The 72,089-nt window shown below is 38.6% G+C and overlaps 3 protein-coding genes and 3 long non-coding RNA genes across 38 annotated transcripts in view; 2 read left to right on the top strand and 4 right to left on the bottom strand.

Moving 5' to 3' along the window:
* Window positions 1–5,531: 5,531 nt before the first annotated feature.
* Window positions 5,532–8,246, bottom strand: LOC136856005 (uncharacterized; the record flags this gene model as incomplete). Its single annotated transcript, XM_067133556.1, has 1 exon — window positions 5,532–8,246. A coding segment is annotated over one exon (2,715 nt), but the record flags the coding sequence as incomplete, so codon positions are not given.
* A 1,135-nt stretch (window positions 8,247–9,381) lies between these two features.
* Window positions 9,382–17,283, top strand: LOC136856004 (PE-PGRS family protein PE_PGRS33-like; the record flags this gene model as incomplete). The annotated part of the gene is made up of 4 exons (XM_067133555.1): window positions 9,382–10,579; window positions 13,670–14,124; window positions 14,794–14,902; window positions 15,497–17,283. Coding segments are annotated over 4 exons (1,938 nt in total), but the record flags the coding sequence as incomplete, so codon positions are not given.
* A 7,026-nt stretch (window positions 17,284–24,309) lies between these two features.
* On the top strand, window positions 24,310–48,376 carry LOC136856061 (uncharacterized). 2 transcript variants are annotated; one of them, XR_010858212.1, is made up of 6 exons: window positions 24,310–24,375; window positions 27,820–28,028; window positions 28,347–28,575; window positions 29,259–30,849; window positions 31,605–31,753; window positions 33,462–48,376. It is a non-coding gene; the product is annotated as an uncharacterized lncRNA (long non-coding RNA). The 2 variants fall into 2 exon arrangements; XR_010858213.1 differs by having other exon boundaries at window positions 24,319–24,375; window positions 28,347–28,421.
* A 1,342-nt stretch (window positions 48,377–49,718) lies between these two features.
* LOC136856060 (uncharacterized) lies at window positions 49,719–58,528 on the bottom strand. Its single transcript, XR_010858211.1, has 3 exons — window positions 58,409–58,528; window positions 54,096–54,234; window positions 49,719–52,142 (listed from the first exon to the last, which is right to left on the bottom strand). It is a non-coding gene; the product is annotated as an uncharacterized lncRNA (long non-coding RNA).
* A 3,974-nt stretch (window positions 58,529–62,502) lies between these two features.
* Window positions 62,503–67,633, bottom strand: LOC136856059 (uncharacterized). The gene is made up of 3 exons (XR_010858210.1): window positions 67,493–67,633; window positions 63,851–63,924; window positions 62,503–63,513 (listed from the first exon to the last, which is right to left on the bottom strand). It is a non-coding gene; the product is annotated as an uncharacterized lncRNA (long non-coding RNA).
* Window positions 67,634–69,514: 1,881 nt separating this feature from the next.
* The window catches only part of Prosap (prosap), a 422,776-nt gene continuing 420,201 nt past the window's right edge, over window positions 69,515–72,089 (bottom strand). For all 32 annotated transcript variants that reach the window (XM_067133635.1, XM_067133627.1, XM_067133628.1 and 29 more), the window contains one exon: window positions 69,515–72,089. This exon is cut by the window's right edge and continues 2,517 nt beyond it. In XM_067133635.1, coding sequence (XP_066989736.1) covers window positions 71,895–72,089 — 195 coding nt within the window. In that variant the 3' untranslated portion in view covers window positions 69,515–71,894.

The following is a 72,089-nucleotide window of genomic DNA, read 5'->3' as shown; positions in this document are numbered from 1 at the left end:
GGATGAGTGGCCTTTTAGATTTCGTTTTTTTTATGGGTAGGTTTTACAAGAACGTGTTAAAATTCTTTTGCTTTTAGTTTTTGGTCTTTCGCGAGAATATGTTATAAGAATATTTTATGAATCTTTTTATACTTTCTTTTGCGTCCATAAGAATGGTTTTAATATTTTGGGAATTTCTTTTAGGATTATTTTAGGTTTTGGTTTGGCCTGTGCTTTTGTAATGTGATACATATTATATATATATATATATATATATATATATATATATATATATATATATATATATATATATTAGATACCACTCTTTTGTACGTTTTTGTGGGACCGTTATAGTTTTCCTATTTTGTTAAATTCTCGTTTTTTTCTCTTGCTCTACAAGTTTTATTTTTATTCTTGTGAAATTACCGGTCCTTGTAATAATTTGCGAAGCTGCAATCCCACGTAAAATCCCTTGCACCACTTCCCTGATTATTGTGATTTTTATTATCGCTGATTCAACTGTGTATGTATGTGTATAACTGTCAGGAATTAGTGGTACAATGGTTTTCAAACTCTTGCGCTGATTTGTTCGCTTTCTTTGGCTACACGTGGGCCATTTTGTTTTTTTGGGGGGCGGGGGGAGTGCTTGTTTTTGAAAGTTATTGGCACGTTAGGCTTTTTCAGTAATAATAATAATAATAATAATAATAATAATAATAATAATAATAATAATAATAATAATAATAATAATAATAATAATAATCCAGTTATTTCAACAGTGCGTCAGTCTCTCTCTCTCTCTCTCTCTCTCTCTCTCTCTCTCTCTCTCTCTCTCTATATATATATATATATATATATATATATATATATATATATATATATATATATATATATATATATATATATATATATTATATACACCAGCTCTCTCTTCAGCCGTACACTGGCATCGCAACCTCAAGGGTCAATGAGGCATTTTACTTGCAGGTGAAAGCAGGTATTTGACCCCTCCTATAACTGCAAAAGCTTCGACCATACCCAAGCCCCAAGGAAGGTAAATATGACCTTCCATAGACCATCCACGGAGTCTCCTTCCAACCCCCCACCCGTTCCTTCCCCCTCCCCAAGCTCTTTATCCGAGGCTCATTAAAAGCTCCTATTATTGTCGCTTCTTATCCAACTGACTCTAGAAATCGGGGAAAAACTTGGCCTTCTCTGTTGCCGGGTCAGGGGAGTGCATAAAGATTCATGGGTAGATAGCGTGAATGAGGGAGAGAGAGAGAGAGAGAGAGAGAGAGAGAGAGAGAGAGAGAGAGAGAGAGAGAGAGAGAGAGAAAGAGTGGGGTAATGAGTGAGAGAGAGAGAGAGAAAGAGAGAGGGAGGAAAATGAGTCAGAGAGAGAGAGAGAGATGGGGTAATGAGTCAGAGAGAGAGAGAGAGAGGGAGGAAAATGAGTCAGAGAGAGAGAGAGAGAGGTTGGGGGTAATGAGTGAGAGAGAGAGAGAGAGAGAAGCACACAAAGTGACGGGAAGAGAGAGAGAGAGAGAGAGAGAGAGAGAGAGAGAGAGAGAGAGAGAGAGAGAGAGCGAATCTTTATTAGGTAATTTACCCTCAGTATCCAACCGGTCCCAAACTATGGCAGATGAAGACTATAGATAATATCCTAAGCGCGTCAGTCATTGCTACTTTATCAAGGATGCTTCACCCGCTACTTTTAAAGACTTCTTTTATCTGCTACTTTATCTCCCAGGTTCTGCACGTCCTGTAAGCCACCTATTCTCACATTTGGAATTCAATCACTGCGTTCTTCGGGATTAGGCTGTATTTTTTTTTTATTTTAAGCTTTCTTCGGGTCTGCGCTACTTCCAGACTGGTATTTGTAGCTCTGAAATAATCTACGCCATTTTCACAGACCCTTTCACTCAAAAGAAAAAATGGTCCTTAAGGTCCATTGCAATAAGGACGATTTCTGTTTCACCCCAAATACTCCTTGCTTGGAGCCTTCGCGAGCAATCGCTTAACAGATTAAAATGGCCTTTAAAATCCTATGAGATAAAGGCGATTATCCTTATAATCTACCTAAACTGGGAATTAAAACCCTGGGTGTCCCACAAACCACATCCTTCCAAAGCAAAATAGCCGTTAAAATCCTTTGACATAAGGGCGATTATCCCTATACATGACGTAAAATGAAGAATGCGCGCCGAGGAATTTCTCAATCGCTGGTTTTTTCGTAGGAAACTGACCCTTCGAACCGCTAGCCATAAAGGCCATTATCCATGGTTAAACACCACCTTTCCTGCAGAAAGTACCCATTTGTTTCCCCGCAAGCACCGGCTTTTCAGAGCAAAATGGCCCTTTAAATCCTCCGGAATAAAGGAGCTGATTCACGGTCGCCCCTTTATAAAGCAACCTGGAAAACGGTCTTATTACCGAGACAACTCTCGGCATCTCGTACCTGGCCCGTGGTTTTGCGGTCGAGTTGACGAAGTATCGGAAGTCTCTCTCTCTCTCTCTCTCTCTCTCTCTCTCTCTCTCTCTCTCTCTCTCTCTCTCTCTCTCTCTCTCTCTCCAAAGAATCGCCCGTCTTTCTCGAGCGATTTTGGTCCTAAATCTTCTTCCCGATTATCAGTTTTTTGTTGTGGTTTTCTTATTGTTTTTGGGATTTTTCTTTTCTGGTATTTTGTGGTTAGGGTCTCTCTCTCTCTCTCTCTCTCTCTCTCTCTCTCTCTCTCTCTCTCTCTCTCTCTCTCTCTCTCTCTCTCTCTCCCTAATAAACAATTTGTTGTGGTTATACTTATTGGTTGTATCTTTTCTGTTATTGTACGATTAAGTTCTCTCTCTCTCTCTCTCTCTCTCTCTCTCTCTCTCTCTCTCTCTCTCTCTCTCTCTCTCTCTCTCTATTTATGTATATATATATATATATATATATATATATATATATATATATATATATATATATATATATATATATATATATATATATATTACAGAGAGAGAGAGAGAGAGAATTCACTAGTCTGTTCCTCATACAATTTCAGACACGCTGATCACCTTAACCTTAGATGATGATAATAATAATAATAATAATAATAATAATAATAATAATAATAATAATAATAATAATAATAATCCAAAATTATCACTGCATAACTGAATTTCAATCCTGAGGTGCTGAGCCCAGACCTGCCGATGATAATCAATCAAGCGAAGACAGATGATCCGAAACTTGTTCAGACAAAAAGGTAAAAATGGGAAAATGCCGTATGCCTTCACCGTTAGTCAAACTGACCTTTGACGGGTGCCTTCGATTGCAGGGTTGAAGCAGAATCGATGATTATGGAGGTATTGTTCGTGCATGCACGATTAGGTAGTTTCCGTGCACACACACACACACACATATATATATACTTTATATATAATGTCTGTGTGTATAATTGTGGTATTGTTTATGTTATTTACTTGTATTCATCTGTGCTTAATATTTTTATTTTAGTTTCCTTTTTTGCCACATAACGATTATTTTCAATAAACTGCTGTTTTGACTAACACTCTGGCTACTACTTAACAGCTTCTAGTAACGGCAATAACGACAGCAGTAATTATAAAAGCTGGTTTTATCGATGGCCATTTCCATAGAAAAGACTTAACCTCCGGGCGTTGGGTTTGTTTACATAATCATTGGGGCGTTGAATGTCCCGGGTCGGAGGCTGTTACGAACGGATCAGTCGTTTTGTTGTTGTTCCTTGCCTTTCTTTTCACTATTAATTATCTTCTGCTTTTCAATTTATGTTTATATAAGAGGAATATATTTTCTGATATTATTCAGTTGTTATGATCTTCATAAACTCCCTTTTTTTATTGTTGTTTGAAGGAACTTTCGTATCGGTACTTTGAGACCAGCAACTCGGGACCGTGTCCTAGTTCCCAGTAAGGCTATCTTATTACATCCCGCCATAGAACGGGTACGTCAGCATTGTTTGTTCTTCAGTCCTTGTTTTTATATTCTTTTTTTACGATTTGACTGACCGGTCTTGACTGTAAAGAATGGGGAGGGGAGATTTCCGTACTATTCTCTGCTGTCCGTTTGAAAGCTAAGTGATCCGGTAGGTCATTGACCTGTTGTTGGTTCGGTCCATGAAATATGCGCTCATTTGAATAATAATAATAATAATAATAATAATAATAATAATAATAATAATGATAATAATAATAATGATAATAATAATAATAATAATAATAATAATAATAATAATAATAATTTCTTTATTTCAAAAGGTTAGCCATACCTAACAGATTATTGATTTCCGATTGATAAATGCTTTTGTGAATGAATGTAAAGTAACATGAAATTGTAAGACAATATAACCATGGGTAATATTTATATGTATATGTGTGTGTGTCTGTTGTGCATATATGTGTACGTATGTTCTCTTCTTCCAGAGTACCAGGTACCCGAAAAGAGCTACCATGTGGCAGCTGAAAGCAGTGGTACTTGTGGTATTCTCCACAGCCGCGTTGGGTAAGTGACTGACCTCCCCAGTTTTTTATGACCCAGTGTAAAGTGTTTCATATTAATTTATTGTATTCATTTTTAGGCTTTTGTACAACTCAGCTTGTATTTTAATATTTTACTAACAGTTTTATTTATTTATTTATTAAGTTACTAATTTATCTGTTTTTCTAATAACTGATCTCTTTTTGCATTTCCCATTACCTTCTTAATGGCTCCAATGGCCGTCAGGCCTCGTTGTGACCAGTCATCTCTTACACATTTCCATCAAGGCTTTCAGTCAAAACCTAGCTCTTCCAGTCTACGTTCAGGCCGTCATTCATATCCCAGCTTTTCAGTAAACCCTTTTTCTCCATTTAACATATCTCCTTGTCCAGTCAACTTTCAGACTGCATTCAGCATTCAGCGTTATTTAGATACCTGATTTAGTGCCTAGGTTTCCCAGCTAAATTTTGAGGTATTGTCCTTGGATGCAGAATTTTGTTTTTTTGCAATTCCTCTGCCTTTTAGTCAGTGCTGATTCTGTTGCTCTTGTAACCTGATATTTACTTGAAGTGTACTTTATACCAAGTTCTTGCTGTCTCTTAGAATTTTCAGTCTCTTTCTAAAAATAATTAGACAAATATGTTGTTCTTTGTTTATTCAGGTAGCATGCAGATTTGTTATCTCTTATTTATCATCCTACTACGTAAAGTTCATAATTTATCTACACATATATCTTTATGCATTTAACACTGATAGCCTTTAAGTTTAACACAAAATCTTAAATAGAACAGCGTAAATTACTTGACTTACATTGAGCACGATGCGATTGCAAAATAACCTTATTATTGCCTCGATTTCTTCCAGCATCGTGGAATGTGGAGCGACCACACCTGCAACGACATGCTAAAATGACGAGAATGTGGCGCCAGGAGAATGGCCTGGGTTCCTTCAACGACGTCGGCACTGCGGGAGGCAGTACCTTGACCAAACCTCCTCAGCCCATCCAGTGTACTCAGGCAGGGTACTTCCCTCAGCCAGGTTCCTGCAACGCGTTCTACCGCTGCGTCGACTGGATGGGGACTGGGAGGTACTTCTCAGTGTTCCGGTTCAACTGTCCATTCGGAACTGTCTTCGATGACGACCTAGATGTATGCAACCACCCGGGAGCTGTCAGGAATCCACCTGAATGCGCAGGGGCAGTGGCCGAACTTCCGCCACCTGGGCAGCCTGGTGTGGGTACCCCAGGTTCTTCGTGGCCAGGATCATCGTCAACGCCTGGAGGTACTAGCACTGGGGCGGGAGGAACGACAGGCAGTCTGGGTGGTCCAGGGGGTGCAGGAGGGCAAGGAGGAGTTGGGGGTGTAGGTGGCCAAGGAGGAGTTGGAGGTGCAGGAGGGCAAGGAGGAGTTGGAGGTGTAGGTGGCCAAGGAGGATTTGGAGGTGTAGGTGGCCAAGGAGGAGTTGGGGGTGTAGGTGGCCAAGGTGGAGTAGGTGGTGCAGGCAGTCCAGGAGGAGCTGGTGGTGCAGGCAGTCCAGGAGGAGTAGGTGGTACAGGCAGTCCAGGAGGAGTTGGAGGTGTAGGTGGCCAAGGAGGAGTTGGAGGTGTAGGTGGCCAAGGAGGAGTTGGTGGTGCAGGTAGTCCAGGAGGAGTAGGTGGTGCAGGCAGTCCAGGAGGAGTAGGTGGTACAGGCAGTCCAGGAGGAGTTGGAGGTGTAGGTGGCCAAGGTGGAGTTGGAGGTGTAGGTGGCCAAGGTGGAGTAGGTGGTGCAGGCAGTCCAGGAGGAGTTGGTGGTGCAGGCAGTCCAGGAGGAGTAGGTGGTGCAGGCAGTCCAGGAGGAGTAGGTGGTATAGGCAGTCCAGGAGGAGTTGGAGGTGTAGGTGGCCAAGGAGGAGTTGGAGGTGTAGGTGGCCAAGGAGGAGTTGGAGGTGTAGGTGGCCAAGGAGGAGTTGGAGGTGTAGGTGGCCAAGGTGGAGTAGGTGGTGCAGGCAGTCCAGGAGGAGTAGGTGGTGCAGGCAGTCCAGGAGGAGTTGGTGGTGCAGGCAGTCCAGGAGGAGTAGGTGGTACAGGCAGTCCAGGAGGAGTTGGAGGTGTAGGTGGCCAAGGAGGAGTAGGTGGTGCAGGCAGTCCAGGAGAAGTTGGTGGTGCAGGCAGTCCAGGAGGAGTTGGAGGTGTAGGTGGCCAAGGAGGAGTTGGGGGTGTAGGTGGCCAAGGTGGAGTAGGTGGTGCAGGTAGTCCAGGAGGAGTTGGTGGTGCAGGCAGTCCAGGAGGAGTAGGTGGAACAGGCAGTCCAGGAGGAGTTGGAGGTGTAGGTGGCCAAGGAGGAGTAGGTGGTGCAGGCAGTCCAGGAGGAGTAGGAGGTACAGGCAGTCCAGGAGGAGTTGGAGGTGTAGGTGGCCAAGGAGGAGTTGGAGGTGTAGGTGGCCAAGGAGGAGTTGGGGGTGTAGGTGGCCAAGGTGGAGTAGGTGGTGCAGGCAGTCCAGGAGGAGTAGGTGGTACAGGCAGTCCAGGAGGAATTGGAGGTGTAGGTGGCCAAGGAGGAGTAGGTGGTGCAGGCAGTCCAGGAGGAGCTGGTGGTGCAGGCAGTCCAGGAGGAGTAGGTGGTACAGGCAGTCCAGGAGGAGTTGGAGGTGTAGGTGGCCAAGGAGGAGTAGGTGGTGCAAGCAGTCCAGGAGGAGTTGGAGGTGTAGGTGGCCAAGGAGGAGTTGGTGGTGCAGGCAGTCCAGGAGGAGTTGGTGGTGCAGGTAGTCCAGGAGGAGTAGGTGGTGCAGGCAGTCCAGGAGGAGTTGGTGGTGCAGGCAGTCCAGGAGGAGTTGGTGGTGCAGGTAGTCCAGGAGGAGTAGGTGGTGCAGGCAGTCCAGGAGGAGTAGGTGGTGCAGGCAGCCCAGGAGGAGTAGGTGGTGCAGGCAGTCCAGGAGGAGTTGGAGGTGTAGGTGGCCAAGGAGGAGTTGGTGGTGCAGGCAGTCCAGGAGGAGTAGGTGGTACAGGCAGTCCAGGAGGAGTAGGTGGTGCAGGCAGTCCAGGAGGAGTTGGAGGTGTAGGTGGCCAAGGAGGAGTTGGTGGTGCAGGTAGTCCAGGAGGAGTAGGTGGTGCAGGCAGTCCAGGAGGAGTAGGTGGTGCAGGCAGTCCAGGAGGAGTAGGTGGTACAGGCAGTCCAGGAGGAGTTGGAGGTGTAGGTGGCCAAGGAGGAGTAGGTGGTACAGGCAGTCCAGGAGGAGTTGGAGGTGTAGGTGGCCAAGGAGGAGTTGATGGTGCAGGTAGTCCAGGAGGAGTAGGTGGTGCAGGCAGTCCAGGAGGAGTAGGTGGTACAGGCAGTCCAGGAGGAGTAGGTGGTACAGGCAGTCCAGGAGGAGTAGGTGGTGCAGGCAGTCCAGGAGGAGTTGGAGGTGTAGGTGGCCAAGGAGGAGTTGGTGGTACAGGCAGTCCAGGAGGAATTGGAGGTGTAGGTGGCCAAGGAGGAGTTGGTGGTGCAGGTAGTCCAGGAGGAGTAGGTGGTGCAGGCAGTCCAGGAGGAGTAGGTGGTGCAGGCAGTCCAGGAGGAGTAGGTGGTACAGGCAGTCCAGGAGGAGTTGGAGGTGTAGGTGGCCAAGGAGGAGTAGGTGGTACAGGCAGTCCAGGAGGAGTTGGAGGTGTAGGTGGCCAAGGAGGAGTTGGTGGTGCAGGTAGTCCAGTTGGAGTAGGTGGTGCAGGCAGTCCAGGAGGAGTAGGTGGTACAGGCAGTCCAGGAGGAGTAGGTGGTGCAGGCAGTCCAGGCGGAGTAGGTGGTACAGGCAGTCCAGGAGGAGTTGGAGGTGTAGGTGGCCAAGGAGGAGTTGGTGGTGCAGGTACTCCAGGAGGAGTAGGTGGTGCAGGCAGTCCAGGAGGAGTAGGTGGTACAGGCAGTCCAGGAGGAGTAGGTGGTACAGGCAGTCCAGGAGGAGTAGGTGGTACAGGCAGTCCAGGAGGAGTTGGAGGTGTAGGTGGCCAAGGAGGAGTAGGTGGTGCAGGCAGTCCAGGAGGAGTAGGTGGTGCAGGCAGTCCAGGAGGAGTTGGAGGTGTAGGTGGCCAAGGAGGAGTAGGTGGTGCAGGCAGTCCAGGAGGAGTTGGAGGTGTAGGTGGCCAAGGAGGAGTAGGTGGTGCAGGCAGTCCAGGAGGAGTAGGTGGTACAGGCAGTCCAGGAGGAGCTGGAGGTGTAGGTGGCCAAGGAGGAGTAGGTGGTGCAGGCAGTCCAGGAGGAGTAGGTGGTGCAGGCAGTCCAGGAGGAGTTGGTGGTACAGGCAGTCCAGGAGGAGTTGGAGGTGTAGGTGGCCAAGGAGGAGTAGGTGGTGCAGGTAGTCCAGGAGGAGCAGGTGGTGCAGGCAGTCCAGGAGGAGTAGGTGGTACAGGCAGTCCAGGAGGAGTAGGTGGTACAGGCAGTCCAGGAGGAGTAGGTGGTACAGGCAGTCCAGGAGGAGTTGGAGGTGCAGGTGGCCAAGGAGGAGTTGGTGGTGCAGGTAGTCCAGGAGGAGTTGGTGGTGCAGGTAGTCCAGGAGGAGTAGGTGGAACAGGCAGTCCAGGAGGAGTAGGTGGTGCAGGCAGCCCAGGAGGAGTAGGTGGTGCAGGCAGTCCAGGAGGAGTTGGAGGTGTAGGTGGTCAAGGAGGAGTAGGTGGTGCAGGCAGTCCAGGAGGAGTAGGTGGTGCAGGCAGTCCAGGAGGAGTTGGAGGTGCAGGCAGTCCAGGAGGAGTAGGTGGTGCAGGCAGTCCAGGAGGAGTTGGAGGTGCAGGCAGTCCAGGAGGAGTAGGTGGTGCAGGCAGTCCAGGAGGAGTAGGTGGTGCAGGCAGTCCAGGAGGAGTTGGAGGTGTAGGTGGCCAAGGAGGAGTAGGTGGTGCAGGCAGTCCAGGAGGAGTAGGTGGTACAGGCAGTCCAGGAGGAGTTGGAGGTGTAGGTGGCCAAGGAGGAGTTGGTGGTGCAGGCGGTCCAGGAGGAGTTGGAGGTGTAGGTGGCCAAGGAGGAGTAGGTGGTGCAGGCAGTCCAGGAGGAGTAGGTGGTGCAGGCAGTCCAGGAGGAGTTGGAGGTGTAGGTGGCCAAGGAGGAGTAGGTGGTGCAGGCAGTCCAGGAGGAGTTGGAGGTGTAGGTGGCACAGGTATTCCAGGAGGTGTAGGTGGCCAAGGAGGAGTAGGTGGTGCAGGCAGCCCAGGAGGAGTAGGTGGTGCAGGCAGTCCAGGAGGAGTTGGAGGTGTAGGTGGTCAAGGAGGAGTAGGTGGTGCAGGCAGTCCAGGAGGAGTTGGAGGTGCAGGTGGCACAGGTATTCCAGGAGGTGCAGGTGGCCAAGGAGGAGTAGGTGGTGCAGGCAGTCCAGGAGGAGTAGGTGGTGTAGGTGGTACAGGCAGTCCAGGAGGAGCTGGAGGTGTAGTGAGTTCACCAGGAGTTGTAGGTGGTGGAGTTAGTATTCCAGGATCAGAGCCCACAATTGAAAATCTAGGTGGTACATCTGGTGCAGGTGTTGTACCAGGGGGAGCTGGTGCCCCTGGATCTGGTATTGGTGGAGGTGGTACATCAACTGGAGGCTCTGGTTCCACTGTCAGACCTGGTGATGCTGGGGTTGTAGAGGGAAAGCCTGGTGAACCTGGGGTTAGTGTTCCAGGTTCCGAACCAAGTTCCGTGATACCTAGTGGTATATCACCAACTATCATACCGATCGGAGCTGAAGGTACTGGCAGTCCAGGTGGTTCTGGAGCTGCAGGCGGTTCAGTGGGAGGCCCTGCAGGCACAGGGAGTCTTGGAGGAGCTAGTGGTTCTGTAAGTCCAGGGGGAACTGGAGGGCAGGGAAGTTCCAGTGGCACAGACAGCCTCGGAGGAACTGCAGGTTCTGGGGGTCTTGTAGGTGGCTCTGGAACAGCTGGTGGCTCTCCAGCAGGTGTTGGAGGTCAAGGTACCGTTGGTGGCACAGGAGGAACACAACCACAACCACAACCACAACCATTTACATTCACTTGTTTCCACGACAGTCGGTACCGCCGACACCCATTATACTGCAACCAATACTACTACTGCCTTTGGGATGGCAACAACTGGACGTTCCCCATCTTCACATGCCCGGCTGCACTTGTATTTGATGAAACGACTCAGCAGTGTTCTTATCCAGGTTGATAAAAATTAAAGATTTACGTTTTTGCTGTCAAAGGGGGAACTTTCGGTATCTTCACTTTCTCACAACGCTTAAAAAGTAAGGCTGCACTTATTTCATTTTGGAATGACATGGGGTCTTGACTTGCAACTTGAGAGTGAAATGTGTACTTTGTTCTTGCTTGCAAAGGGGGCTCTTTCCCTTCGAAGTAATCAGAATGACATGGGGTCTTGACTTGCAACTTGAGAGTGAAATGTGTACTTTGTTCCTGCTTGCAAAGGGGGCTCTTTCCCTTCGAAGTAATCAGATTGAAGAATCTTTTCTCATTAGGAGAAAAGGAATGTCATAGTATGATTTAGATTTAGAAGTATGTGTCTTGTCGATAGATTTGTAGCAAAGAAATTGGGCGCATTAGATAGTAGTGCATGAGTGACGTCTGTGAAGCAATTTTACCTCCTTGAGATGGCATCTCGCGTGATATCTTTGTGTGAATGTCTCAGAGCTGGAACATGCTTCGTAACTTGTAGTTACAGAATACAAGGATTCACTGAATGAAGTACTGTATGTCCCTTGGGTTTTGGAAAGCTTACACACTCGTAATGAAGATTCATTCCAGGTAGAGTAACGAAAAATGTTGAAATATCATGAAACAACAGCACTTTCAGTCCAGAAACTTACAAAATCATGTCATAAAACTAAAGAGAAAAAGTTAATCCTTACCACTTTATAAATTTCATGATAAAACACTAAGTTGTATATAACTAAACCATAAACAGTTTCATGTACTCATATCACAAGCTTCATTGAGTGTCTTTTTGCTAAGTGTTACCAATTGCTTCTCCACAGAGTAGTCATAGATGTGGTTGCATGTGTACATCGTATGTGAAAGGGTTTCTGTGTACAAAATCCCAACGCCCTCGGTCTCCAACTGCTTCTGAGTGATATAGAATTCATTAGTTCCAAAAAGTGTAAAATATACATGTGATTGTTGATGCATGTGTAGATTTGACAAGAAATTCATAGTGGGGGCTAAAGAACTGTTCTCATAGGAGTGGGCTTCTGAAATCCTAGTTTCTACTTCAGTTTTAGTGCCCCTTCACGCCCCAGGCAAGGCAAAGCAAGGACTCTGGAGGGAAACAATTAATTATGCATAAACACAGGGTAATAGGAATTTTAGAAATTCTACATAGGTGTACCCTTTAAAGCATTATTGCATTTTGTATAGCACACGCAGTGCCAACTTCATTCCCTCCAGACTTTTTCATTAGCTAGTTGTCCAACGCCTCTGACTATGTCTTCTTTCAGTCCCCCCCCAAACTCCAACTTACTTAGGAACAATACCTTTAGTCAACCCTCGTGAAAGTTAGCAAACGCGCCTCAGAACATTCATGATTGATAGGTTAGACCTCTGTGTTCAAGCCCAGAGGCTCATACTAAACTCCTTAAACCCTCTGAAATTTAGAAATAGATAGCATAAATCCACGTGTATGGAAGATTATAGATACTGGATAGAATGCTGCCCTAAAATGGAAAACTGCCATACCTGCAAAGTTTTCAAAACTGAGATATGCCACCTATTGGGCTCATGAAACACTAATACACAAGTTACTGCACTTCTAGAAAGATTCTTCAATGCTTTATTTAAGGGGGTCCCATTTGCAGCATCTGCAAAATCAGTAGTAAGGCAAGGGGAAAACTGCAGTATCTACCATTTCTCTCAGTTTTGTATGTTTGCAGACACTGCAGTCTTCCATTTTAGGGCAGAATGTGTCTCAGGTGGTTCAGGAGGCCTCAGAAAGGAAGCTGTTGACCCCCACAGTACAGAATGAAGATGTATAGAGCGCCATTGTCAGCGTCGCAAGGGAAATTAAACTTAGGGTTTTTCAGTGAAATGCTTTGGCAGCCTATACTTGAAGCTTCAGTTGGCGTTAATAAAGGGAAGAATGTTTGTGGACTATTAATGTTTTGAAAAGCCTTTAACCTGAAGCTATGGAGCTTTTAACCATGGCAGCAGTGAAAGGAATGTTTGACCTAAAGTTACTGATAATGAGAGGGATAATAAAAAAATTAATAACAGTAATAAAGATTTAACAACAACTACAGTAAAATTTTATTAATAATAATAACAATATTGAGAGTGATAAAACTCTTGATATCTATGATGTGTTAATTTCATGATCCGACGTTAATAACAATAATGAGTGTTATCAGTGCTAATTGTTGATAATACAATTAACTGTAACAGCCATAATTATATTTTCTTGATAACAGCAGATACTAATAAGAAATGCGTTAATGTCAGATAATGCTGTAATTATGCTTCTTTTTAGTTATTCCTTCAAAGTTACTTTCTTTCTGAATTACATTACTTTGTTGGGTGGGTGTTCGTCGGTGTACAGCCTAATATATATATATATATATATATATATATATATATATATATATATATATATATATATATATATATATATATATATATATATATATATACCTATATATATATATATATATATATATATATATATATATTTATATATTTAGTATTGTAATAGCCACAATGACCCCCTTAACTTCTCTCTGTTGTAATATTTTTTTATACGCTTTCCACTGAAAGCCTTGAATTCTGAGAGAGGAAATGAATGAAAAAATTCTCCCTGGGTGGGATTAAAACCCACGTTAGTTAGCAGATTGAAGTTAGTGGCTACTGCAATATATATACATGAAAACAGAAATAGTCTGCTACTGTAAATACCTTGTTTGAATCTAATTTCTGCAAGTTGCCATTTTTTTATTGTAACCGTTTTACTAAATACACCAATACTATAGTAATGATTTGAGCCTGAAGGATATCAGTTAAAATAAATTGTAATGTGAAAGCTAGTTACATGTGAGCCAAATTTTAATGAACAATCTAGTTTTATGGACCATTTTTTTTTTACAAAGAATTTAGTCCTTGATATCTAGTTAATATCTTTACCAAATGATTCTGGTTTACTTGACATTCCAATTCTTGACAAAGACAGAATTCCAGCTGTTTTGCAATTCTTTTTTTCGCCATTGGTCTCTGCCGTAATCTCTGGTAACAAAACTGGTAAATATTCCTTTCAGATGACACAGAGCCTTGCAATGGCACTTTAGCACCAGAGCCAAAGCCCCAAACGACCACTTCTGCCAGCGCAGTGCCGACAACTGGAGCAGTCACGACCTTCACATTAGGTACAAGCCCTGCGCCACAGGCCAGCACGGTGGTGCCAGGTTCTTTGGCGCCAGAGACTACTCTGGTGCCGGGCTCTATGGCACCAGAGACCACTCTGGGGACAGATCCTTTGACACCAGAGACCACTCTAGCTCCAGGTCCTGCAACAGAGGACACAACTCTTTTCCCAGGTTCGACAGATGAGAGTGTTTTTCCGATAGGTGGTCCCATGACAGACGGCACTACTTTGGTGCCAGGTCTACCGACTGACACCACTCTGGCACCACCGACTGGCCCCGGTGGCACTGGGGACTCGCTTTCGACTCCTGCTTCCGTCGACACCACGACTACTGGCATCGTGTGGGAGGTGGGTGAGGCAGGAAATATTTTTTGTTCGTGACAGAAGAAATGGGTGAAAACATTCAGAAATTGAAAATTTGCAATGCTCTGTTGTTTTATAGTTTTTATAGTAGTTTTCTTTTACAAACGAAGAGACAAGTTTGTTCTAACTTAAAAACAGATGATGCCCATTCATCATCATCCAGGTGCCATATCCCCAAGGACGTCGGCAATCATGGCTCGCCACTCCTCTCTATTTCCAGCTCTCTGCAGCAACTGAGCTGCAGACATTCTTCCTCCAGTCATTCTCACCAATCCATCCATATATTTTTGTCTAGGTCTTCCTCTCGGCCTCCTTCCATTGATTTTACCAGTGAGAGAGAGAGATGTTCTAGTTCTTGTCTTCTCACTATGTGACCCACAAACATAGACCTAACTCTCTCTCTCTCTCTCTCTCTCTCTCTCTCTCTCTCTCTCTCTCTCTCTCTCTCTCTCTCATACACCTTCTATAGCTGTTCATTCTTAGCAAGTCAAGAGGAAAGATGGTCATCACTAAGAAAGTTCACTCACAAACATATGCTCGTCACTTTCTCTTTGACAATTCAGTAAATGAGTCAATAAACAAATAAAAACAGTGTCCAAATGTTAATCTAAGAAGTACCAACAACGACTTGACTAACACGAATCTCTTCTCCAGGTGGATAAGACCAGCTTATACGCTTGTCCTGCCCCAGGCTACTATCCCTTCGAAGGGGACTGCGTCAGATTCTACAAGTGCGTCGAAACAGATGCTGGTTTGCTCAAGGGTGAGTAGGAAGATTATTTTTCCCATGCAAGGGCCAGTGGACCTTGAAACAGAATCCCGTATGCAGCCCAGGCTTGGATAAAAAAAAAAAGGATTTCACCCAGTAAATGGGGAAATTGCCCTGATAGGTGTTAAGGCCATTGAAGATACTCTAGAGGCAAAAGCTGTGTTCAGGTTCTGTGACCTGTGGTAGACCTCTTATTCAGTATCTCGTTCTTGTTTGATTCATTTATAAATTGTCCCAGTGACTGGTAATGACGAGAACAGGTTGAAATGAGTCCCCTGGAGCTACCAAAGGCGTCAATGCCTTCTCCTTCGGGCAGTCCTCAAGGGAGTGTGAAATATAATGAAATTTGCAACATTGTCAGTTAGTTTCTACCACTTCATTTAAGTACTGTCACCAACAGTGGCGTTGTTAGGTATCCTTTGCAAAGCTGTCAATCACCATTTATCAAAAGATGATGAACTGATAGTTTTACTGTTATTGAAGATTTTGCTGTTATTAAGTTAACTTCCTCAGGATAAAATCCTCACATATGTCATAGAAAGAAAAATACAAAGCTCAGACTGATAACCTCCATTTTCTGTCCACTAGGTCTTCTCTACAAGTGCCCAGAAGGCTTCGGGTACTCAGAGACGAAGAAGAGGTGCTCCAAACTGGAAGACCTACCACCCTGCCTGCGCCAGCCTCAGGAACCTCACCAGAGATTCGAAAACGCCACGCCCATCTACCCAGAGGATCTAGTATGGTTCTTCAACAACAAGAAGTAAAGGCGTGTGTCCCACGTCTCGTTGGAATCTTGGTTTGGGGATCTGGTGGGAAACTGTGGCCCTTCGAATTTGGCGCGAAACTAGGGATATTTGGCGGGAAAAGGGGGGGATATTTGAATTTGGCGGGAAATCAGGCGTAGTTTCTGGACTTGGAAAGGGTGGCTGACGAGAGTCCAAGAAGGATAAATTCATTTTCGGGTTACAAGGGACAGAGGTGCCTAAAGTAGAGGCAGGTTAGCTTTCTTGCTGTGTTTTTGCTTGTCACTTGCAACTGTCCAAGATGGATGGTAGTTTTGTTGGTTATATGCGACGGAAGGGCTTAAACTAAATGAAAGTGTGAAAAGATTGACGTTTTTGGTGAATGAATGAGTTGCTTCTTACATGTAGTATTTAAAAACAGCTTTGACCACTTCTGAAGCTATTCACTAAGAGCTTTAAATTGCGTCCCAACTAAACCTCCAGTGCTGATCTTAGAAAACTCCCGAGAGTTTTAGTACTCATGTCGTTAATTCATATGCCATCACCTCACGCTTCTAGCAAATGTTGTCACTTACCATTCATTCCGTTTCTTAGCACTTTTGTCAGTACTAATTCATCTTTTATTGACAATTATACTCACAATTAGTTCTCATCCGTTTGTTTGTTAATTGTAACTGTTAGTTCACTCACTATCTCGAAACTTTCCAGACTCAAGTTTTCCGGCAACTTCTGCCATATCTCTGCCGTACTTTGTCACCGGTACCTAATGTGGACGGCAGAATTGAGGTCTTAGTGACATCACGCGATGACAACCTCTTTCAGCTTCAATTTCTCTATTGTTGAACGAGTCCTTCCGGTGAGCCCTTGACCCAAGCTGACCTCTGGGAAACACTTAACGAATTTATTGTATTGTTATTGTATATATCAACAATCCGCACAACGTGAGTAGCTGCTCGTAGTGGGTGACAATTCCCAGGGCATTGAAAATGAGCTTTGGTTTATAAAGCTCTTTATGTTATGGTCAAAGAACCACTGTTAAAATGGATAGGTTGCTAATTCATTCCACAGTCCTACACTTTTCTGACATTCTTAATACGTGCTGAAGCGTGTGGACTCTTGGACTGAAAAATACTTCTGTTTTGCAATTAATCTGTCGTGTGATGTTGGAAACAAAGTCTAAATGAACCTCGAGCCAATCTGTAGTGAAAAAAAAAACTTTGTGATATTTTAGCATCGAAGGTATTACTATGTACAAGTAATGTATATTATAATGTTGTGATTTTTCTCACTGTAACAGCTCATACAATGAAGGCATTACAGTCCCAGGGCCTTAGAAACAGTGTGCCAAGTGGCGACGCATATTTAGGGAAACGAAAATGCCAAGTATGTTCATCCTGTCAAGAAAATTATTCATTCTGAAGTTTCTGAATTCTGAATCTCTGACATGACTGTCGCCACTTGGATTGCTTTTCTGGCTCCCTGGGAGGTTAAAGAAACGTGTGCCAAAAAATTTATCTTTATTATTTGTCTTTATTTATTGCGTCCCCTTTTTATTTATTTGTCTGTGTTTGTGTGATGTCGACGGTTTAATGCCGTCTTATTATGGGTGTAGAATAGAGTTGTACCTTTTCATTCGTTTTTTTTTTTTTAATATACCTCTTTTCATTTATCCAACTCCGGTCTTTTTGGTAATATGTAATATTGCATTTTGATGTAGTTCCTGTCTTTATTTATTTCTAATTACATCCAGAAAGAAGAGATATAACCTTTAATAAGAATACGATGGCTGATTAAATCGGCAGGTGATTCCCCTTTGAAAAAGCATGAGCCAGCATTTGCTGAAGATGAATATTCCTTCTCAATGCCCTCTTCCGGAAATTCTGCCCAATTTCCCCCAATTTTTCGGTTCAGGAGGTACAGATAACCCCCAAACTTAGGTAATGTCGCGCTGCATTTCAATCTATCCAATTTCCTGCTACATCCTTGAAAGAAGAAGAAGGGGGAAGGCACTATCATGACGTAAGCAGACTGGAAGGACCTGATTCAGGATTCAAATCCGTCTCACGAACTGAGTGGAGCTTCCGTTCTTCGTGGCCCACGTCATCACAGAGTACCATTGAAAAGGATCAAGAATCTTTTGAGATATGATTTGGACAAACACAGACATACGAACAGTCAAGATCCTGTCATCTGAGAATCTGATCAATTCTTCCTTGGCGCGTAGCCTACCCCTCCACAAAATTTTATCGAAGTACATCAGTAACTCCATGAGATATCTTTTGTATAGACAGGAGACCAAACAAACAGCTGCATTTCATCCAATACAAAGAGAAGGAAAGAGAATTTCTTCGTATCATTTTATATATCAGTGACTTTCCTTATTGCCCAAAACTCGAATCATTATTATTTCCTTTATAATTGATATTCCTCACTTCCTGATTCCCCGTCAGCCGGAACTTGAATAAAATAAAGAAGGATATTGTGTGGGGGAGGAACTCAGTCCGCCTTCGGGAGGCAAAAAAGTAGGTCTTCTGATTCACCATTTGGAGATTTATGATGGTATTACGGGGCGTCTGCCGTGAAGGAAATCCTCTCCGGTTACGCTTGGTTGCAAGGAGCCGTTGCATGGATAACCTCGACCTTGAACTTCCAGACTTCGTCCTCAGAAATGCGAGTATTGCGTGAGCGTGTCTGTGCATTCAATGGTGTAAGTGATAGCTCAACTCCCCCAGTTCACTTGAATTGTTACAGCTGTTTAACATTTTACAATTGTAACTTAGTTTCTTCTACATTTCGAGCCTTACATATCCCTTCGTCACAGATATTTAAACTCGGTTTTCGGCACTTTCGTCAGTTCTATTGAAATTTTAAGATATTTAATCCTGTTTGGAAAACTCAGAGCACCAGGATTCAAGCAAGAGATTCCTCAAAAGATTACACGAACTATCTAGTATTTGTGAGTAATTGGAACACTATATAAACTCCTGCCATTTTTACATGAATATGTGATACATGGAAAGCCTAGGGTTTCCTCACTTTCGGGCTTTTTCTAGGGCCGTCAGTGCACCTGATGCGGTGCACTGTAGGCATTACTTTTTACCCTCTTCTAACAACTGATTCATAGTGCAACTGCTTTGAGGTTTTCCTCCTGTTACACCTTTCAAACCTTTTATTGTCAACTTCCGTTTCAGCGCTGAATAACCTCATAGGTCCCAGTGCTTGGCCTCTGGCCTAAATTCTGTATTCAATTCAGTCAAAATAGCGATACACCAATAATCAATGACACAGAAGTGACATTCGTTAATATATATGCTGTACGTGGATTTCAGACTGAACATTGACCTGCATTAAGTGGAAAGTCTGCTGAATTTATGAACAGTACCTGTCAGTTACAAGTTACCAGGGCTGTTAGCACCTAACGAGCGTCTGTCCTCGTTCGGGAAGGAAAACGAGCAGTTAAGTCAGCGATCCAAACGAGAACCAAAAACTGAATTGAATAGAACTGAATATAGAATTTAGGCCAAGGGCCAAACACTGGGAGCTGTGAGGTCATTCAGCACTGAAACGGAAACAGACATTAAAAGGTTTTTAAGGTGTAACAGGAGAAGACCTCAAAGCAGCTGCACTGTGAATCGATTGTTAGAGAGGGTTGAGGAAAGTAAGATGGAAGAAAGAGAATATGAAAAAAGGAGGTACAGTAAAAGGGGGTTGCAGCCAGGGGTCGAAGGCACGTTGCAAAGAACCTTAAGTAATGCCTACGGGGAGAATCAAAAATTACTCTTTAAAACAGTGATATGTTCTCGTACTACTGACGGGTATTGCTACTATGGTTCACCGAGCTCAAGTGATCCAGTTAGCGAATTTTGAAGCTTCCTTAATCCAAAGCGTCTAGGGATGCAGAATAACCTTGGTCGCCTCGGTTCCAGAGGTCCTTTCTTCCTCACACGCTGGACTGTGGAATAGCCTCCCAGACAATGTTGTGCAACTGGCACTTCAGAAGTTCAAGCGAAAATGCAATGCATTACTACCCTAATACTATTCTTACGTTTTAATACTTTATATATTTGTTGATTTATTAATTATCTTTTTTTAATAAGTGATATCTTTGTGTATTTCCCTTTACCTCTTCTTACTTCTTCCTAATGAACACCATATTCTCTGGATGCTTAAATTCCAAGTCAATGGCCCCTTTGGTGGGCTTGTTCCATATGAGTAGGTTTCATCCTCTGAATAATAATAACAATAGTGTGACTCTTCCAAACCAAGTAGGCCAGCTGAAGATTGGGGCCAACAATAGCAACTGAACATTGCCGTAGTTTACTGAAGAATGCAGTACAGTCCTCAAAAGCCAATGAAAACAAGGAAATATAAGGTAAAAATGCTGGTCTTTCAAGAAACTGTAAGAAATTCATAAACTATGGCATCTACTGCAGAAGAAAAGGGCTATTAGATCCAAATGGTCGAGTGAGCAAGATAATGCTGTATAGGCGTCTAAGAAGTCTAACACCAGTGACAAGTTAGCTTAGGCCATCTGAAGTAGGTTAGCTTTGAGTAGGCCTAGCCTAAGTCACTCTTGGTGGGGCGTCCGAAATGAGGCCTATATTATCTACGGAGTTGCACGGTGTTTCAAATGGAAATACCCATTTTGCTATGTTTCTCACTTCAAACCCATTCTATGTCAATATGCCCCAAAACAATTCAAGCAAGGTTAGTCTAGTCTCGGCATTCGTATGGATAAACACTTCTAAATCTACTTGATATCTCTATGCATACTTAAAACGTCCGTTCGAATTTCTTAATAGCATAAATGGACAGGCGTGTAAATAAAAAATACTCTGCTTCTATAGGCGCATCAAACTAACCTAGAGCCTTGCATGGGCCAAGACCAGCAAGCCTACCTGAGCCATTTGACACATTTGGGTTAAGTTTGCGAAAAAATAGACCAATAATGGATAACCCAGTTGGGTATGTAATTAGCTAAAGGTACTGCTGATCTGCAAAAACACCACCCATAAATGAAATGGCATGAATTTAATAGAGTTGTCAGAGGAGCATCTGGTTTGTTTACGTCTTAAGTTACCCTAGAGCACTTTGTATTGTTTACGTAAAGCAATGTTTCCCTGGGTTATTATGCCTTTGGTAACAACTTAAACAAGAGAGATTCCTGTTAGTTGTCACTCGTCACTTCAGTATTACCAAGGTGTTCGTTGTGCAAAGAGTGTTCGTAAATTACCAAAATAGCAAAGTTCCAGACCAGTTGGCGTAAAATTTTGCTAACGTTTTGTGCTTCCGTGATTAAGAGAACTAGCTCATCTGACTGAAAACAGTTCATGAATGTATAGCGGCATACATTACGTCATGATGGAAAGGCCATTTTATGAGACTGTTGTGTGAATCTATAAGTGAACTACAGGAAATAGACGTCCTGAATAAGTAAAGGTAAGCCGTGTTTTAAAAATATTTCCGTATTTGAATATGCAAATTTTTAAACCTGTATTTGAGAATGCTGTCAAGGCAAACATGCTTGTGAATGATCGTATATCACTACAAATTACAATTACTAATAACACGTTCTCTTCATAACTTGTTTTCCAGTACATAAAGTCAAGTAGTATTTGGGTTAGTCAGAATTCTGATTGGTAACCATAAGTGAACATCAGGTATTTATACATTTCCTACAGTGCTGGCTTCTCAAGCAGCAAATTTTAGCACCTTTGGATCTGATCAGTGCTTGGATGGGTGACCCTGAAAATTCCCATAACTATGTGTGGCCTTTCTCATGTACTGGAACTTCTACTGAAGACCTTGAAGCCATATATATAAATAAGAAATGTGTATATAACAAATTGACATGATGATAACTGACTGACAAACTTCATTGTGACCAACTACACCTGACTGAGTACCAGGTGCTAAATGCAATGCATAATTAAGTTGAGAAGGTAAGATTCACGACTGCTAGAATATGAGGCTCATATTACATGTGTGTATATATATATATATATATATATATATATATATATATATATATATATATATATATATATATATATATGATATATATATATATATGTATAGGCTATATATAATATATATGTATATATACCCCGGTCTTTCAAGCGAGAGCCCATGAGTTGGAACCTACATACTTACGTACCTAAGGTTTTTCCCGTGGTGTCGGAAATTTATTTCTGTGAAACACGTTCCCATGTGTCATTCCCATAATATCTCACAGTGAAGGGGGTTAATCAAATGAAATGTTAGCAATTCGAGAGCTGATGGATCGGGGAGTTGGGTGAAACTCGCTGGTATGTTAGGCCTGAGTCGCCTGCCCGGGATAAACCTTGGGTACATAAGTACATAGGCTCCAACTCCTTTCATGACCTTTGTGCCTGAATTGCTAATGCCCAGGACTCTCATTCAAAAGACTGGGGTTCTGGTCCCATGGTGAGTCAGAAATATATATATATATATATATATATATATATATATATATATATATATATATATATATATATATATATATATATATATATATATATATATATATATATATATATATATATGCACGTGTATATGTGTGAGTGAGATTACCAGAAAATTTGCCACTCATGCAAGTTATAAAACTATTATTATTATTATTATTATTATTATTATTATTATTATTATTATTATTATTATTATTATTATTATTATTATTATTATTATTATTATTATTATTATTATTATTATTATTATTATTATTATTATATCCCTTTACCTCCTCTTACTTCTTCCTAATGAACACTATATTCTTTGGAAGCTCGAATTTCAAGTCAATGGCCCCTGTTGGCCTGTTCCATACGAATAGGGTTCACCTTCTGAATAACAATAAAATATTATTATTATTATTATTATTATTATTATTATTATTATTATTATTATTATTATTATTATTATTATTATTATTATTATTTCCATTGAACATACATTTATGAGGAATAAAACTATAAACTCACACATCAAGCTTCCACTGAATAAATGTCCATATGTGAAAAAAGAAAACAGATATTAAATTATTAATCCATATAAAAAGCAACAATAAATACACTTATACAAATTACTATATAGGCTACCATTATTAAATATGTGATGCACATCAGTATTTTGTCCCTACATATTCATCATCATCCTTTTATAATTTTGGAAGTTCTCTTTCCTATGGGCCGTCATTTGGCCCATCAAACGGGCCACTTTTGTTTGTCAGTTCTGTTTTGCACTTTTCGTAAACTAGTAACTCTCTTGTGTCATAATTATTTGGTAGGCCTGTCTCCAAATTGTCATATCTGTTTGTAATTTTGAAGGCAACATGTTTAAAATCCATTGGTACCTTTTATCTTCGTTATATTTATGCTACTGTCAATGGTAGATAATGTTGGCCTTATACCACCACATGCTCTTGTTCCAAGAGCCGAGGTCTAGACCTCACTGTACATTGAACATATGAACATTGACAGTGTTGCAAGCGCTGGCTACTTTTTCCGGTTATCAGACGAATGTTATGTGAGGTACACTTTTTCTTGGGAAATATTCGCTACATTGGCCGTACGGCTTAGGTTAATTCAAACTAATTTCACTTATATTAAAGCATTTTAAAGGCTGTGTGACATTGATGGATTCAGTTAATATATTCTATTATTGTATGAGAACTTTATACTCATTGATATAAAGTAAAGCAGAGTATAATTAACGTATATTTTGTAAAAACTTATGGGCTATTGGTCTTTTGTATTTTTTGCTCAAATAGAATTAATATTTAAGTTCTTTCATCATATTTCAGTCCTGTTTTCAAGTTATAACAATTCAGATTGTTCATGAAGAACAACACTTTAAAATAAGTCGGTAAATATTTTCTTAGAAAGGCGGAGATAGTTATTTGATATTTGCCACAATATGAATATTTTCGTACGTGCATTTTCATATTATATACGAAATTTAGATCAAATTAATCCAGAAATGTATCTATAAGCTACTGTACAATTTCAGACAATTATACACCGCTTTAGGAACTGAAATTTCTGTAATATCTTTGATGAAAATAAAGTAATAAAATAATAACGCACATTAGAACAATCTGTGAGCTCAGTTTGTTTAAATGTGCAAATATTAATGTTTAAATCGATTTATTGTAAATTTTTTAATCTAAACAGCAAAACTTTCGGGTTAATATGTCGACGTTGCCCCTAATTAGTTTTCTCTAATTTTGCCGATATTGATAGAAAACTTATGCTGAATTCTAAACAAATTTTGGAAAGAAATTTAACCGTAATTATTTACAGAAGAGTAATCGTCATTTATCTTCTCACTAGAGACCTCTCAACTGCTATCACAGAGGTTGAATGGGAAGCGTTTGATAATAATAAAAAATAAATTTCAAATTTCCACCTGTCGGGAACAAGCAGTCGAAGTTGATTGGCAGACGTACGATGATAACCAAGGTTGTTATAATCATAAGAAAATAATTAAAATTAGACTACCGGTTTTTATAAAATGTTATGCTTATAAATAGTCTTCTACAACAAGATAAAGATATATATAAAAACTATTCCACATATATTTTATACTCATTACGTACGATACTCTGGGTGTCTCACCTGTAGCCCACGAGCTTCAAAATGTAAACAAAACAGGGTCCCTGACAAACCGGATTGCTTCTTCGCCATTTATGTCAAATTTAGGCCAAAAGTAAGTTGATATTGGCAATCTCTTCAACATTATCTATTCCAATAATATATTTTTATGTTTTGTATAAAGTTTTAATGTATATTAGTCTCTGTTTTATTATTATAGGTGACGTTATATGTCACGGCTCTTTGGCTCGGCCCCATTTCATTATTATTAACATGGACGGTACAGGTAATTGTCGGTTCTGTTTTCGTAATGAAAATAGCAACCCAGGCTTAGTGTTGAGGCAAGGGCGGAGTATGCTGAGTGAACAAGAGAATATGTAGGCTGTGCGTCATGTATAGCCAGATGTCAATAAAGGGGAAAAATTTAAGGAGCCCTTATTTCAAATGTATACATCCTAAACTAATCTTGGGAGAACTATTGGGTTGCTCTGCTTCGGTTATTACCTTGGAAATTTAATTTTCCTTTAGTGTTTTGGTTGCTTACTAACAACTTACTGTTATATTTTGTCGGTCGACTGTAATTAACCTGTAATTAACATCAGGGGGCTTTTGGTAAAAAGTGGAGTTTCCAGTAATTCTAAGTCGGCTGTCCGCGGTGAGCTAGCCTATGGCAATTGATGTTTTCCTATGTTATTTTACCTGCTGAACAAGAATTTAAAATAATATTTTGTCAGTCGGCAAGTAAAATAACATTGAAAAACTTCATTTGCCATTGTCTAGCTCCACTGCACACTATTCGAAGCTTTCGTAAACGGGAAACAAAACATTACCATTTCCGCTTTCAACTTGGGTGGCCGCTATAGGTCGCCGTGGCAGAACGGCGCTGCGCACCTTATCTGCACTTTTTGAGATTCCTGGCAAGCTTGTATGTTCTGGCAAGAGGTAATTACTTTAAATTCTTGTTCAGCAAGTAAAATAACACAGGAAAACGTCAATTGACAGTCTCTCGCTAAGCGCAGAAAACCGGCAGCTGCTGATTGGCGAACCGAAAGCTAGCGCATGCGTGTTAAGGCTTAGAATCAGCAGTACTAGTAATGAATGAAAAGTGCCTTTGGAACGGCTCCCACTATCCATTTATTCCCCCATCTTTTTACGCTTGTTTCTTGCGTTCCAAATGACACATATAACAGGAAATACAACAATAAACTTTTCCCAAGTTATTTACCCCACCAAAAACCCCGAATTCCCAACGGGTCCCCCTTACTGTTAGCTATTCTCGAAAGGGTTTTACCACACCCAAAACCCCGATTCCCAGCAGGTCCCCTTTACTGTCGGCTACAGTTCTAAAATAATTTACAGCTTAATTACAGCTGAGCGACAAAATATTACCTTAAATTCTTGTTCAGCAGGTAAAGTTCCATAGAAAAACATCAACTGCCATAGCCTAGCTCACCGCGGACAGCCGGCTTAGATGTACCTAGTTTCCTTCACCAGCAGTTCTGGGGACCCCCCAGCTAAGTAACACAGCCTGCTAGGTTAGGTTAGGGTACATTAGGTTAGTATGGTTCCCCTTATAATAGGTTTTCTTAGCCAATCCCTTCTTGAACACATGGCTCCCTGATGACTTGCACACGTGCAGAACCATTCCATAACAACATGGCAGTCCGGTCTTTCTCCCAACAATTTCCCCCCACCCAAAACCCCACGTTCTCAAAGGATCCCCAACTATGTTGGGGTAGATATGCGGTTAATAATAATGACTGACCGACAATAAACACCATCGCCTACGTCAGCAGCACGAATAGTATAGGAAAAATCGATTTCCAAGGTAATAGTCCGTGCAGAGTTACCCTGTAGTTTTACCCTAATCTTACCTGAGACGGTGTCTGGCCTGACAAAGGGGCTATCCTCCTCAAAACTTCTCTTGACCAAACATAACCATACCAGTGATGCACCATCTAACATGACCTGTGGTACTGGGTCTTCAAGACCTTAATAAAATTTACCCAGTAGGAGAGTAGTGCTATCAGTGCACCTCATACATTGCACTTTAGGCATTACTTAAGGGCTTTGCAGTGCCCCTTTGTTCCCTAGCTGCAACCTCTTTCATTCTTTTTCTTCCTGTTATACATTTAAACCTTATTTACTCCCAGTTTCCCTTTTCAGCACTGATTGACCTCAAAGGTCCCAGTGCTTGGCCTTTGGCCCAGATTCTACATTCTCATCTATCCCATTAATAGAATTGAAAGGGTCAGATGCCACTGAAAAGATTGCATCCCAACTGAATTTATTGAGGGCCTTTTCCCACCCTGGTTAACCTTAAGTTTTGTAACCGGAATGCTTACATGTTCTGTGGTGAAACCTTTCACATGTACCCTTTACCCATAGATTAACAACTTTTTGTATATTCCCAGTAGCTGCAAGACTAAGAAAGAAAACTGTAAAATTCAGCATAACTTTTATATATGAGTTGTCTGATTCCTAACAAAAAGGCAGATTTCCTGGTTTTCTGCTAGTTATGAGTGTAACATAAATTAACTTATGCATTTCTCAGTGTTCACCAAAAGACTTGAGGTAGTTGTGATTTTGAGAAAACAGGCGTATTATATGAGTTTTCTCCCAGTTGGCTGCATAGAGTTGTTACAGGTTTTTGGTATCCAAAGCCTTACACGAATGATGTTCACTGTTCACCTAGACATATAATTTTAAAGACTGGAATTTTATTACATGTAACTGTTAGCATACCAAATGCCCCTGAACATTCATTGAAATAAGGTACAGTACCACAGTAACCTAACCTAAGCATAATGTATTTTTGAATCTCAAGACACTGAATTTTTTGTTTTTATCATCAGTCAGCTTCAATGGAAAATATATTTGAATCCACATTACAGTAAAAAAAACCCAAAAACTATACTAATACTGTACATACAACTAGCTTCAGATTTCAATTAGGATGAAATTTAAACAACTCACAGCATCTTATAGGTGCCTAGTAGTATGTATGTTATTTTTCTTGATAAGTGGAGTATGATGTATTTGGAGACAAAATTACTTCAGGCAGAAAAGGTAATTAGCATTTCCCATGAAAGTTAGACAGAATATATATTTAGTTTTATCCACATGACCCCTAAAATTGAAGTGGCATTTATGGAAGTACCAGTGTACCACTGACATAGGAATATGGATAAGATTAATAGAGCCCCATCTTGGGGCACTCGTAACAAGTTCCTGGGGTAGTACATGGTCCTAACTCTGCATCTGTTCATGATTTCCTTGACAGGTTTACTGCACTCTTACTGCCATATTTCATACTTGTTGTGGTGTGTGTTCTTCAGTTGTAATATCTTGCTCGTTCTCCTCATTCTCGTGAATTTCATTATTTTCTTCTCTAGTATTTACCTTCATTATGGGCTGAATGTGTTTTATAAAATGATTGTGTGATATTTGATCGTTTATATATACAGTGCAGCACAAAGTACATGGTTATGTATCGCACTGTCAATTACATGTGTATCAGTCAGTTGAGTAATTTCACATATTTTTACTTACCTTTCAGATAACATATCCTTGAGAAGGATTTACTGAAGATTTAGACAAAATTTTGCTCAGGAGTTTCAGTTTGGGTAGAGAAAGGATGTCCTTGTGTTCAGGAAGAAGAATTGAAGGGTACCCATATCATTATTGTCTGTGGGTCACGGCAATTTTCTGCTTTAAAGGAACCAGGATCAAATATGCTTGTGGGAGTGTCTGTTCTTCATGAAGCTGGTATTTTCTTGTTTTTATTACTGTACTTTTAAGTAGAACAGTCTTAGGCTATATATATACTGTGGAATATTCCTAGTGGATAAATGTAAGTAACTCTGAACTATGATCTTGAAATATAGTTTTATTGTTTATAAAATCACATTATGATATGTTTTATACTTCTTATGAACCAGCATTATCAATTATTTAGGTTGCGCTGAATATTTTTGTGTATTGTAGTACACATACAATTGCAATTGCTGCTTGCAATACATCAGTTGACAGTGTACTGTATTTTTCTCAATATTTAATTTTATATCTTTTTTGCCTGCATTTCAGGATCAGTGAAACGGCTGTATATGGGCCTGTTATAGTAACCGATGCTGTAGAAGTATTTACCTAAGGCTAGAGAAGGTAATTGTTTGAAGTTTGGTCCCTAAGAAGAAAACACACTTCACATTTAAGAAGGAGTGTAGTTTATCCACGTTATCATTGGTTGTTGGTTCTGACTGATCTGTTTCAAAGGAACTAAGATCATTTTAAGCCTGATGAAGCATATGTGCATCAGGTTGGTATATTTGATGATTGACATGCCTTCATTTTTGTTCGTGTAGATCAAACGCAGACGATGCACTGCGGAGTTAATCTTGTAATTGAAAATGCAAGAAACTCATCAACATCATGTAAATTGATTCTGCTTATAAAATTGCATTATGATAATGGTTATTGGAAGTGCATTTGAAGGGCTGCTTATCATTGTTCAAGCTCAAAGGTAGTGTAGCATGAACACTCACTCTGACATCTTCATTATCTTCCTGCTGACTGTATTCATTATTTTGAATAGCTGGTAGGTCCTTTTGTTCAGAAATGGTTTTTTCTCTATTTTCTTGACTCGGTTTAGTGTAGCTAATATCAAAGTTATTTCCAGTTTTGTTTCCTTTCCTTTCCTTTTGCATAAACCTTTTGTAAATCCCGTGCACAAAAATATTTAACAGTAATTTACAAGATATCATTATAAGTAACCTCAAACTTCGTGAAATGCAAAGTTTTCCATTTTATTCTCTTTGAGAAATTATTTTTCGTAACCTGAAGATATTACGTAAATGCTGTTGTGCTTTAATACAGTAGCATTTTTCTCAGTGAACCACATGAATGGAAGCAAGTTCAATTTTGTGTGTGAAGTATAACACTATTATTCACAGAGATTGTCCGGGAACTCTACTTAATATTTTATTGTTCTCTTTTGTTCAGGTCTCACCAGATAAGACCAGGCAGAAAAGGGAAAGCCCTACTGGATTTTTCTTCTTCAAAAGAGCAGAGTGGTGCAAGTTAGAGCTGGTATATTTTATAATATTGCTATTGAAGCTGATTCAGACTTATCATAGTCCTTCTGCACAGACGGATTTCGCATGTATGTTGCATTTTGCAAGCATCATGTTAGAGAAACTGCTAATTGAATCTTATTTAAAAGACACTGTTTATCCTGGGAGATGCTCTCTCTGCCACATCCTCACCTGCTGTTATAGGTGGTTTTGGAGCATCATGTCCCAAGAAGTTGAGATTTCATACAGTAAGACCCTCAGTTGATCTGACCAGGTTGCACATGAGGTCTCATTTGATTGGATGGACCAGTCCAGTTGAGAAATACATAAAACATCTCAATCTTGTTCTGAAGCAAAGTTACGACAAGGCTGTTGTGCCTGTATGAGTTTTAGCAAGAATTGTATTCTGTCTTAAACGGTATTGGTGCTCCTCAGCATGTATCTCCACAGGTATTTCAGACGATTTCAGCAAGCACAAAAGGAATTTAGCTGTATGCTCTTGAGAGAGCTTAGGGCCATACAGCTGAAGAGTTGGAATGAAATATTGTGAGCACAGTGTGTATGCCAGCAATTTCAGTACTTTTTATACTTTTACTTTGAAACCTTACACTGATAGCTTAAAACTAAAAGATGAGTTGCCTGACAAGGAAAACCATATGTTTGCATGCTATGCCCATTAGTATAGACTTACAGAATTAGTGGAGAGTTGGAAGATATTTGATGGAATTTACCATCTGCATACTCAGCAGTGCTGATTTGTCTAGACAGTTGTTGTAATTTGCCATTTAATTATGCCTCAAGCTACTAAAATTACTCCTGTATAAGCTTTGATTGCAACATTTCCTTAAAACTGTTGAGGCATATGCTGAAGAGCAACATTACCTCTAAGGAACAGACAAGAAGTCCTGTTAGAACGTAGATGCAATAGCCTTGCCATTACTCCTCTTCAGAGCATGACTGATATTATCTATGTGTTTCTTATGGACTGGCCAGTACTGCCTGATCAAATGAAACCTCAGTGTTGTCAGGCTAGAGCCGGAGAGCTCCTTACTATAAGAATCTCAGCTTCTTGGGGCATGGTGCCTCAAAACCACCTATTAATAACTGGTGGGAAAATGTCAGGAGACATCTCTGAGGAAATACGGTAACATTTAAGTAAGATTCAGTCAACAGCTTCTCACGGATGCTGCTTGCAAGATGCAGCATGCATGCTAAAGTCTGCCTGTATAGAGATACTGTGATAATTTGTAAGCCAGGCTTCACTAACAATATTATGAAGATCCCAGTTGCCATTTCTATCATTTTGCCTCTTTGAAGAAATCAACTCGTACAGGATTTGTCCTCTTCTTCATGCCATAACTTTTTCAGCTGAAGATGAGTCTTCTGATGAGGAAAACCACATGACGACACTTCCTATCTTGCAAGAAAGGCAGTCTCCTGTCTGTATACAGGGAATTCTAAGAAGATAGAAAATGACTGGTTTGATTATGGATAGAGGACATTTTATACTGAAATCAAAGGTAAGACATAAATAATTATGTACTTTGTCAAGAAGTGAAATTGTTTCAAGTGCAAGTTAAGTATTATTTTGAAGTAGTTTAGCAAACTAAGCAAAGTGAAATAGGTACAGTTGGAGAGGAAGAGACTCAATACATATTACTGTATTGCAAAACTACTCTTGTCTTCTCAGAGGTACAAAATAGTCTCTCATTGTTCCTTAGCATTGTGTAACAAAAGAAGGTTTTTTTTTTTTATTTAGTGCAGTGTGCAGCTTAAGTTGTATGAGGTAAATTTAAGTTTTCATGGTTGTTTTTTGCACAGCTGTACAAGGTCATTCATCTTGTTCCTCTCACACACACGTAGGTTTAGGAACTTTTATGTGTGCCATGTTTTGTCTGCATAAAATTTGAATAAATAGTCATGTAAGTTAAAGAATATTCTATGAATTTATAGGATTTCTCTTTAACTTCATCTTCTTTTGAGATGACTCTTGTTGGCAGGAGTCCCCACTGTGGAATACGACATATAGGGCAACTTGCATGGCACACTAAAGACAGTACTGTGTTCTTCTTTCATCCTCTTTAGCCTCACTCATCGCACTTCCCTGTCTAACCTCTTCAACTTTACATCTCCCCAATTTTCACTTTTAATGTCGATTGAGCCCGTAGCGTTTGAATTTAGTAGTTTGGATCACTGATGAGGAATACTGTTTTCAGGTTTCCTGCATTTTTATGTTAAATGTATATCTCACCAATATTCTTTTTCTGTTGTAAAGGTATGGTAGCGTGATTTGAAAATGGAAGTCATACTGTTCTTGGTGACCATAGCCCCATGTTATAAAGGAGGCAGTGATTAGTCAGCAGATTTGGCCAGAAGGTTTTACAGAGATGACCTCACACAGCAGGAATTAGATCTGATGGAAAGGTAATATTGACATTAATCTTGACTTCATTTTTATGGAATCAGTTGACTCTCTGTTAAATCAATGAATTCAGTGATCAAATACTTCCTTCTAATCCAGAGTTCTTGCTTTTTAAGGCAATTGTCTGTGTCAAAAACATTTCAAGATAACTTGGATCGAGTGCTCATGATTTAATCATAGATTTCTAGATTGTTTATTACATACATAGACATTTGCTCTCATGGGATTATTCCATGGCAAATCTGTTGTATGTATTTGTCCATGTTTACTGTCTTGAAACTCCCTTTTGTCTGACAGACGGAAACAGTCTAATGATACTTGGTATACCTAGAACCTCAAGATTCATCAGTTACCCTCCTCATTTTATGAGTCTGTAGTTTCTCTTAATATCTCGTATGTCCAGAGTTTCCCAGCTTGTTGTGAGAAGGTTTCTTTCCAGCATTATTCTGTTATTTTGTGTGCTAATCTCTGCAGCAAGCCAAAGTTAAGTGGACTGTCCTTACTGCTAACTGTATTTCTGGTATTTTTTCAGTGTTAATATTTATGGTGCTCTGTGCTTAGGAAGTGGGTCATCTCTGCTTTTGAGCCATGTTTGCCAATTGAAGGGTTAGGAGCTTTCATCCTCTCTTAAGTTGTCAAATCTCATGAGGGGCTTTGAACAGTGTTGCATTCAAGCCCATGAGGGAGGCTTTGGATGAAGACTTCCACTAGCTTTAACTTTGGCAAAGAGAGTGGGTAAATTGCATGGCCTTTTGTATCATATGTTCAGTGTGCAGGGGGTCTCTCATTTCCATTCATTTATGAGTTTATGGAGAAAATCTTTCAATTCCTGACGAGACATGAGAGCTTCTAGGTCTCCTTCCTCAGGGACTTCATTGATGGTAATCCAGACAAGATGCTCATGAGTGCAAGCCCTGATTTACTAACTGGACCAACAGGGACAAGGCGATGTCCAAAACTTGCTCTCTGGCTTTGCGAGATGGTCAAGCCATCCCTGGCTTTCAGAGGTACTTTTGGCAGACCGCTTTCACCTCCTGAGGGACACCATAAATTTTGTATTGAAGAGATGTCACAAATAAATGGTTGGATTTGCATACAATGAATAATAAATGTAATTGTATGGTAAATCTGTTGGGTTTACCAAGTACAAGCATTTCTCTTAACATACTGTGAATTGATCCTCACAGTAAGCTACTTTCCTGAGTTATCAGACACTCAGTACCTGATTCATAAGTCTTCAGCTGACTTGGATTATGAAGATATATGAAAACACTGTGACATAAGCGATTGTCTCACGCCTTAATTGTACTTCAAGTAGATACGTGAATGGTGGGAGGTGATGTAACAATTTTTATAACAAAGGTGCTTTGATATAATCACATTCATCATATACTGTATTGAGTTTCCTCCTCCCAATACCCAAACCACACAAAATATGTGGATGATTGGTGAATACCAGAGATTCGAGGTGGCTTGTGTTGTTAGACCACCATACTTCCAATTGTTAGACAAAAGAGTGATTCTTGGGGCAGTTGAGACTGTAAATGTCAGCAAATATGTTATTGGGTTTGCACAAATAAAGTTTTTTGCGACATCAAAACCCAGTATTTATCTAGCGACATGGTATGAACAGTCTTTAAATGTCAAGAATTCTTACATTAAAATTTATATATTGTATAATAGCATTAAAGTCTTCACTGTCATTTTCAGATTGTGTGGCTTCTTGGATAGCGTAAATGAATAACCTCATTAAGAAGTTCAAGATTTTGCTGGAGCACCAAAGAGTCATAAGTTTCATGTCTTTACTTTTTACTAATTTGGGCTTAGATACGTGCAGTTTACGTACACCAGTTATACTTGTCATATAGATCTGAATGCATGTCACGCAGTATGACACTTTAAAAGGCATAACTCTCAGTTAAACAATTGCATAGGTCCTGGTGCTTGGTGCCTGGTCTTGACTGAAACTTTGTTGATTGAGTGATAGATTCATCCATTCTTCCTTCTTCCAGCACCCAAGCTGGTTATATGATCTTTTCTGCTACCATCTGCTGGCGCTCATTTCCCTCACATTCTAATTCCTTGCAATTGAAAGACATTTCCTTGAATACTTCAGTCTTGGGGATTTAAGGAGACTTCCTAACATTTTCTTAATTGCTAAGCTGTCATCTTAATTTGGTAACTTTTTTCATAGTGTGCTAGATGTATGCATAAATTGCATGATTTTGTGTGCTGTGGGATGTGTTTGTATTGTTAGAGAGAGAAATGTCAAACTTTCTTGTGCACCTGAAGATTAATACTGAGTAGCATTGGCGAGAACATAGCAATCTTTCCATTTGAGAAGGATCTCTGATCAATCAAAGTAGCAGAATTGTCTATATCCTGTATTTTTCCAAGTGCGATTCATGTCACCCACTTTGAACAAAAGCATGAAGTTACTGTAGGAGGCATTTGTTTGACTCTTGCCAGCTGACAGCTTCTGACATCTCGGTAATTCACTCTGCATAACTGTACTCTCTTAAGTACCTTCTCTCTGATTGCCCAGCCAATGAAGTCGTGGATGAAGAATTAGCACATTTGTAGAAGCCTTGCAGTTCAGCTTTTGAATGTGCTAACTGAAGTACCTTGGTTGCAGCTCTACTTCTTTAATTTTTTGACACATCAGAATGCTGCCTTGCATAGAGCATTCATTTCCTTCTTTTGTGTTCGTACTTTCTCTGTACAGCTTTTCTAAGTGACAGGATATTTTAACATATGTATGTATAGTTTAAAGTGCAAGGAATGTTCAAATCAGGAAAGGGTATGAATCAAGTAAGGATGGTTTGACAGGAACAGGAATTGTTAATTAAACTTCGAAAATGAATCCAAAGTTAGTTGGAGCCATGATGTGATCTGTGGGTGATGATGTAAGGAAGAGTTGTGAGAGATGTAGTGTGTAGTAATTGTGTTATAAGCCAAAGAATTATTTTCTGTTTGTCAGATTTTATATCTTTTGTCATCCAAGAAAAACACTATATAAATTAACTTATTTTATATTTTGTTTTGTGTTTGCTATTCACAGGCATAACATATTTTATTTCTCAAATTAAAGTATGTTGAAAGAAATGAATTGATTACTGGTATATGTTATCTAGAAAGAGGTTTGTGTTTGTACTTAAAAAGTCAGAATTATGGGGGTTGAAACTTAATCTTTTTGTGTTTGTTTATATCGTATAACTTCATATTTTGACAAGCCATTTTGAATCCTGTGATTTTCAGTGGGTTCCATATGTTATGCTTATGAATACACCTGCTAATCGTTATTACAAGACTATACTGCAGTAGTGGCCAAAATTTTAATTAAGAAAAGCCAGTGTCCATACAGTGTACAAGCCTTTTATAATAATTTTGCTATGCTAATGACACAGTAAGGTGTTAGCCACGAATAGCATCATGAGTAAACAAAAAAATCTTGTGCCCTTTCAAGTTAATATCCCCCACCACTCATTTGGTTACAGATGTCACTGATGCATAGTATTTTTTTTTTTGTTGTGACAGCGTTCTGCGTCCTCCATCTCCCAGATTTTACACCTTTTCTTTATAAAGTCACTGTGAAATAGTGATTACATGCTTGTAGTTGAATGGAGCATGTTGGCAGTCTTAAGTGCTATTTGTTTTAGATTATGATAGCGGAGAGAGAGAAATTGGCATTTGTTTACATGAGTCAGTAATGCTGCCATCTAAATGAAGGGTTTATTCCCTAATTCTTGCTTAGCCCACCTCTGGAGCGTTGTTGTCCCGTCTATTTACTCTCTGAAGCAGTTATACTAGTTTGTTGTGTAGTTCATTTTCTGTGCATTGTACTTAACAAATACAGATGTGTGTGTTATAATTTTGGGCAAATGAGCAGTTGACATTGCTGATTTCTAGGGTATTTCCACACTCCATTGTCTGCTTTGGGGAGGAAATGAAACAGCTTTAGTGTTTTACTAGTGCCATTGTTTCTAGAAGATTTTGGGAGCCTTTTTGTAGCACATTCGCTTAAAAATTGGGGAATCTATATTTTTGGTTAGTCAGAGAGAGTCATGTGCAGTTACGCAGGATTTCCAAACTTTTGATCCTGATTTCTTTGTAGGTGACATCATAAAGGAAGTCAAGACCTTAGCTGTAATTTTCAAAGCTTACAGTTGTTTTTCCTCCCCTTCTTCCTGGAGGATGCAGGAGATGTAGGGTTCTATAGCAGAAGTTCTGGCCATGGGCAGTGTGAGTCTATTATGTGAAGATAGCTCAGGTGTTGTGACTTTTTCAAGACATGTTACTAGTACTTGACGTTCATGTTGTATCACTTGGGAGACTGAAACAGGCTGTAAAAACACTAATCTAAATCTAAGGACTCATTGGTTACTATACTGCATTACAGGCTATACCCCAGTATACTCTTCCAAAAACATCTTCACACCATAAGGTCCTGTAGGGCAAGATCACCTAGCCATCTCTGTGGGTATCCAAACATACTGAGTATCAGTCTGGTTACAAGTGCTAGCCATTATGGACAATTGGTGATGTTATTGAGGAGAAAGGGGAAGAACCTCTAAGGTCCAAGGAGCACTGCCTCTCTTTGGCTTCAAAACTGGATAAAGCATTAGTAAAAAGTAATAGATTTGTGTTTATGAACAGTAAGTGTTAGTTTTATTAATTTTTAAAAACTAGTTTTTCCTGAAATTTTTATGTCATTTGATGGTAAAGATTAAAAGTTTTAGCATTAAGTTGCTTAGCTCAATGATTTGATAATAGTAGTACTGAGTTTTATTTGCATGTGTGCTTATTATGTTTCAAAAATTGTATAGTATTATTTAACAGACAGGTGTGAGTATTATTAAGAGGGCATAGATTAGCTTAAAAGTGTGCATGTAAGGTGATACTAAAATAAAAATTGTTTCCATCCAATGAATTGACCACTCCTGCAATATAGTAGTACAAGATGTTAAAGTATCAGAAATGATCTATGATGTTATTGTGACTGTTTAATTTGAGTTGTTAAAGAGAACTTTTGATATGTAAAGTTGAGTAACTTTGTCATGTCATCAGATATTTCCTTTGACATAAGTCTGGACTTGTTTGTGGACCCTTTTTCCACTTGCTGCTTGGAATTCTTACATATCTGCAAAATGATTGTGATGATATAGGTTAATAAGACCACCAAGTCTTGTCGTTGGATTCATAAGGATGGGTTGAAGGATGTATCGTGTGAGAAGTGTAACATGGGTTGATGGAAAGGTAAAAGAAATTGAGCAACATCTACTCTGGACAGTGTTCTCTGTAGGGGAGTTTTTTAGTGACTTTAGGTAGTTATTAATCCATAAAAATACTAGCACTATGTTGTGTTTTATCTAAAGTTTTGCCCCCATGGAATTGTAATAGTATTCATTATTTGCCCACCTTTCGCTCATAAATGGAAACTGAACTTACTAAATGTAAAAAAATTAACTTTTTAGATGGTAAATTTCGTGGGTACAAAAAGTAAACATTGCAATTTTTGTCTTACTTAAACAGTACATTCTAAATGACAGTGTTTATCAACTGTAAAATCTCAAAATTGGAGGAATTGTCCAGTTTGTCAATGATAGGAGAATTGGTAGATTGTTATTATTTTCAAGAAATTATCCAGATCATTGAGTCATTTCAAAACTTCAGAAGATTGGAGTAAAAGATTTGTTCTTTTAACAGAGGGTGAAAATGGGACCAGGTTGTAGTCAAAGAAGTTAGACAGCTAAGTATGAATAGGCCAAAGTAAAATACAGAAAGCAGCACTGGTGGGGTCTCAATAGACAGAAATTTTGGTATTTTCCATTTTGTAAAGTCTTATCAGCAAGATAAGAAGCTGAACAGGATGAAAGAGAATATTTTATTAATTGTGATGTGTGTTTTCAAGAGTACAGGGTCAAGCATACTCTCAGACTTATGTCAGTTGGAAATCTTTATTGTAATCTTTGATGTTTCTGCTGTATCTAAAATTGAAGTTCTCTTCCAGATGTACTTGCAGTAAAAATGGAAAGACTGAAAAATAAAGGCATGTGCCTACACCCCAAGGGGCTGGTCTTAACGAACAGAGTTCTTTGGCACCAGTGAGACCTCTCCCTACTGTCCTGCTGCCAGCAGCCACTGAAGAGTCTTGGAGGATCTGTGAATTGCTTCCGTAGGGAGTATGGTGTTGGGCCTTCTCTTGATGGAGATTAATATGGTATCTGGTAACTGCTGTGTTTGATTGCCGGAAGCACTTTGTTGCTCAGTGTCCAGTTGCTTAACATTTACTGGGATGAAGTATCTGAAACAGTTTGATAGCTTTAACAAGAAGTAATTATAGCTCATGACTGTGTTGTCTAAAGTGTATTGCCTACTGGTAGAGCATTTTACTTGGTTGAATCCAGATTACCAAAGGTATTTGAAATGTTATGGAACCAAAGACAATCTTAAACACTAGAGGATTTTGGAGGAATTTGAGTTTATTGTAACTATATCAAAAGGTTGTATTTTCCAATTTCTTCCTAGCTATCTTGGTGCCAAGTTGGCTTGTGAAGTAGTTGCTCCAGGTATAGTAATAACTTCGATAATTTTTAAAAAGTTCTTGAGTGATCTTAAGACCATTGTGGCTCTATGGATTCATGATTCATTTGAAGAGCATCTACTGCTCAGATGGGCTTGTGACTAACATTGTGTTGAACTCAGAATACCTGAGAAGTGTTATTCATAGCACCAATACTTGGATAACTCCATATGTGGGGAGGTTTTTTTTTTATAGATTTTTCAAGTCGGTTCAGTTATGCTGTGTATCTTAACTCCCATATTGCAGGTAATAACCTATATACTAAGTGTGATGCCTTCGAAAATAGTGTCTTCAGAAAACATTGGGGTTAGCCATAGGTTTCGCTCTCTGAGAGAGAAAGAATACTGAGATAAATTGAATGGCATCAACTGTAAAAATGCTTAGTTCACCAAAGTATGACTGTAACTTTTGTTTAGCCAATATTGTCAAGCAAGTATATCTATAATTATGCCTAAATGAGGTTATGCCTTGGAAGGTATTTCCATGTTTTTCATGCAGACACATCTACCCTTTAATTTGGACTGAAAATGAGCAGTCTTTAGTGTTTACATAGACTTATTAATTTAGAAATGTGGTATTGCTCATCATGGTTGAGAGTACATCTTGAAATCTATTTATGTCAATGCACTTGCAATAACACTGTAAGCCAAAAGAACGTGAACATGAAATTCATCAATTCTGGGGGCATTTTTAGTGTAGTGTTGTATCATGTCTCATAAGTGAACATTGAAAAGTTTCAGGTATGTCTTGTATATTAAAGCCCTTAAAAACTTCATGGAAAGGAAGTCGGTATTACTTTATATGTGCCTGAGATTTTCCACGATCATTATGTTCCTTAGTTTGGGTGATAGGGTGAAGAAAGCTAAAGATGCAGTTCCATCATTTCACCCAGGAATGATGATTCTACCTTTCATTTTCTTGAATCATCTTGACAGTATTGTTATTTCCTGTAACATAAAATCAAAAGATTAAGCAAATGGCAAAGAAAACATGAACATTTTGAGAGTAGAATGGCCAAGTGACTATTCTCAGTTTTGAATAGAATTTAGTACGCCATAAAAGCCTAATCTGTTGTTAGTGGATACTGAGGTGTTGTAAATATGAAATGTTTTTCGATGCCTTTGAAGTATATAGAGGTCTTTTTTAAAAGAAAAGGTATCCTTCATACTAAAGATATTGAAGTGATTTTATTGAATGCATTGTCACTTGCTCAGACCAGTACTGTCATCTTGGATTTCTTAGTAATATTGAGTTTCTTTGGATGGAAGAAGTGGTCGTTTATTGTTTGTCTTTGTCATTGGTCTGCACATGTCCCCATGTTGGAGTGGTTGCTCTGTCGTATTGATATTCAGTCTTGTTGGTTTGCATGAGTGCAAAGCTGTGACTTTTATCCTGGGCTTTGTGCTTAAAAACAACTGAATTTTATGTTAAACTTTGATTCCTAGTTTATATTTCCTTAATTACTTTGGAATCCTGTAAGCATGCCATTGCCCTTAATACTAAGATTTCAGGATAAAACTTTTGTGGGAATTAAATTTTTATACTTTGCTCATGTGGCTATAATGTTAACCCCTAGATATCTAGAATAAATCTATCTCTCTACCAAGTAGATAATGAACAGAATTTTACAATACTGTACAGGTAAATGTGTCAGATATGAACTAGAATTATAAGTCCTTAACAATAACAATTTAATATTGTACCTAAATAAAGGCCAGTGGTGCTTTTATTACTCCGAAACTTCTTCTTTACTTACAAAAATTATATCTGCAGTTATATCAGGCACTTCTTGCACAATATCATTCTAGTAGATTTAGGGTACACACTGTACTTATATTCAATATTATGTTGATCCAGGCATTGGTGACTTATACTATTTTTTCAGTGAAAGTTAGATACAGAAGAGTTAAAAGAACTCATCAGCTGTAACCAACAAAGGGAAAACCTTAGTTAGAACTGTTGATGAATTTTACAGGTTCACTGGAAGTTAGATGATTAAGAGGCACCACATATAGGGATAACATTTTATGTAGGTCACCAATGTACCTGGCTCTGTTTTCTAAAAGTCTTTAGCGTAGGCGAAAGGTCTTGGGAGAGTAGTCTGTTCATGCATTGCCAACAGTTGTGATCTGCAGCTATAATTGAAGAGGAGTTCATTGGGAAATTATATAACAGGTAGATATTTAGTAAGTTCCGGATGTGGTCTTCTGATGCTGGATAATTGATTGTTATAATTTGGCATGAGATGAACACAGGGCTAATCTCTTAGAAAAAGTGGCATAATGTTAATTTGTAGGGAAATCTAAAAATCATTAAGAAAGGGCGTAGATGAGGACTTAGACCAGATTTGGAGAGGAATTATGAGAGACCTAACCTCATTAAAGGACATCTTAGCCTAAAGTATACCATTGGTGATCAGTAGTAACAGGAAGGTGGTGCATTTATTTAGGGGGGAAGAATTTTCTGAATTGGCTTGGTATTGTTTTGTGACAAACTGGTTAACGTAATAGTATCGGCAAAGGATCCCAAAGTAACTGCGGTGTTTTGGTTGCAACATCAATAGACAGGAAAACAAATCCTGTAGTTTAGTTGTCTCTAAGAAAAACTATATCTATTTATCACTCCTTCCTTAACCCATTCAGTTGTTTATTGTATAATGAGGGGGGAAGTTGTGCACAAAAGCTCCGTAAACATTTTCAGCTAGTTATTAATCTCTTCAGATTTCATACAATATGGTTATCAGTCCCCAAATCCATTGTTGACTTCTTTCTCTCTGGTCTTCATGATTTAGAGGCAGTTTGTTACTTGAATTCTGATGTCTATTCAGGTTCTTTTATTCAAGTTGTGTTGACAATGCAAAACTTCACTGGTGTTTGGGTCGCTTTGGTTGAAAAATTTCAGAAGTACTTGAAATTTTGAATTACGTTCATTAAAATCATTCTGAATTTGAGATTGTAAGTAGGTTTTCCATTGTTCCATTGCCTCTTGAGCCACTTAGTGACTCATTACCAATCACCCCAGGCCCCTACCTATGACTCCTTGTTTTGCATCTTCTCTCCCATAACTTATTATTGCGTTATTATTTGGGTTCTACCTGCTCTCTTCTCTTTCACCTACTTGCCAATACAGGCAGTCCCAGGGTTACTATGGGCTGAGCTTACGATGTTTGGAGTTTACAAAGCTCCTCAAATATATTCATCAAATATTATTTCCTGGGTTACAGCGCACGTTCCCGGTTTACGACGCTGATCCGATGGGAGAAGTATGGCTCCAAAACAGCAGAATGGTCAAAATTTGGAAGGTTTTTTCACGAAAAACTCAATAATATGCAGGTTACATTGTTTTCAAGACACCCAAAGGATAAAAAGCAATGCTTTCTTACGATATTCAGTGATATTTCAGGTTACAAAGATTTTCAGCTTACGACATTGATTGCATGAAATTTTTTATTAAATGTTGTTTAGTCACAGATTTGTTTGGCATTTCTTTTTCTCTTGTCCAAAGGAAATATTTTGGGTTGCTCTCTCAGATAAATTCTAGTTTGGTCTTTCCCTATTTTGAAGGACTTGTCTGACTCCATTCGTAATTTGTCCATGTTTTTTTAACTTGCCCTGATGGACATATTTATGAAGTCACTGGTCCTGTGAGTTCTTAACTCTGCGAGAATGGTTTCCTTCTCAGCTTGAAGGATTTTGTTTGTGCTTATTTTGTTACTGGTATTTTGCTTTCACTTTTCAGTCAATTCTGATTTTCTCTAACAGTCTGGACTTTGTCTAAATCTTTTCTGAGTCTCCTTCCTGACAATTTGAAGGATTCCTTTTTCCTTTTTTTGTGAAATCTACAAAAGTCTTTTCTCTTATCGTTGTGATATGGTTGACGCAGAAGCATTTTGACTTTATTAGCAACATTAACACTTGCAAATTTGTCTTTCCATGTTTTCATAAATCCTTTCTGAATTTATTCATTGATGGTCTGAAGGATTCCCTTCTTGTTATATTGTAAGACCCACCAAAGCTGGTTTTGCTTCTTGGTACTGCATGCTATTTGTTGTGCATAGGTCCTCGAGTTATGTATCAGACATATCCCACTTTGTGGGGAAGGAGTTGTGTTCCCATTTTGCTGGAACCTTTCCTTTCCTGAGCCTTTTTGATAAGAATTGAAACAATTAATTTTTCTCTTCAGTGCTCTTGTTACTTCAAACTTGGGCTTTTGACTTTTTAATTTCAAGTGTGTCATGCTCTGACCTGTCTTAAAATGCTCTTAGCAACTGCTTGTATGTGCTGTGTACTGTACTGTCTGCTGTCTTGCATATACAATTTTGCTGTATGCTTCAATCTTTACATTCTCAGGCACATCGTGTAAATTATGAATCTTTTTGTCATACTGTTCATTGCACTTACAGTATATGGAATTTGTTTGCTCTTCTGCGTTACAGAACATTTGAGTCTTTGTTTAAACACTTTTTCCGGATCTAAGGAAAGAAGTCCTTGGTATTTTTTTATATTTCTGCTCTTAAAGTGGCTGTACTACAAATTCTGTTTGTTCTTTCCTGATTCACTTCACAATATCTCACTTCTCAAAGGAATCTGTCCATGTTGACTGGAGTGTCGTACTTCAAATGTTTCCTTGCGAAACATTCACTTATTAAAGTGAATTCAGTAGTATATTCTTTTTGGTACACTGGTAGATATAGAATTTGGAAAGGTAAAAATGACGACTTGCATCAGAATGGGTTGTCAGGAAAAGACTAAACATTATAATTTTAATTGCTGATAACCATTTAGTTCATTCTTTATGGCTTGCCTTCTTTCATTTGTTTAAAGAAATTATTACCTTCTGCAGTGTTGTTACAAGTTTCTAGGCTATGGTTATCAGCCTTATTGACTATTCAGACCTCACTTGGATTCACTGTTACATACCTGAGGTCCCTCTGTGTCAGCCTTTTCTGTCCAAGTCTCAATTCAGTCATGTGGGTCTTCATATTCAGTTTCTGTTGCACATAGACGGGAAAAATGAGTGACCCTTTTTCTTATCGTTGTTACGTTTGAGTGTGACGTGCATATCCTTCTTGCAGTGTTTTCTCTGTACTTCTATATTGTCTGCAATTGGGAACCTTCACCTTTTGCAGAATTGTAATACATGTAACAGTAGCTTTATTTGTCTCTCCAACCACCTTGTATGGGTCATCGCTTCTGTCCTTGCCGGCTTCATAGTTATCGGTTACAGTCTATGGACTCTGCATCTTTAACTACCTTGTATCCAGTGTACTTTATACAGCATATTGTATACCACTGCAGTTTTGTTCTGTTACGATTTTGATTTCGGTTACTTGTGTTCATGGTGACTGTGTGAGGGACTTAGTCATGGTTGGTGAATATTTCTTGACTTTTGATAATGCACAGAATCTATGGATGTCCCCAAGGGTTTTATTAAGCAATATGTTTGTAAGTGATACTTGGTTTTCACTTTTTTGTTTGGCTTATGACGTCAGGTTTGGAAGGAACCAATTTTTTTATATTTTATAGTTACTGACTTTGATTCATGTTGTTAGGACTTCATACCTGTTTCATTTCTTGCTGTGCTTAATGGTGAGTGTTGCAGTTGTGAATGTGGGTTTTGCTATGGCCATAGGTTTGTTACTGCTTAATGAATTAAGAGGAAGACATAAGTTTACTGTCAGCTTACATACATTGCTACAAATCCCATTTGTCAGAAGAAAGAGGTATCTTGCTATGTTGATCAGATTTGTTAGGCTTCTGCTGGGATGTTAAACATCATGCCACTTTGTATGAAATCGAGAGGTGTTTGAAGTACCTTTGAATTCTAGTAATAACCATTGTCATTGCTGTAGGCCATCTCAGTCCATATGTGTGGATCTTCAATGTTTCTGATGCGTATAGACGAAAAATCAGTGACCCTTCTGTTAGGTTTTAGTGTGGCATGATTCAGCTTTGTGTAGTTTTTCTCTTTTTACATTAAAGGAAGTATTCATTGCAGAAAATCCCTTTGGTTTGCAATAAGGAACTTCCAGTTTTTCCATATTGTATTTCTGGCAATAGAAGCTGTATACTACACCTATTCTTATTCTTACATTATCTGTCTTTCCAGATTTTATTTGATGTGGCTTCTGTTTTTTATGCAGTACGCTATAGCTTATTATATATCACATCATGTTTCTCCTGTTAGTAACTCGGACCCTTGCCATATTGAAAACCTGGTTAGTCATGTTCTTGGTGATTACGGTACAGTATTCACACTTGATTTTTGATACTGCACCCAATATGATGTCTCAGTGGATGTTATTCCTATTCCGTAATTTGTTTGTAATGTGGCATCTGGTTTTAACTTCTGTATGTGATTCATAAATAATTGGTTTTCTTAGTCTATGAAGTTTGAAGGGAACTGTTTTTTATTTTTGGCACCATCCTTGACACTGACCTACTTCAGTTGAAGCTTCATTGATTGATCAGTTCTTCAGTTGACAGTGTGCCAGTTGCTTTGGCTGTAGGCTTTTGTTTAAAGAATTGTAAGAAAAGCTAGAGTTTTTATTACTATCAGTTTATGTAAATTGCTACTGATCCCATTTATTGGAGGGATTGGGTCTTTTGCCGTCAGTCAGTTTTGCTTGATATCCATTTGAATGTTAGATTTACATTGACATTGATTTGTCTGTGTTCATTGGATTTCCTGTCTATTGTATTTCATGCTTAGCGGATTGATCAGTTCTTTGGTTTTGAATGTGCGCATTGCTTTGCCTTTAAGTGTTTTTTATTGCTGAAGGAATTGCAAGAAAGAGCTTCATTACTGTCATTGTTTGTTCATTGCCGCATGCCACATTTTTTGCTGTGTCAGTCAGATTAGTTTGGTGTGTTGGAATGTTATACCTCTGCAACATGTTACAGTATTAAAAGACGTTTGAATCCCTTTAATATGCAAGCCAAATGCATGTGATAAAGCTTTAAATGAAGTCTTAGGAAAATTCAGGGATAAGACAGCCATTTGCAAAGTGACCACAGTTGAAAGAACAACATTTCAACAATGTTTCGTCTTTTGATTACAGAGTATGCAGGAAATAACTGTATTATGTAGATGATTTGAGTTAATGTAGAGATTAGGCAGGTGTCCTTAAAAGTTGATACCCGACTGCTACTTTTTGGTATTAATGTTACCTTAGTGCAAATAGCACGTCTTCCAGAGCCTCAGATTTGGGGGTTGCCATCTGTGCTGACTCATCAATGCAGTGGTCTCGAGTGGTGCCTTGCATTGTTGTCAGCCACTTTGCCCACTTCTTTTGCTCATATTGAAGGTACAGAATGAATGGAATCTCTCAGACGTGTATTTTGTTTTACTGTTTTCTAGTGAGTTTTTATTAGCTTGGTATAAGGAACTGTACTTGGAATAAAGACTGTAGTCTGTGATGATGACATGAGAAGCATTAAAGAACCCTAAAAATGTCTGAACATTAATGATATTCCCATTCACATTCAGCGGTTTGGATTCCACTTTAACTTTTCCTGGCTGCTCAGAATTGAACTTAATGGAAACATTTAGCAAAAGTAAAGATGTCAAAAGTTTCTACTTGAAATTTTGATTTTAAATGAGGTTATGCCTGATAACATCAGTTATTTGCAATTTTAATTTTATCCCGTGTTGCATTCAGGAACGTCATTTGCGTTAAAGAATTTGGATTTTAGCCACGGTTTGGTGTGACAGCTTCATTTCTTTGTAAGAACTTAGTTGTTAGCCAAGATTTCATCAAGTTACATCATTTGTTAGCAAAAATTTAATGGTGAGGCTGCCTTTTAAAAGTCCATTGGCTAGGGGGTGATAACGTCATTGCTCATGAAACTTTACTTCTTAGCTAAATTTTGTGCAGTGACATCATTTGCCTGTAAGAATTTATTAAGTTGCATGCTATAATGTCAGTTGCTTGTAAGAATTTAGTTTTTAGCCCAGGTTTCATGCAGTTACATGTTTGTTTGCAAAAAATTTAGTGGTAAGATGGCTTGCTGTAATGCCATTTACTCTTAAGAATTTAGTTGTAACTTTTCTTAATCTTCTCGTTTGTAGGCATTGAACGAAAAATGTATAATATAGGTTAAGTGTTGTAGATAGATTTAAATAACAGCATTGCTTACGCAATGATAATTTTAATGCCAATTTTGTGGCTTTACAGTGCTCTTACTGATGTATTGATACAAATACAGTAGATTTCTAGTGTGTTACAGAATGTACCATGAAAGCAATACCGCATTCCTGGATTCATATGTTTAATAGACACTTCAATGTTTATATTCGGGCAAGCTAAAGAGATGTCTCTGCTCTTAAAGTACGGAGGTATTTTGGTGGTAACAAAGACATTTGGTTATGAATGTAGATTTATTTGCTGGACATTTAAAGGCTTCATTACCGTTATATTCATATGCTGGTGAATTTGTCATTTTTGCAGCAGAGGCCATTCACTTTACTTAAGCATGCTTACCCTCAATGCTGTGTGAAAGACCTATGGTAGTTTCCCACGTTTTCTGAATACTTGTTTTCTTAGTCTAGTGTTTACAGGTTATTTAAAGCATTATGGGTGTTAGGGAACACATCAAAATTTAACTGCCTTGGAGAGGTCTTCTAAAATGAAGGACTTCCTGGTACATGCTGGAATTATCCAAAGCATTGGTGCTATGAATAAAACTTTTCAAGTTCTCTTATTTCAGTCATAATTTTAATTACAAGTCAATTTGATTATTAGATGTTATTCAAAGGGGTTATGAATGTTTAAGGTACAAAAGATTGTTCTAAAATCACTGGGGGAGTTCAAAAAATCTCAAAGTTGTTACTTTATCTGGAGTTATAACTTGACACCAAGGTGGCTAAGTGAAGCTTGGGGGGAAATACAACTTCTGAGTAAGTTTCAACATACTCAAAATCCATCTCTAGAATTCCTTAAGTGTTCAAGAATATCATTGGTTTTATGTAACATTTTGAAAACGTTTGTAGGGAGACTTCAGCTAAGTAAAACTCTATGGTAATAAGCAATACATTTTGAACAGCCCAGTCATGAACTGTAATTTCTTCCAGGTTTAGCTATTGAAATGTTTGATGCTTTGCACTGCGGAAAGTATTAACCAACTGGACTTCGTTAGCAATAGGGTGCTTCCAGCCATCAAGCAGCAGTTACCAGATAACGTATTTATCTCACATGTAAGAGAAGACCCAACACCATACCTGCTATGGAAGTAATTCATGGGTCCTTCAAGATCCCCTAATGGCCCCTGGTAGCAGGGTAGTAGGAAAGAGGGTTATTGGTTGCCAAGTAACAACTTCCCTAAGGCCAGCCCCTGTTTTTGGGGGGGGGACACTGTCACTGATTAAAAAAATTTTTTGTACAGTTTTCAATTTTACTTAGAGAATTATTGTAAAATTTTGGTAAAACAAAGTCTCTATCCTTTTCATTTTTTTAGTATTAAATTTTTTTAGTTATTTAATACAACACTTTTTTGTACAGAAAGAATATCCCATCTGCAGTGAATTTAACTGGATCTCCCTGCAGTTATTGTTGGAGAAGCTCCAGTAGTTAAAATATGCAGCTTGGTACATAATTCTTAACGGCAGAAGTACTTGCAGTCCATTTGAAATATTCTCCCTGCAGTTATTCTTGGAGAAGCTCCAGTAGTTAAAATCTGCAGCTTGGTACACAATTCTTAACGGCAGAAGCACTTGCAGTCCATTTGAAATATTCAGTTAGAACCTGGGTCCTCCAATATTTCTAGTCGGAAGTAGGTGTAGCACTCTGAGAACATTCAGCATAGCCAATTTTCACACTCACAAAGGTGGAGTCCTTGCAGTTCACTTTGTTTCCAATATTGTCACTTGTTAATTTCTTCCACAGTAGCAGCATGTGGTTGAAGAGCTTGAAGCTCGATGAAAATCTCCACTTGGACTTATTGAAAATTTTTTGAAAGATTGTGATCTAGAATGTGATTCGGGGACAATCCTCTTGACCAGATGTGTTATGTCCATATTTCCTAATACATGTATTTGATAAATATGAATTGATTTTCTCATCCCTTGGTAATGCAATGATTCCTTGTGTTCATCTTTAGAAACTAACAATGTAATATTCACAATTTACATAAACCAGCAGCAGAAACTTCACTAAAATGTTACTACTCAACACAATCCAGATTAAAAATTGCTCATATTGCAAGGCAAAATGAAAGAGAGACCTTCTTAAAGTACACCTAATACTTTATAAAATCACTTACTTGCCTGGGATTTCAGTTCACAAAACTAATAAACTTGCAACTTAAAAGTCAGGAAGCATTCAGAAAAACATTTTGGTGGGCTCAATCTGAATTTTCTTGAGACAATACACTGTAAGTTTAAATTGATGATTATTGCAGTTTGCAATGCATGGCTTATGTTTTTCAAAACAAATACTGGCAGGCATAATGTATTTATAGAAGTGTGTGATGTTAAGAAGTCTTCATATAAATTAAACTTTGAAATTTTTGTTAAAAGGCGGGAACCAAGAAAATTGACTTATTGCTGGAATGAAAGTTCATCACTAATTGCAAACCGGCTAATATGTCCATGAATGTTAAAGGAACTATTACATACAAGTGGATAGGTCAAAAATTTAAGGGCCACTTAGTTATTTCATAGACAAGCAGCAAGACTACACATTTGAATAAGGGAAGATTTACACTTCTTTTAGCTTAAACTGGGCTTTTACGGTCGCAAATCCTGGGAAAAACGATTACAGGAACTGCCATGTCTTTTGACTTGAAAGATTTTGGATCAGAATGCAAAACCTGAGGGCAGAAAGAAGACATTACATTGAGAAAAGTATATGAAAAACAGGAATTTTAGAGACTGGTCTAAATTTATGCTTAGGAAAGCACTTTCGAAACTTTGTAAATGGAAATTTGCACCTGTGAGGAAGTGAATTACAAAAACTGAAAAAGGCAAATTTTGATGTCTAAACCTAACAGAATCAATTAAAAACTCTCAGAAAATTCTGATTCTATGACAGCTGTAACCAGAAGAGAGTAAATTACAACAAATTTGTTACTCAAAAGACTTAACATTAACAAGAGCAAATTTATTAGTGAAAATTCAATAGTAAAACGGTACAGTATTCTAATTCTAGCTTTTTCGAGCAAAAAGGAAATAAGATCGATTTTATATGGAAAATCTATAACTGCGAGAAAAGATGATATAAGATAGAATTTAGGCCAAAGGGCAAGCACTAGGACCTATGAGGTCATTCTAAGCTGAAAGGGATTTTGACAGTAAAAAGGTTTGAAAGGTGTAACAAGAGGAAAACCTCGCAGTTGCACTATGAAGTAACTGTTAAGATGGGAGAGAGAGAGAGAATATGAATGGAGGTAGAGTAAAAGGAACATACAGGGTTGCAGCTAAGGGCCGAAGGGACACTGCAAAGACCCTCATGTAATGCCCACAGTGAACCGAATTATTGCTATCAGGTTGAGCTTAAGTTAAAATGTCCCCCATGGCATATTTGTACGAACAAACTTTGCTGTTTTTGCCCAAAAGTAAACTTATTTTAGTTAATTCTTGTTAAATTTATGGTTTACAACTGTAGAACGTTTTTATTTGTGTGAGCAGTAGCAATGCCAGATTCAAAGTACTGACAAACAAGCAGGGAAGGAAAGTTATTTCGTCAAAAGACCATGGCAAACCACATAACATTTAGGCCTTAAAAATATAAATTTAGAACAAACATTTGTAACAAAAATAATTTTACAAGCAATTCCTTGTAAGAAGCCTCATTACATTTCTAAGGTATTATTGGCTATCCATACCTTGATAACCGAGTGCGTCTAACAACAAATACGCAAACTATAGGCCTAGGGATATTAGTAAGCTAATCAAAAGCCTGTGATATCACCACTATTTCTGACCAATTTTTGTACAGTAACTGTATCTCTATTTACTCTTAGCAAAATAGATAAATGTCACACAATACAGAAAAGCCGCAAAGCAGTATTAATCACCGTAAGCTATAAGTCTACTATGGTACAATACCGTAGTTTAACAAGACCTCAGAGCCATTATTAGACTCATAGGAGTGGCCGCAGGGTTTTTTTTCCAAGACGAGAGGACTACCAGTATACAAATGTTGCAAAGGACTTTTAGTTACATGGAAAGCAAAATGCAAGACAGCTGGGAGCACAAAATAAAAACTACAACTGACACTAAGTACCTAGGAGACTAAAATGCAAGTCAGTTGGAGACCAAGTAATGCATAGAGGACCTTTAATATCATACCTCGAAAATTAACAGGTGGGAAATAACTTCTTCACAGCCTAATGCTGCCAATGACTTTCAAAACCAATATAAAAGCAACAGGTAGAAAATATGACATCTGGTTGACAAAGGAATATTCCAAAGAACTTTTAAAACTACAAGAGAGAGAGAGGCAGAAAAGATGAAAAGATGGGAGCCAATGGAACGCCACAAACAGCACTTGATCAATTCCCCAAAAAAGCAAGACAGAAAACAAGGCAGCTGGGGCCAGATGAATGTTACAAGGACTTTTGATGGAAAAGTAACAAGCAGAAAACAGCCGAGGCTTACAGGACCTTTAGTACCATAAGTAAAACGTAGAGGGCAAAGCCTAAACCTCTAATACTACATGAAACTTAACCATCAGAGAATGTGATATAGCAAGGGAATAAAGGAATGTTGCAAATAATCACAGAAAAAGGCACAAGGCAAAGCTAAGAAGAAAACAGAACGTTATAATGCATACTTTGTAAACCACAAAGGAATGGTAACAAAACGAGGCAGGTGGGTGTCCAAAGACTGCTTCAAAGGATCCCTGATAACCCCAAAAAGTGCAAGTAGAAAACACAACTGCTTTTGGCCAAAGGAATACTCGAATTTTTAATAACACAAAACATACCAGCTGGAGGGCAAAGGAAAGCTGCAGAGGACATTTATTACCAAAAAATAATAGGGTCGAAGCAAGGCAGCTGGGAGCCTAAGGAATATCGAGGATAACCTTTTACACGAGTATAACTCAGAAAGCAAGGCTTACCAATAGTGAAACTAATTACACAAGACACCTAGTACCGGTTATAGTCATTCATACAAGGCCTGTATTCATGTCAACAATTACAAAAACCTAACTACTACTGTACTTCAAATGGAATAAGAATAAGTTTAATGGGGATGGTAATTCATTTGATTGTTTTACTGAAAGGCAGTAGAGTGGTTCCAGCCAGTTTCCCTGGAGCTCTTCCAACCTTACTGCCTGACTTCCTAAAACTTTACTTTAAAACACACCTCATCACTTGCATGAGACAAAGTCCTTTGGGCCAGCCCTAATATCATCTAGATAAGTTACTCAATGGTCTTGCTAAGCCACTGTACTAGTAATAATAATAATTACAAAATGCTTTACCCTCAGATTCTGCTGCTGGTTTTAACATCTAAGTTTGGTGGTTTAAAGATAAACTTCTCTGAGGAAGTTGTGTCCTCATAACAGTAAGCAACTTACTGAAGTTAATATTAACCGTTAACTTACATATGGCTAGCAGGATAGCACTAACGTAAGATACAGTTTCAATTGCCAATTCGTGATTAGCCAGGTTATGCATGGGAGAGAGTTGATATCTTGAATGTCAATTCAATTCTGTCTTCAAAAGGGTACTCTCTAATTAAAATAGTCAGGTCTTCCTCAAAATTCTCACTGTCTCTTCAGGACGTCTATCTCTAATTCTCTTTCCACCTCCAAAATGCTTCTCAAGATGAAATCCTCATCTTCATTTAAGGCCACACTGCACCTGAAAGTAAAAGCTTTGTTAAAACTAATTTTTCATTTCTTTAACCAAGACAAGAAATAAAAAAAAATCTACATGAAAAAGCCATTTCCAATTAAGCTATAAACCGAAGCAGGACAAAAAAAAAAAAATTATAGTTATTACTGTAAACAGGTACCAGTTAACAATAATGTCCTCCAGAGGGATAATGAACTACCAACCAGTGAAATACTAGACCAATGCTGGTGTCTCAGTGGTTAGTAGCACTGGGGTACGTTCACCCATTCTGCACTAGAGGACAGTGAAAAGAGGGAATTGGAGTGGTTAGACAGCAAGATAAAGATCCAGACAATAACTGGAATAAATTATAAGATCTAAAGGCGAACTGGGAGAAAAGCCCGGAGGTGCATTAAGACGTAATCTTAGAAGAGGTTGAATAGGAGAGAGAGAGAGAGAGAGAGAGAGAGAGAGAATGGTGACTGACAAGCAGAGGTGAAAGCCACTCTTTTGAAGCCACGCCAACTCAGGACAGTGTAAGTGACAGGTCGTAAACAAACCAGCCTAGAAAAATGGCAGATTGCAGAACCTCGGTCTAGTTACGTCTGCGAATCAGGACAAAACTGAAGGTATTCGGACGGCGCTATAACCCTATCAAATTCACTAGCTTATTCCAAAACTAATCTTCACTTCTGTTCAAATTGTACTCTAAGAAGGGTATTTGCTAAATTGCCTCTCACAGAATGCCTAGGAAAAATTTATTATATAAATCAATAGGCCTATTGTTTGACGGTATCCACAATCTAGTAAATCCACTTGTTATGGAGGCTATATTTGATTAAAATGGGTACTTGGCCTCATAAGGCATGGAGAAATTAAATTATGCAGACAATATAATCAATCTGCCAGAAATGTCAGCAAAGAAGCTTTAATCATCTACGTGAAACAATTGAAAAGGTGAGACACTGAGCAGTCAACGTTGCCATACTCCCAGAAGTATAGAAAACGAATGAGATGAGATACCATATTTATAACCAGTAGCTTGAAATGCTACAGGTACTGGAGAATATATAAAACACAAAAATGTAACATGGAAAATACCAGCTAGCATGGTAATGATGTTTTATGTTAAGGACACTGTCAGGGTACAATTGTCCTAAAGCTAACTGCGCTGGGTAAAGAAGAGGAGGAGGAGGAAGTAGTAGTAGTAGTAGTAGTAGTAGTAGTAGTAGTAGTAGTAGTAGTAGTAGTAGTAGTAGTGAAATAAAATTAACCTAAAATGTTGTCATCACACACGCCCAATTCTTGCCATCATGGTAGAGCAGACCATGTGCAATGCAGTAGGGTACTGAAATCACGTAAAATCATGTAGCCCACATAAGCCTACTGTAAATATTCAATTCTAAGGTAAAAAAAAAAAAAAAAAAAATCTGAGTTTTCCCCAAATAATTATTCTCACATCGTTACCTTAAGTTCCTCTGTAAGGCAAAACGAATAAAAAAAAAAAAAAAACTAGGTGACTGAGGTCTTAAGTAAAAGAACTGTGCAACTAATACTTATCTGTGTATTGACTTAGGACAGACTTCAGCTACATTTTGCAGATCGTCACAGCAAAAAACCACAAGCTCTAAGCAGGGCAGAATGACCAGTTGACAGTTTCTCTCCTAGATACCACACAGTTAAATCCTCACGTTCCCACTCTCCTATTTTAGCCTTTTCCTTCCGGTCTGGGCTAGAAAAGGACATTAGGTCCCCCCACCCAAACTCAGTAAGTCTCTGCCCTAATTACAGTATTGCTGTTCTCTCGAGGCGTCTGATTAAAACCTCAAATATACCGCTCTGAACATCCTAGCCTTAAGCTGCAAGTTATTTATCAAAGCCACCACTGAGTTCATTAAGAATATTAAAAAAGTAAACGTATGTTTGCTGTCAAGACTATTAAATACACATACTGTACCGTTGTTCAATCAAATGCCTTACTTGTTGAACTGCAACTCCCTCAAACGTCGGCACAACAGAGTTCATCTTGAATCCCTATGCCATCTGACCAGTCATCCACATTTGATCCCTTTTCGCTCAGATATAGTGAGCACTCCATGGCACAGGTGTGTTCCGCATCCTGAAAGAAAACGAGCATATTTGTTAACTGCGGATTGTGGAATAGAATAAATGATTTGGGCCAATCAGCGCTGAAACGTAAAATGACAGTGAAAAGGTTTGAAAGGTGTACCAGGAGGAAAACCTCACAGTTGCACTTTGAATCAATTTATTGTTAGGGGAAAAAAGGCACGTTAAAAGAAGAAGAAGAAGAAGAAGAGAGAGATTATGAAGGAGGGTGCAGTAAAAGAAATGAAAGGGGTTGCAGCTAGGGATCGAAGGGACGTTGCAAAGAACCTTAAGTAATGCCTACAGTGCACCGCATGAGGTGCACTGACGACACTATCCCCCTTAAGGGTTGACGGCGGTTTGTGAGTTATTGATAAGCTCAACACAAAAAAATCACTTTAGAAAATCACCAATCATCAAATTTGAAACTTGATATCTCTCTTTATAGGATTAATACGGACGTTGTAAAGAAGAGCAACCCCAGAGTACCTGGGGGTTGTTTATCTTAACAAGCTAATATTTGGGGTGGCTGATGTTAACAAGCTCATTCTGATACTGGCGGTGCATCTGTTTGTTGTCGGCCAAATGGAATGTCCCTTCGCCGTGTTCAGTACTGGGGGGTGGCTGATGTTAACAAGTTCATTCTGAGGATAGCCAATCTTTACATGGGTACTCTGGGGTTGCGGATATGTTCGTTTCATGGTATTGTATTCAGAAAAATTATACAGTTGCCATTAAAGCAATTGATTATTTAAGAGTATAAAGTCACATTTAGAATCTTGCAAGCGAATAATTGGGAACAATAACTTACGTAACAGATTACATAAAATTACGAAAACAAGACTAAAAACACAACTATTATTTTTCTTAGTTATTATGTTTAACACCTCTTGGAAACGGAAAACTGGTCAACACTAACTTACTGATGAAAGTAACAATCATATTCTCGGATTACTACTACCAATACTAAATTTACGTTATGAACTGAGTTCACAAAACTCAATACTTATTCCTCAGGTTTTGTCTCTCCTGAACGTTAATGAATGTAGGCAAAAACAATCCATTATCTTGAAACCATTCTAAAAGCGAAAACAATCACGAAGTTTTAACATTTCTCTAGAGGCCCCTTTGTGTCCACACGCCGTCAATAACGATGTTAACGGTTGATACTGTGGCCAAGTGGGCGGCAGCTGCTTAATGGCATAGTTTAAGTACTGAATGCTCCGGATGAGCGCTGACTTGAATAATTCTTCCTCAAATACACGTTATGTCTGTACCGAGACACTAATGAAAAGTGTGAGTGGATCCTGCATTTTCCATACTTTTTAACGCACATTTACTTTAACGGCCATGCTGTTTACGTTTGGAATTACGGACACTTTTTTTCAGGCGCACTCAAATCGGTACCATTGTTAACTGGCAGTAACATGTCTGAGGAAAAAAAATTAGAATATTAAATCTTTCGTCCTGGTCACCAAGTACTTGTATGAAATGGTCGTCATGCTGTCGCTAGATTAAGAAAAAAAAGTTGAGTATAGTTGACGGTGCGTAGTGTGAGGTAAAAGTAACATAACTATGCATAAAAGGTTTAAAAGCAATACCAAACAGTTAAATGTCCAAAAATGCTTGAAATATTTGTGCAATTCGACAAAGTAAACACTCCGTGCACTGTTTGGCATGTCACGAAATGTACAAATACTACTGATTTCACAACAATGAAACATGAATGTCCATATAATGAACAAATTCACTTAGTTTCCCACAATAACCAATAATTAGCCAAAAATTTCCTTCTACGTGTTAAAAACACACTAACGAAAACAATCTGCAGTAAAAACCACTTCACCTCAATTTTCCTAAGTGATTCTTTGGAAGTAGTCTTATTGACCCTCAATTAATCCTTACTTCCTGACACCAGGCTTTAACAAAAAATAAAAAGCTTATGGAAGCTTGCACCAAACTTCCCACGACACTGAACAATATAGAAAAAACTAAGGAGAAATTGAGGAATCTGATGATATTCAGAAATGGATGGAACTGAAAGTTTATTGTATTTAAAATGTTTCTCAAATTCAGTCAAGATTTCGGAGTGACAGTTAGTTAAGTATACCTTAGTTTTACCAGACCACTGAGCTGATTAACAGCTCTCCTAGGGCTGGCCCGAAGGATTAGACTTATTTTACGTGGCTAAGAAACAGCACTAAGTGGCATTTATAGAGGTATACTCGAAAGAGCATTATTGTAAAATATTTATGATTACGTCACAGGTTGGTTAGATTGACATAAGTTCTACTGTTCATGTGTTCGCCGTCTCTTACTTTGAGCGCTAACTGGGTAGTTAGTGTTGGCGATATATTTCTGTTACGGCTTCGTTTTGATAAAAAAAAAAAAACAGTAAACCAAAACATTTTATCAGAATTCGCGACATTTTTTCGTTGAGGGCTGGTTAGCAAAGGTAAATTGAGCTATAATCACAAACCACCTTATACTTCATAAGCAATTTAATCCGCATTAGACTAAGTTATAATGTCTCAACACGCATTCTACTCATTTGGCCCTTTGGTCAAAATGATTAAAATAACGAGTCCTTCCGGGACTGAGAATGTCAGGTGTTTCTGGAGAAAACTAAACTTTTCCGATTGAATTTCGACTTTTTGAACTTCTTGAACAAGTAAGTTTGACTATAAGACCTACATCCAAGTTAACTAACGCGGCTACTGTTGGTATTCTGGTGTCAGTGTAACGTGTTCCCTTTCAAGTTAAATAAATCCTGTAACTAAAGCTGTATATTCTGCAAGGTTACTCGTCAGAAACCTTCAAAAACCATGTAACAGGACTCACCCCTTCCTCCGGTAAATTTCATATTTTGGGCAAATCATGCGAATGGCAGACGTTTAATACTTCTTGTTACTCATTAACTCCAAATGTTCCACTCCCATCAAATTTATTTCGGTCATTTTCCGCCTTTCGTTGTGCCCAAATTCTAACTACGGTCATCCAACCATGAAACAAGGATACATGAATAATTTCCACTTTCATCACTGTATAACAAATTCACCGCCCAATTACAACTAGCGAATTATCCAAAACCTACACCATGAGGGTAGGATGATTTGGAATGACTGACCAAATTTAGGCCTGGTCCGTACCTAGATGCATGACGTAAGCTACTGGGTTCACATACCAAATGGTGATGGGTTACTATAAGGCCTGAAACGGCAATAGGAGGCTCTCAGTGGACTGCAACCTCTTGCCTCAGATTTTGTAACCTGGCATTTGCCACGATACAGCCGTAACCTAAAATTTTTTAATGAAACTTCAACTTGAGGCGAAGATATTTGGCTTTTCTAAGCCAATACTAAAACTAAAACGACAATTAGCTGTAGCCTATTTAATATCAGGTGTCTTCAATTTATTAAATCACCAAATAGCCAAGTTCCAGAACTTCACAAAACACTGGGCGAATCAGTGTAACGGTAAATATTGCGGGGGACGATGCAAGGGTGGTTAACCTGTTCTAAGTTCCGTCCATAAATGAGGGAAATTTTAAACTTCAAATGAAATGGTAGGATGGTAACCAAAAATAAACACGGGTAATTCAGTGGATCCTACATACTAGCCTTATTAAAAGTGGGTCGATTACAGACCAGGAGGTATAAACTATAAGTAGCCAATGATACCCAAAATCTTTATGGAACTGGGTGGGCGAAACCCTCCCCGACCAGGTTACAGGTAAGAGCACAACGTCCTAGGTAAGGTTAGGTTTAGATATAAGTTTTTTTGGCCACTTCTAAGAGAAAAAAAGAAACGCCTCTTGCCACCCGCGTTTGAAGTCTCTCCATTAGGCCTCGGCACAAGCCACCAACCACACGAAATGCTGATCATTTTCACACAAGACTTGACGACTAACGATTTCGTTTTAATTTGCAAATACGCTCGCCCTGTGCCAGCAACCCTTTCATATCATTTAACCTAAATTCACTTTTTTTTTTTTTTTGCCGACTGATGACATCCACGAAAGTGTTCCCCCAGAGCCGGTTGTTTAATAACTCACGTCAAAATTTCAGTTGATTTACTCCCCCAAAAATAAATACTAGAAACAATGCCAAACGTCATTTAAAATCATACGCTTAAGGAATAGCCAACTGCAGGCTTTTTATCACTTACAGCAAGTAAAAGTAGCCTACCTTGTTCACCAGGTATACAGAAACCTCTTCATGACGAAAGTCTAACGTCAAATGACAGTAACCAAAGGTTCCAACACTATCCCCTCAGCCTTTTCCAGGAATACCAAGTCTTATATTTCATTGCATTCGACTCTTTATTTTGTTAAATGTTCCAGTGATATTATCATTAAGTTCTATAAATAATTATTTCATAATGTAATCGAAAATGTAGAAAAATTTACTTTAACACAAACGTCATTCTGACTAAACAGAAGACTTTGAATATATCCTTCCGTTTGGCGCTGGTATTGGTTGCGGGGGGTTGGGGGGAGAGGCCGAGGGGTTATTTAATTATGGTTCTAACTGCGGAACTGTAGGGGCGGGTTGGGGGGTGGGGTTAGTTAGAACTCTTCTTGGTAGTTGTGCTTATCAGAGGAAAATTACTCAAGAATTTTACAGAGCAAAATATAATAAATCAGAAATTAACAACAAATTAGAAAAATGTTCAGACATTGAAAACGAAAATATGACAAATTAATAAAAAAGAAAAAGTTGTGGTTATATTATTATTAAAATACAAACTGGCAACCAAAAAGACACCGCCTGATAAATCACAGGTGCTAATAGGCGTAGGCCCCCGAAAATAAACGTAAATTAAAACCAAATCCGCCTATTTTGAAATAAAAACATTAAAATTTGTCACCAATTTGAGTAAGCTACACCTTATTAACCTTCCCACCCGTGGTAAAGTATATTTCAAAGCAAGAGCCCGTGCTGGCATAAAGACAACTCAAAAATGTTAAAACAACATCTTTAACAATTGTAAAACTAACTTCTGATGTGGTCTGATGGTGGGAAGTTATTCGCACAATGATTTCATCCTCGATTATAACGAAAATGAGGCTCGAAGGCGTTGAGTTACCTCAATAATTCTCTCTCTCTCTCTCTCTCTCTCTCTCTCTCTCTCTCTCTCTCTCTCTCTATAGCTTCATTAATTATCGAATGAATGTTTAGTTCAGTAAATAAAAGGATTAATCTACAGTTCGACAGATCACAGAATATCACTGATCTTAATTTCATTTTCGTATGTAGCATTTTATGTTGTTACAATAGGTATTACTAGTTATAATTGAAACAGTTCCTTCCATAAGGACCTTGATTATGGAAACTTTCTCAAGCAGTTTTCCCAGAATCCAAAAAGATGCAAAAACTTGAGAGAGAGAGAGAGAGAGAGAGAGAGAGAGAGAGAGAGAGAGAGAGAGAGAGAGAGAGAGAGAGATTGTACAGAAAAAAAAAGTATTTCTAAAGCCATGGCGTTCAGTTGATTATGTGGTTGCTAAATGCTGTTATTATCAGAAGTGTCAGATGCTACAGCTACGCATTTTAATAGGGATCAAAAGTGTTGTGAAACAAAGCTTTAAGATTTCTGGGCCGTTAAAACCATGTAAAGTTGCTTAAGGAAAAACAGGCTTTTATGTTATCAGAATATCTTACTGTAATAAATATATTAAAACCACAGAATCAAGGAGTATTATAATTCACAGATGTGTTGAGATCACCTCGACGTCTTGAGTTTGAAACAGACGATGCCTCGACCAGTCTGCCAAATATTTTCACTTCGTTCCACGGACTATAACAAGCATTGTAAGCACGTGCTTTCTCTTTAGCCATTTTCAGCTTTTGAAAATAAGGACGGAATTAATATTCTGGGTATTCCTCTTTGCCAATTCTTGCACAGCAACTCACTCCTATTTACAGGCTGCGAGGAATTACTTGCGTCTGACCACATACATATAAGCACAGTCATCTCGTAAGACATAGGCCTACTAAAAATGTTCATTCGTCATGAATGAAACCAGTGTTGAACCCTCAATAAAAAAAAAAAAAAGGCTAGCTTGTTCTAGTGCTGTAATTTTAAAAGCCTGAGACACTTTCGGTAACCATTAATCAACAAGAGGGTTAAAATTGTCGATTATAGACCCACACCAAGAGGTCTCCGAATCTCAGTAGTGTGACCAACCTGAAGCTGGTACTAAGCTTGATGTTAGGACTTGTCAAAACTCAATTGCTACTTCTGTCAGCTTTAGTTCATAACGAAACCTGTACCAGAAACCTTGATTAGGGTCGATTTTCAGACTCTCTCAGGGTTATGACTTACATAGGCAGCCAAGTGATAATACCCCAAGACCTCGACAGTTGCGCCCAAAGTCTATAGAGTTTAGGAATCGGAGGTTCCGCCTTTGCATCTCCAGAGGCGCACTGTAGGCACTACTGAAGAAGGGTGTTTGCTGCGTTCCTTCTGTTCATAGCCGTACCCACTTTTTAGCATTTTACTTAGACTTCCATTCCCGCTTCCTTTTTCCAATTTTGCTAACCAGCCGCCCTATTACTCTTGTGCGTAAGAGAAGGGTTCTCCCAGTTCCAACTCAAGATCTTTGTACTTTCACTTCTATACTTTCTGGATCTTTTTCATCTTGCTGTCCAGCCACCCAAACTCCTTTTCTCTAAGGCCTGAATGGTTGAAAGTGCCCGTTTTTTGCTTGACAGCCTAATTTCTGTAAATCGGCAACACCATCTGGCGCTTCAAGTTTTTGTTATTTTTTGGAAACTATGGGGCGTTTTCTTAATGGTTACGGCCATCCTAACTATTATAAATTCCATCTCATAATGCGCCAATCGTGCCTTGCAGGAGGTCGGATGGGCAAAAGTGAAATGGGCCGATGTTGGAATGAAAAGTAAACTGAATCTGAGATTTGTGTTGATTGGAAAGCACTGAAAGATCATTGTATAGTGTGTGGGGACTTCTGAACGATAAATTAGGGCTGCCGGCACTTTGGTAAACAGTTAATTTTTTAAAGGTAGCAGAACTCTTCGCATGTTGATACGCTCAATTAAGAAGAATCTATTGTCGAGTCTGAAGCTAATGGCCGTTTGTGTGTAGGTGTGTGTGTGTTTGTATGAGAGAGAGAGAGAGAGAGAGAGAGAGGGGGGTTTACTGGGAAGAAAATCGTTGTTACACGATACTGCTCGTAGGATCGGCAATGTAGACAGCATAGCTATATAAGAATTGTGAAGAAGCTTTTACCCATAACTACAGGTAATATATCGAATGAAGTAATTTCTCATAAGCAACCTAATTGCAATAATATTTACGGGTTTCGAAAATATGAGCAAACTTACACTAATTTTGCTCAACTACCTGCTGGGAATACCAGGCAACACACATAAAGACTAAATTAAGGAGTCACACGAAGCTAAAATGGGGGCACAATGCAAAAACATCACATCACTGTTTTGCCAGTGCCGAAGGTATGATCACGTAGAACAGAAAGATATGGCTAGACAGAAAGGTTGAAACTATTGTGGGGGCATATCACGTCACTGAGTGTTTGTACTGTCAAAAGTAAGACCACATACAACAAATGCCCTGCTTAGTGATAATCCATGCTGTGGCAAATGTGCGGCAAATCACAGAACAAACAATTGTTAACTACGGTTACAAAACTGCACGAGATTTCATGAGTCTAGTGTGGAATTAAATGACTAGCAGATGCCCCGCGTACACACACACATTAAGGCAGCCAAGGAAATTAATATAATCGGACTAAATGTTCGAGACTTAGCATCCGAGGAACTCTTAAGTTTAATTCAGTGAAAGGACTTAGAACGACGGCCTAATAGCCTTTGAAAAACGTATTCCAAGATTCTTTCAAGAAGATATTAAACATTCATATTTAGTGACCAGCGAAAACAAGTTTATTGATACTTACATGACCTACTCTGATACGGTTGGACGGCGACTGACAACTTTGTCAAGAACTTCATTCGTTAAGAGAAAAAAAATGCATTATTTGTTTATATTTTAGATATCGCTTCTTAAAGACAGCAGTTTTATCACCTGTACTGTCATCTTTACTCAAGGTAATACTTACATAAGATTCATTTGAATATTAAATCTCTAATAGGAAGTTTAACATGGTTTACCCTAATCCTAGACCATTCTTTGCGAGATGGGTAATTGTTACCATGCCACGGGTATTTCTTTAGATATACAGGTTACATAAGCCACATTTCATTGCAAAACACGAATCCACAATCAGGTTCAAGACATGAAATAGACGGCAACACTTTATTAGCAAAGTAAAAAATGTCACAAAATCTTAAAAATTTAACAGGAACTCTGGGAACCACCTTAAAAATAATTTAACATCTTATTGATACTCATAAAATCTTTATATAAATGAAAGTAAAACTTAACAGAATTTAACATTTAACACTCAAACTGAATTTTAAAAAATTAATGCATTGACTGAATGTTCTAAAACGAACATTCACCCGGAAGAAAATATTCCCAAGAGTTATTTAGCACTATAGACATTAAGGCAAAATAATCTCATTTCAGGAAACCCAATTTTTTTTTGCCAATTTTAAAGCCTTAGTATTTAACATGCTTTGAGACTAATAAAATAACCTCCAACAAGTATAAAGTCAGTTTCCAGCAAATAAGGTATTTGATTTAGCATCACCACAAAAAATTCTAGTATTGTACTAAAAAATCATAAAATAAAAAAAGCATTTTCATCAACTTTAAAAGCTATCAGTTCCATCTTTGACACTAATCTAAGTTTTGAAAAGAAACACTTTCAGAAAAAAAAACTCACTTTACATATAAAAGGTATGCTTGAACTCACTTTACATGTAACAGGTATGTTTTCCAAAGAGGATGGTATCTTTGGTAATATCTCCTAGGGCCACTTTTCAGCAGTCACCTTGGGCCATTTTCAGCAATATCCCCTTGGGCCATTTTCAGCAATATCCCCTTGGGCCAATTTTCAGGAAAATTCTCTTGGACCACTTTCAGCAATTTCCCCTAGGGCCAATTTTCTGCAATATCCCCTAGGGCCAATTTTCAGCAATACCCCCTTGGGCCAATTTTCAGCAAAATTCTCTTGGACCACTTTCAGCAATTCCCCCTTGGGCCACTTTCAGCAATATCTCCTCTTGCTGAAAGCACACGAGGTGCACTCCAGCTTCCAAAGGAGAAAGAGGCACAGGAGACCCCATATGGGGAAAATAATGGCCATCACAAGTCCACAGGGGTTCATCTTGTCTATCATGGTGCCACACTGTCAAGAAGAGAAAAGGAGACTTTTATTTAGCAGTTTTTACTCGAATGAATATTTAGCAGAACTCTTTAAATTATTTGTGATTTCACCTTGAATAAATTACTGGCGGAACTCTTGGAATTAAACCTTAAATAAAAGGGTTTATGTATTAGTTTCTAACCTACTGAGTGATTTTTTAGCTTAAAATAAAACTACAGAACAAACTACTAGAATTCTAGGATATTCTACGCGTACCTCTGACGTCGTAAAGATGCTAAAAAATGTTGAAATTTAATTTATGAGAATAAATGGCTTAAGAATTCCAAGTTGGTAGGGAGAGATTAAATATTCTACTTACCGCGCACACCGGACAATTCCCACCAATCACGAGAGGCACAACAGGAGCAGCTACGGCTGGGGCCGCTACAGCAGCTGTTGGAGTAAGACGCCAGTTATCAACTGCTGAGTTCTGACTGAATTCCTAGCTAAAAGAGACACCAGGCCCTAATAGCAATGGCACTTATACTATATCATTGTATTATACTTCATAATATTGTCATTCAATTACCAGATCTTCCATGTAATTAAAGAACCACTGGGGGTTAGTCAATGATTTGAGAACAGCAGCCATGAATAGGCCTAATCACCAGTCATGGGAAATAAACGTACTTTCCAGAACGGTCTACGGTCTATTTTAAGCGTATAGTGGATTAACACTTTATCTAAACTGTCTAATAAAGTTCTGGTTTTCTGCGCAACTTACACTGATTGAAATTTTATCTGCTCGCATTAAGTTAGGGTACCTTCTCAACACTGTAAAACTGATCCTTTAACAGATTCACTGAAATCCCAAGTCCATCACTCAAGATTGATAAAATCACTAACTGTTTGAAGTGTCAACAAATGCACATTAACCTTTCCCAGGATGTACACACAATGAAGTTCATCTGGCTTGGAAATCAGCAAACTTATAAAAATAGCCCTATCCACTTTTCTTGATTTGGGTCTGTTATGATAAACGCAACTTCAAAACCTTTGATTCTACATTGGTTGTTTAAACAGTAGCAACGAGAGGCCAGACTTCATTGCCAGTTATTACTAGGCAAAGTAAACCTAGACCCAGAAATGCTGTATGTAGTCGACACCAGACAAAATTATACTGTATATTAACACGTACGTTACAGCACAGTTGTCAATAGGGGTCAACCTACAAAAACAAAGCATATTATAGGATATGAAAGCTTTACAACATCACAAGTGTTTCTACATTCATAACCAATGGAAAATACGCAGACTCTTTGACTACGAGAAAGAACTGAAATAACTAATTTATAGAAAATATTAAATTGAATTATTCCAAGGCCAATTTCCTAATGAAACTACGGCTTGCGAGAATTCTAAGTGTTCAAGTGAGAGACTTTGTCCTATTAGCGAACTGCCCTGTAAGAGCTTTCTACAGTGCACGTAGTAAGGCACACTGTAGAAAAGGCATTCTTTCAATCAATGCTGCATTTGCCCTCTGACTCAACTATTCACCCTTTCACTAAGTGTCTCGACCCATCAGCTGTCCAACTTCTGTGCCTTGTTCCAATTTTCAGCCTCGTTTACAAATATATCCTCAAGACTAACCAATCACAACCAGAAATAAAGAATGAATAGTACATTACGTATCCTGAATGTTCAGTGCTCTTCGTTAAGTAACTAGTTCTGTGGCATAAAATCAAGTCATTATTTTCCATCACAGATTCCAAAGATGTAAAAGCATATCATTCATAGGGGAAAAATATCTAAACACTTTGACAGCATCCACTGTGTGAAGTACAGTACACACCTAGAATGGGGGTGATCCCAATAAAAAGTTACATTACATGAATTACCAACCGTAACATTGAATTATAGCAGAGAGCTAAGCGTGAGGTGCATCTGGAACAAAAAATTGAAGACAACTACAAATTTTCCACCTTTCATTAACTACTGATGAAAATGCGTCTATCGCAAATACCCAAAGATAAAGTGGACCTACGCAAAAAGTCACCAAAACCCCGTGTTACAAATACTCAGGTTCTGGCAGGACCAGAGAGAGGTCCTACATAGCCATGCATTTCGGCTAGTACTGCCCTCTCGAATCGCGGATAATCCCCTTGCAATGGGTTTCACAAAATTTGTTGGGGTGGCAAACACTAATGCTGAGTATTCTATCCATTTGATGCAGGTGTAATTCATTTGCATAAACCTAGAGTGTATTTTATACTTAGTTTCTACTTCCTACTTCTCATTTCGTTTTTACAAGTTCTTTCTACAGTGATTGGTTTGTGCATGCTGCCTATCTTGCAAGCACACAGCCCCAAGATGGCCGATTTTCTTTAAATAAAATATGGAATGAAAGCAAATAAGACATTTCAGTTACTCTTGTTCTACAGTAACAACTTTATGTCCATTGGTATTTTCTGGCTAAATATCAGAAGCCTCCAATATTGTTTTAAAGCTATATTTTTTGTCCATGCAAGACAAAGTTTAGATACATAAAAGCTTATGATTCCACAGATAACATGCACCTCCATGCGCCTAGAATACATGATATAAAATTCAAGTTTTCTTCACTGAGCTACACTTGTACTTCTCTCTTACATAGTCTAATTCCTACCCATGATTATCCGAAGATAAAGTCTACAAAATTTTAATTTTAATCTTAACACCACATCCTGGTCTGGGTGCCATCTTGAAATGTAACCCTGTACAAGTGCTTTTGCAATCCTCTTTATGAAGTTGCTTAATATTAATGAGATTCTAGTGAACAACCCCACAACATTATCCTTTAAGATTTAGAATTTTAACTACGAATTTCTTGTAGTATCCATAAATCTTAGCCGAGAATTTAACTTCAGCTGTTGTCCATGAAATACCAAGAACATCCTTGTTTAACAGTGTTAGGTTGAATTATGAATTCAATTTAGGACCCAGGCAGTACAGACTACTACTACTGCTTGAAAAAAATCCCTCACACCCCTTGTCACCACTTCTCTGATAAGTTAGGCTGTGGCATCGTTTGGTGAAAAGGAGAGGCATCACCTATATGGTTTCTACCTCTTGACTAGAACTTTTGGTTAGGGTATTTTACTGTCATTCATTATAGCATACCTAACTTCTCATCTGTACCACGAAAAATTAGAGAACACCTTAAAATCTTCTGCATCACACGTCAAATGAATAATTTATTTCCAATATTTTAAAAAACTTCTAGTGAAACTCCTTTCTGAAATATTACTTACCAATGTAGCCTCCATTTCTGTGAATACATTACTGTACATGCAGTCTGGGGTGCCAGTCATAACATGACTTTTCCTAGTCCACAAAATATACCCTAACCTAATCTAAACTATGTCCCACATGACTAGGCGGTAACCCTACAGCAAACTGGCTTAATTGGCTTCCATGATTGACCAATGCAACCAATGTCGTGGGACAATGCCCCCAATAATTGTCCTTGTATGACAGCTATAAAGGTTTCCAGTATGTTTACAGATTACTTCCCCTATTCATACTTCGACTATGCACCTGTTATCACGATTCTACATAATGTAGGGTAAAACTTGGCCAAGACCCACACCTGATATCACGTTCTGTTCTTCAAATTACTTTTCTTACTTAGCTTAACAAGTCGAAGATTACAGAATACTTTGCAACACCTTCACTTTGAGTTATGATTTTACACAAGTCACTCCACACTTCCAGTTTGTTCCCAACTTTTTCACCTATTTCGATATCTCATCGCTTTTTTGGTAAATGGATCTTGTGTGGTTTAAAAAATTAATTCACAACCGACAACATTGATAATGGCTGCAAGAACAGTTATCTGTCAACACAGACTTCATCAGACCAGTCTTCATAATTTCTGCTACTAGAGCTATAGGTCTACCTCAAAGTGGACTGTGCTTCCTAACACTGGTCTTGACTCTTCCTCAGTTCAAACAATTACCACTGGACAACTAACTCAACTTACGTGCTGCCAGCATCCTTCTTCAATATATCTTCAAGGAGAGAACAGAAAACACACGAAATTTAGATCAGAGGGACCCACGGGGAACATAGACATGCCAACCAACTTGGTAAACATTCCCTGGAAGAGTATCACAACTTACCCAAAAATCAAGCCAAGGATGAGTTTCAGGAAGTGACAGTTGTCAGTGATATTTGCGAGCAATAGATGGCACTGCTATCGAGCCTTGAAAATAGTTCTGATTGATTTTTCGATTAAATTTGCTGTCACTCACTGAGAGAAACGTAATAACATTAATCCGGAAAACAGAAAATTGAAAACAAAAACACACAAAGGTGTAATTTTAGTGATATCAGTTTAACAGGCTCTTGATCTAAAGTAAGATATAAACTATCTAAAAGTTATCTTTTATTTCAGATTTATTGTTAAAGTAACTCGTTGCCCGACAAAGCAGAGAATATAGAAGGATTTAGGTCTGGGAATGGACAGATCTATTTGGGAACTTGGTGTATGAATGACCCCAACTTTTTCATTTCTTTCGCATTGCCTCATTGAATTGTTATTTTTTCTGGGGAAATTCTATTGTTTTTTCGTGTTTTTCTTTTCAGAATTGCTAATGCTGTCATATTTAATGCACCCTCATTAAAGTTGGAGCATTAATTCAGAATGACATAATATTACGATTTAATATAGATCTCTCTCTCTCTCTCACGTACTCTATAAAAACGCTATGTCTGTACGTAGTCAACGCGACGTGTCCCAAAACTGTTTTTAAATAACTACACCAGATTTTCAAACAGTATTCATAATTTCGTTTCCTTGGTACACAGTGAACAGAAATCTACATTGAACTGAAATGTTGTTCGGTTACAATCAAAAACTAAATCATCACAGCACATGGAAGTAGGCTTTAAGAATCTTAAGACCTATCATAATCATCCGTTTGTTTATACGATCAGCTGATCACGGAGAAACCAGAGGGACCTACAAACTAGATCAGTCTGCCCGAAGGTAATGAAATTTGATTTGTACAGTTCCCAGGTCTATTGGATTTTATTTGCCCTCATTTGAAGTTTTATTTATCGTGTAGGAAGGACTGCATGCAGTTCATGAAAAGGAATACTGTTGGTTTATATCTGTTCATTACAGTTCAAAGCCTAGTTCCTCCCTGATCCTTTATTCGTAATTTTATATATATATATATATATATATATATATATATATATATATATATATATATATATATATATATATATATATATATATATATAATGTCTTCCTGGAGGACAAATAATGCAGTAAATTCTTCTACTCTAACGTTCTCTGTACATGTGCAATTTCAGTGTTTGAAATCTGCATTTTTTTTCTGAAGCTGCATATGAAAAATTTGGTTACTATTTGTCCAGTAAGGGATTTGAATACTTCCTCTGTGCAAATGTTTAGTTCAAACTTGACAGGTACTGAATTACTTCAGTAATTCTAATTCTGCATTTTGAAGAGAACAGTGATCAGTATCTTGCAATTATGAACAAAAATGTCACAACATTGACTTAAAGAACAAGCAACACTCGTGGCTTGATAGATTACACTGGCAACATGATCTTACTTTGAATGATCAGCAGCCACCGGCTAGTTCCTCCTGGTTCTAGCGTGGGTGGCAAGGAGGCTTGTATGTAAGTTGGTATCTATGACATGGTCCAAATTTAACCTCGCTATTTTTCTAGAAAAATATTTGGTAAAGGTGTTACTGTATTGAACAGTGGAGGCAACTTGAAGGAACTGATACAGTATTGAAAGTATATACGACCTTACAGCCTGAATATGATTTTCCATATTTTTCAGCTTTCAATTGTATAAGTGGAAAAACTGTTTTAATGATAAGTACTAGTTAGTTGTTATACAGAACAATTTTGTTATCTTTCTGAAATGAACTGAAGAAACTGCAGTTTACAAGTTGTAAAATAACACCCAATCATCTCAAAAGATGTATTTCATGTAAACAAAAGGTAATGAACTAACTACAACTTAAAAGTATTAAACTTTATTGAGCACAGTTGCACATACATATCTCTGGATAAATAATTAAAATTTGTAAACAATTTTGTATTTAGGAAAAAATCCGTATAGAAATACTGTAGTTAGCTCCTACTACGGACAAGACTAGACGGTAGTGTTAGGACAGACAGTGTTAATAGATTTCGTCGAAATGCTCACTGGTGATGATGATCTGATTCCAGCTCGTGCTGAGAGCTGCTGCTGCATTGTTTCAATAAGCCTGTACTCTGTGAATTTTGTGAACTACCACAGAAAACATACAAGTAAACCAAAGTACAAAAACTGATCTACAATGTATTTCATTGTGTCTATCTTTATGGAAGTCAAAAGCTCACAAAATGGTAGTAAAATGATGCGTGAATTATTGATTACTGTACCAAAAGCACCAATCTCTCTCTCTCTCTCTAGAATTCCTGAACACAGAGCAAAAAGCTTTACTGAAGAATGCTACCGGTTTTAAACTGCCAAAATCTTCTGAAGCTACAAATTGTCACTTCAAAGTGTGTCCCCACTCAGGATTACTGTATTTAGTTCAGTCTTTACAGCCGCCAGAAGAGACAACTGCACCAAATTCAATTCGGTCCTACATTTAACTTACTAAGAAATGACGCTTGTGTGTGTGTGTGTGTTTGTTTGTGAGGGGAACACTTTGAAGTGGGATTCAACCACCAATCTGATAACACTTTGAATGGTAATGGAAACTGTCCTGCACTTAGATTACCCCTATCACTGCCCTCAGTCTAACATTGCCAAGTCGTCGATCAACGTCTCACTTGCATAACTAAAGGTGGGCAGCAATGTCCTGCCCGGCAGATTTAGTTATGGGAGTCAGACACAAATGGTAATGTTAACCGCCTCCTCACGGATCATGAGATTGGACCCTGTTCCACATCTGTATTGTCAAAGAGGGTCAAGAAGGCCCACACATCACATCTCTCCAAAAAAAGTAACTTTAGGAAATGACCACTCTGCCAGCAGGATGAAACATTTATACAATAGAACACAGACAAATAGGTGACCCACTCCTCCTTCTTCTTCTTCTTCTTCTCTTGCCTCCCTCCTGGGTCTGAACATCTCCTAAAACATATGTCCGAACAAATCATATTTTTCTTCTTCTTAAAAAAGAGAGGACACACTCGCACACTCATTTATAAAACCAGCAACGACACTACCCTGGCGAGAGCGAAAAGGTCTTCACAACGAATTCTTCAGACAACTACTGTACTTTGTAGACACAATTCTTCAATCACTGAAGCATTTGGCACGATTAAATGGGTTGGCAGAAAGTGTGGACAATATTTACTTAGCAAAAGAACCAAATATATATACTGTATATATATACATTTATGCATTATTGTGTCAAATGAAATTACAATTTGACTACATTATATACACTATAAACATCTTTGTACATACATTCATACATTTTACATTATTACTCAGGATTTCTCCAGAAGTCATTAAATAGCAGTTCAATACATATTTATGCTGTATATATATTGCATTTATATATAAAATACTACAGGTATAAAAAATGTTTGTAAATGACAACAGACAATGAGTATTGTGACTATTTAGCATGCAGATTATGTGATCAGCCGAATATTCGCAACAATCTTCTTTCGTTAGTACCTTGACGTTTTCATTCGTCAGGTACGTGACCCTCGTCAGGAGATCTCACTGGACAAAGGTTACAGCGTCAGAATCAGAATGACAACCATGTAACTGTTTCTCTATTGTAATATATATATACACAATCCTCTTACCTTAACAAGTTATACATCAAATACATCCGTACACTTCGAAAAATAATAGCTACTTACCTTTACATATCTATTTCCACTGGTGTCCTGAGACTGCTAGTCCAGCAAATTTCAGTAACATGTCGTATGACAAAGACTTGATGAGAAGAAGTCACGGGTGAAACCCTAAGCTAAATCTACGAATGCCAATAGACCTGATCTTGAGAAAATTCAAAATCACAGACGGCAACCATTCAAATTTTAGAAGGTAAAACTTTCTGGTCTTACACGATATACTTAAGAGTACTTAAACGATTCATATCTAGTCAACAAGTTGGACGTCTGAGTGAAAAAGGATGCAAAACACTTCGTACATCAACCACAAGAAAATGAAGGGTCAAGTGATATTTGATGATTCCTCGCAATTCATGGAAAAAAATATATGCTATTCTCTTTAGACTACACTGTAAATCATCTCCTGTCACACCTGAGGGCTTAATCGATGTATAAACAACTGCTTTCATTCTCTCTCTCTCGATCCTCTCTGCAAAATTTAAGAGATTTTCATTTTCCTGGTAGATTTGACTGAGTCAGTGCTTACAATTAATTCAGAGGTCAATCCTCTCCGTGGGTTTGTATCTTTTCAAGGATTTCTCCATGTTAACTCTATGTCCGACCCTTCTAACCCCCAAATTGATAAGAGTATCATTGTTTATACCCATCAGTTTTCTACCATCGATATCTTGTTCCTCAAAGGAGTCTTTGTACTCTGGCATAAAGATGCTTTCTAGCCACTCTGTCGT

This window comes from Macrobrachium rosenbergii, chromosome 34 (genome assembly GCF_040412425.1).
Source record: "Macrobrachium rosenbergii isolate ZJJX-2024 chromosome 34, ASM4041242v1, whole genome shotgun sequence".
Taxonomy (NCBI): domain Eukaryota; kingdom Metazoa; phylum Arthropoda; class Malacostraca; order Decapoda; family Palaemonidae; genus Macrobrachium; species Macrobrachium rosenbergii.
Note: the sequence above shows the minus strand (reverse complement) of the source record. Positions and strands in the feature narration are given on the sequence as shown.